This window comes from Amborella trichopoda, chromosome 13 (genome assembly GCF_054954075.1).
Source record: "Amborella trichopoda isolate Santa Cruz 75 chromosome 13, AtrichopodaSantaCruz75HAP2 v2.0, whole genome shotgun sequence".
In the NCBI taxonomy this organism is placed as follows: Eukaryota; Viridiplantae; Streptophyta; class Magnoliopsida; order Amborellales; family Amborellaceae; genus Amborella; species Amborella trichopoda.
Window position 1 is genome coordinate 4,271,360 of NC_142348.1, and position 57,009 is coordinate 4,328,368.

A 57,009-nucleotide genomic window follows, 5' to 3' on the forward strand; every position below is an offset into this window, starting at 1 on the left:
GAATCGGCGATCCGGATCGGGAATCGGGTGAATCGGTCAGAATAAAGCTTAAAAAAAATCCGAAAAAATTATTAAAATTCATTATAAATATTGTTTTTTAGGAATTCAATAAGAAATGAGGGTACTCTATTAAGAATTTTCAGGTTTTTGAATGAATATGCGAATATTGATATGTTCTTTCGCTGCATGAACCGCCATTCAGCATTTAATTTACATTACACAAAAGGATAAACATATAATTATCATGGAATAAGTGTGTCAACATACATAGACTACAATAAAGCATAAAATTAGTAACATATGATCTAAAAATAAAATGATAAACGACGTTATTGTTCTTCTTGGTCACGCTGGTGCCATTGATTGAATTCGTTTAACAATTCATTGATTCGATCTAAAAACGAATCATCGATATTAGCAGGCCTCTGACTATTCCCAAATCCCTGAGTGTTAGTGTTTTGTTGTGTTCCCAATCTAAAATCCTCGAAGATTGTCCATCCTTCATGCTCACCTGCACTGTCGTGCTCATCTCTACACTGTTGCTGTTGGGACTCGATATGTGAATATTATGGCTGGGATAGTGGCCTCAGAATCATCATCTTTCTCATTTTTCTCTTTGAATAATATGGATTAAAAAAAAAAAAAACAAAATTTTCAAAAAAATCGATCATGGATTAAAAAAAAAAAATCACAAATTTTCAAAAAATTCTATCATAGATTACAAAAAAAAATTCGATCATGGATTAAAAAAAAAAATCACAAATTTTCAAAAAAATCTATCATGGATTACAAAAAAAAATTCGATCATGGATTAAAAAAAAAAAATCACAAATTTTCAAAAAATTCAATCATGGATTACAAAAAATTCGATCATGATTACAAAAAAACGACAAACAAAAAAAACAAAAAATTCAATCGTGGATTACAAAAAAAGAAAAAACCAATTCGATCATGGATTACAAAAAATTCAATCATGGATTACAAAAAACTCTATCATGGGTTACAAAAAAAAGCAAAAAACAAAAAATTCGATCATGGATTACAAAAAAAAAAACAAACATTTCGATCATGGATTACAAAAAAAAAACAAACATTTCGATCATGTATTACAAAACATTCGATCATGGATTACAAAAAATTCTATCATGGGTTACAAAAAAAAAAAAAAAACAAAAAATTCGATCATGGATTACAAAAAAAAAAAAACAATTCGATCATGGATTACAAAAAAATCGATCAAGTATTACAAAAAAATCTATCATGGATTACGAAAAAAAAAAAAAAAAAAAGAAAAAAAAAAAAAAAAAAAAAAAAAAAATTCCGTACGGACTCGCCGATTCCGTACAGTGAATCGGCGAGTCACTGTACAGAATCGTCCGGTTCTCTCTAGAACCAGACGATTCCCGTTTGTTTCGCCGATTCGATCCGTCGATGGCGATTCCCGAGTCGAACTGGGCGAGTCCGGTTCGACTCGGCGTTTTTTTAAACACTGCTTTTATCTATTAGATTTCACGTCCAATGTCTAAAAGTAATGGTGACCGCCTTGCATAAAAACTAAATGTTCTCATGTTATACAATCCTTTTTTCTTCCCCCAAAATGTTCCCAATTTGAGATAAGCAGTTCCAAAATGATGTCTTTGTCACGGTTTCGGGATGCTAATTCCAAAGTGATGTTCTCATATACAAAGCACTGGTTTAGAACTTTATATTTCCATGTTTTGTACATAGAAAAACTTGTTTGAAATTAACAGTGCCAAACCAGTAACAAAAGGGTCTATTTGAAAATAGAACCAGTGATAAAGATATAAGTTCAGAGTTAGAAGTATTTGATAACTATATGAGCCAGTTATTTGTACACTAAAACACTTTCGGCATAAAAAATCTCTATAATGGCTCTAAAATCAATTCTAACATCGATAATGAATGAAATTCAAAACTAAAAAATAGTACAGATCTACCGGATCTCTGAACATTTATTTTTAGGGCAAAATAGATTGTCTAGATAATTTATTACATTAACCATATATTTAGAGCTTGAAATCTTTGTTTTTAATAACTTTTCATAACCATAATGTTCAAGTTAAGATGATTGATGTAAAGGTTTTTTAGTACCTGACTTTTAATTTTTGATGAGTCATTAAATGAGGCTTTACTTATTTTGATTGTTAGGGCTAATTCCACTTATTCTAGGAGACTTAGCTTTTTTATTTTTTTGAAACGTTTAGCTTAAATGTCCCATACTTCTATATCCATTCTCTCTCTTGAAATAAATACCATTCATCTATGCTGCTGTCTCGCCTCAGCAATATTTCTCTCTCTCTAAATCTAACATTAACTACTGGTGCCGATCGTCCTTCCTCAAATCTCACCCCACGAAAACCATCAAACCTCAGAACCCAACGGTATAACTATCAAACCTCTCTCTCTCTCTCTCTAAGAACAACAGTGCCATCTCCTCACGGTGTGGAAACCCAAAAGGGAGAGTAAGGAACCGGACCCATCTCCATTATTTGGGTTCGGGCTCACCATCTTCTCTCTCATGCCAGAGGGGAAGGATATGCAGAGGAGAGAAGAACCCAAAAAAACCCTGTTTTCTCTCACCACCAATGCTTGGTTTCAAAGGCAAGCCTAATTGGGCTAAAATCTGGGTGGCCCCAACTCCTCTCAAGCATGGTGGCTTCAAAATGCATATCAGAGCTTCAGAAGAAGATGGAGAACCCAACAAAACAGGCCTTGATCTATTCTCTCTCCTTTCTGATGAGCTCTTGGTAAGAATTCTCACCAAAATTCCGTCAAATAACCAGAACCCATGTTCTCTAGTTTGCAAAAGATGGCTTAAAATCCATGGCCAACTGGTTTCTCACATAAAAATTCATGATTGGGCTTTTATAGAGAGTGGTAGGCTAATTTCGAGGTTCCCGAACTTGACTGATGTTGATTTGGTACCAGCATGCATAAAAACGCCTAGAAACTCCGGCATTCTCATAACCCACGATTTAATCAAGACCCATTTGAGCTCTGAGTCCACTGAGCGATTTATACGAAGAGAAGACCAAATTTCAGCGGAATCACTCGACCGAGGGCTCGAGATTCTCTCTCAAGGATGCCCCAATCTGCGAAAACTCAGTCTAATCGATATCCAGAGGAGTTTTGAGGATTCGGGTCGCTCATTTTCGACGATCGATAGCAAGCTCAGCGAACAAAACCAGTCGGCTATAGACACTGGGTTGTCAAAAATTGCATCCCATTGTTCGATGCTTCAAGAATTGGAGCTCCACCAATGTAGTGATTGGAGCTTGAGGGCCATTTCAGCTTGTCGCAACCTCCAAATACTTAGGCTAATTGGTTTCATTGATGGGTTTTATGATTCGGCAATATCAGATATTGGTTTAACAATCTTAGCCCATGGGTGTAAGAGATTGGTTCGACTAGAACTGAGTGGGTGTGAAGGGAGTTATGATGGGATTTGTGCCATTGGAAAGTGTTGCTTTATGCTTGAGGAGCTTACTATTTGTGACCATAAAATGGACGAAGGATGGATTGCTGGTCTATCATTTTGTAGTAATTTAAAGACTTTGAGATTGGTGGGTTGCAAGAGAATTGACCCAAACCCTGGACCCACTGAGCATTTGGGGTTTTGCTCTGCTCTTGAGACATTGCAGCTTCAGCACTGCAATGTGAGGGATAAGCAAAGCATGAGTGCTTTGTTTCACGTTTGTGGGGCTGTGAGGGAGCTTGTCTTTCAGGATTGTTGGGGCTTGGATAATGAGGCCTTTGCACTAAGCAGTAGTTGCAGGTATGTTGGTTCCCCATTAGTGGCTCTCATTACTTGTTTCTTTGTTTCCATTTGTTATAAAATATTTTTTTCTTTAATTTTTTATAGTTAACTATCATATGTGCTTACTGCCTAGAAATATTGCTTACAAGTTATTAATAAGATGTGGATGTCATTTTTTTAAAAAAATAAGTTCATGCTGTTATGGGTGCTTGGATGTGCATATTTTGTTCAATTTATCTATATGGTTGTGTGAACATAAATGCATGATTCATGTGAATTTATGTCAATTAGTTAGCTTGTAATGGCCAGCTAATGTGTTTCTTCTTTTCTCATCAAAGCCTAAGAGTTATCTACAATAGATTTATGTAAGAAATGTCATTGGTTTAGCATGTGGAGTCCTGCAAGATTTTTATTTTAACTCAAATAAATGTTGCTATCTACAACAAATTTATACAAAAAAAACAATCTATCAAGAGCAATTCACTTTCCAGCTCATTTATTAACCATTCTTTTTAGGCATGAAGTTTTGAAATGGGAATTGTAACTTACCCATATGCAATTTGAAACATGCAGCTGGAAGGTGTCAAACCCTTTGCGCACCCTCCATCTTTTCTATCATGCACCTAGTGTTGTATTATTAATATTTCAGCTTGTCCTAGAGACTCTCCTAAAATTCATTAATCCCCCTAAAACCTCCTCCTTGATATCATGTTGTCATTGTGTCATGAGCACTCAGAAACCCCTTCCTCATATCATCTTATATGATTGCACTATTCGCCACATTCCCTTCGGGTTTGTCTCATGGCACTCATATATGTCCAAAAGAACATTCCCCATCCACCATCCTCTTGGTAATAGCAGTAGAATTCCATTAGACCATAGCAAACTCTGTTCTTATATTCTTCTTAATATACTTGAACCCCATTCCTCATTGTAACATTTTTATGCTATCAGCATCACCACATTCCTTTTGGTCCACTTCATAGCTCAAACAACCACTCTGCCCATTTGACCAAATGAAATTTAAAAGCTTCAAGTCACTTTTCTGTAAAAGTCCCAAAAGTGTCTTGGATCTTGATCTTTCAGGCTGAGTCTTGGAAGCTCTTTTTATTGCATTAAAATAAATAATGGAAGGGCCTCATAACTGTCAATTGGTATGTCTTGGGAAGAGTTTGCCCACCACACCAGATAGTGGTGCTGCTATTAAAAATACCATTCCCTTCCCCATTAATGCCATAGAGATGGAAAGACCCGTTTTTTTCCATCTACATTGTGCTTTCTACAATAGACCGCACTCATTGTGCTAAGTTTCCTTACATAGATGCTGGAAAACGAAGCATTGGCTATTGACATTGCCATCATGTACAGGAACATGGAGTGTATTAGTAAATTGCCATCATGGCCTGAATCAATGTGATACTTCCTCTAGATAATTTCTTCTCCTGCGAAGGAATAGCAAAACATGTCTCAAAATTTTCTGTTATTAGATTACTTAGGATTGCATACACATAGCAATGTGCGCAGATTTGTTGCAGGTAAGTTGTTGGATTCATGAACCCTAATCTTTGCCACTTCATTTATCCCCTGTCTTGTTCCTTCTCAGTACCCACTACTTGTCTTTATTAAATGTCAACTTTCTATGCAGTCTACATCATGGACTCCAAGATCAATATGTTGGCGCCTCGAAAGACAAAAGCTGTCAAGAAAGAAATAAAAAAGACAAATATTGTCTCTTCAATAAGACATTTGAAGTCACCAATAACCTCTGAACTGAGTCGAAATTTGATGTCTCTTCAACATGTGAACTCTTTTTTTTGTTTGTTAGTTTTTTCAAGTTACGACAAGGCAACCTTCCTCTTGGAAAGGGTACCATAAATTACTCATTATTTCTTTAAACCAGTGCAGACAAATGAAGTTCAATGTTAAAGAGGAATTGGACCACACGGCATCATACAAAATTCAAGGAGAATGGCAAGGTGATCTTGGTCTCTATAGTGCTCCCTGCAAAATCTATGGGAAGTAGTCCACTCCAGAATTATTTAAATGCTTCAAGCTTCTGTGTTATAAGGTTCTCTCTATTATTTGACAAGGTAAAGCATGAGGGGACCATCTTCATAACAAGGCCCTCTCTTAACTTAAGCATCAACCCTTAGTTCTCGTAGTATGAGAATTTCCTCAGAAGCTCCCCTAGGAGGCAAAGACACTGAACACATCTCTAGGGGTATAATCTGATGAAACTCAGCCCAACCGCCTCAACCTTGGCTCTTGGAACAAGAAACTATTGACCCTATTCTATACCTACTAACGTGCATTCCTTTGTTTCTTCTCTTAAGGCCTCAATATTCCATGATACTCTTTTTTGTCTATAAATAACATTTTATTTAAAAATAAAATACATCTGTCATCACACAAGTAAAAAAATCTCCTCAAGGATATCTGATAACCGCCTAGGGCGGGTGTCTCCTTAATAGCCCATGTGATGACACTGTGGGAATTGCCATTTACAATCAATAGATCGTCCCTTGGAGGTAGGCAAAACTCGAGTCCATGATAATGCTTTAGCCCTGGAAAATGAGGAATGGCAAAAAGAGATCAGTCTTGATTGAGTAATAAGGACCACCCAGCATCTCTAAGGATGCCTCTACAATTTTTTCTAGCACGTGACAAAATCTTCATGCCACATTGCTTGAGAGAAAAGTATACTCTGATTCATTGGCTTAGGTTTGAGGAAGTTAGCTTCAAAAGTTTCTTGGGCCCCTTAGTTTAATCTCTTTTGGGCTTGTCCACTTCAACCCTTCCCAAATTCAGCTTAACTTCTTTGGGCCAGTATGCTTGTCAATCGGACACCTGTTACAGTACATTTAGGCTAACTCAGTGGGAACTACTTTACTGGGTGTCTGTTCACACCTACTAATGGCCACTAGAAAACCTTGTAATGCCACATGTCCAGATTTTTCATAAGAAGAAACTTCTGCTTAGTCTTGTCTTTGAGCCACATCTTGTTACATCATCACTAGTCATATATCATCCTCCATAGTCTTGTCTTTGAGACTCTAAGAAGTCAGAAGAAAAGGGCCTTACCTTTTGGTGTGAGGCCAGGCCACATCATCTTTAATGATTTTATAAATGATATTTCTAGTCATTCTTTCTATCTACGAAAGGGGCGACTCTTGTAGCCTAATCGTCACTGAAGGGATGCCATTTTTCTTGCCTAAATTTGACAATACCTTTCATACACCTCCAAGGAGCCATCTCATTTGCTTTCTGCCCACCTCTTCCTCATTGGTCATCACCAGAGGTGGACCTCATAAATACCCTGTGGGGCCTAAAAAACAAAGCCTACTACAAGACACCCTGTCACGGTAATTTTATGAAAAATCAGTGAGAACTACTTTGCTGGGTGTGTAATGGCCACTAGAAAACATTGTTAATGCCACTTGTCTAGATTTTTCATCAGAAGAAACCTCTGCTTAGAGGGTTCAGGGGAGTTTTGTGAACCACTACTGGCTATATCTTCACTATCACTAGTCATATCATGTTCTTGTCTTTGATATTCTCTAACAAATGTCAGAAGAAAAGAGCCTTACCTTTTGGCATGAGGCGGTATCAGCTTTAATGGTTTTATAAATGATATTTCTAGTCTATCTCCATCTAAAAGAGTGTTGGTTTTTGTAGCCCAACTGCCAAACAAGGAATGCCAATGTTCTTACTTAAATTTGACAATAACTTTCATAAACCTCCAAGAAGCCATCTCATTTACTTTCTTCCCCTCTCCCTCATTGGTCATCTCCAAAGTTGGACCTTGTATTACCTGCAGGTTCCTAATAAATGAATCCTACTACAAGACAACCAACCCCCAGCCACCTCGCCAGGAGAAAAGGATTATAGATTAGAGTCCCCCAAAAAAGAAGTTAATTGTAGCTCAATTCATATAAAAAAAAAAGGAAAAAAGTTGAGTTGTACGTGCATTTGTAAGGTGCAACTGTTGAGATATGTAACTAGTTGTGTATATTTGTATGTGTGGTGGTAGTTTTCCATTTGTGATACTGGTGCCATTTTAGTCAATTTTGACCTTTTACACTCATATTGAAGTTAAGTATCAGTGGAGCTCATATTCTTACCAAATTTAACTTTTGTTTACACACTATTATGCCAAGCATAATTATAAACTCTGTGACTCGGGGTTGTACTCACCCGAGTCACTCATAGCGGGCAGTAATAGATGTAAGTTAGATCTGGAACCTTCTCGATGGAATTTAAAAAATGTGATTAGTTTCATAGGGATTTCTACAGGATGGGTTACAATTCTCCACATTGTCTCAAATTTATAAATCCATCTTGCTAGTGGTTGCCAGTATTGCTACTCTTGTAAGGCTAGGAGTGCAAAATGACAATTTTCCTTCATTTGTGGTTGACACGAAGGGTTATGCGTATGAAAAAAGTCTGTTTTGCCGCATTTGTTTTTGAGGAATGGGGCTGTTTTACCACATTATTTTATAAAAATAACGCCAATTAGGCATTTGACATGTGCTCAATGTTATGCATCAGTTAACACAGTTTTGAAATTAGATACACTATTAGGACCACATTAAACAATTTTTATCAATAAAATAAGCTGACATTTCATCAAAGCTAGGGTCAAATTGTCAATTTATACCTTATAATCTCACACTTGTGGGATTCAAGTACAGTTGCAATATGAGATGGTTTCTAAATTTGGGCTTATGTGGATTATTACATCCCATCTTGTAAAGATCTCTTTTTCTTTTATTAGATATCTCCCGTTTGTGAACCCTTTATCCTTGAAAGTTCAGTGTATAGTTGTTGGAAATGCTTGTGATTCCAAAATCGTTTCAGGAATCGGCATCACGGAATCGGGGGTGGCCAGATGATTCCTATGGTCATGATCGCAGTTCATACGATATATATCAGGTGAAACGGGATTCCTACCATTTGGGATTCACGCTCCCATCCAATAGGAATCGAGATTCTTACCTGTTGGAATCGCGTTCCGATGAACTTGGAATTGACATTCCTAACTTGCGGGAATCATGCTCCAAACCACTTGGAAACAAGCCAGAAATTATCACAAAACTAGTTCCAAAAGACGAGATTTAAGGTTATAAAATTCTATATGTAAGAATTCCTTAGTATTGGACTCTGTATATTGAGTATGCTTACCCACGGCTACCCTATTATTAGAATCAAAGTCTTTCACAGCCCTCCCCTAACATTGGAGTCAATGTATTGAGTGCCCTTCATCACAGTTCTGCACTAGTATCCGAAGCAAAGGTCGAGACCCTTTATTAAGTACTTTCCTAGAGCTTTTCGATTGAATAAAGAAAATAAAATAACTTTATTTGTTAATAATGTGTTTTAAAAAATACACACTAAAAAAAAATGTATTTTAAAAAATAAACACTAAAAAAAAATGTATTTTAAAAAATAAAATATTTATTACAAAATTTTGAAATTTAGGAATGATGTAGAGTATGTTGACACCGATAGAGTGTTTAGATACCCATCATATATTAGTTATTAAATAAATTTTAAATAATAAAAATTTTCAAATAATGTTTAAAAAATTCTAAACTATATCTAAAAATTGGAAGCGAGGTCTCATATTGGTTGAATCACAATCTTGTGCACTTGTGAATCGCAAAATTTGGTGGGGTTTAATCTAAGATTCCAAAGACATCGGAATGATATTAAAAAAATGTGGAATTGTGATTCCTAACTTGCAGGAATCGCTACCTAGGGTGGACGATTCTGATATCTATAGTTCAGGGTTTTGCTACACACATATGTATATATATTTGCCAGTCCAAGAATACATGTTAATCTGTAATTGAACAAAACTCCCACTTAATGGGAAGTTGTCTCTTTGGCTTGTCATTCTAGACGACCTCTCTTTTATGAGGTTATTGGATGGGAATACGGTCACTAACCTAGTCCCATAGTCTAACTTATGCAAATCGCATCAAGAGGCTGGCTGGACTGAAGCACATATTTTTGAATTTATGGAAGTGTCTACAATTGCAATATCTTTAAGTTAGACAGGTTGGGATTGTTTTATTTATTGAATACCATTTCGTAATTTGTCATTAAGGGGCTAATTTGGGTTTTAATTTGAAGCCTAGGATAGATTAGAGTGGTGTGGAGTTCTCATGTAATTCATAAGTTAAACAAGAATAATGTTTTTTTGAGTTCCCATGAGTCTAAGAGTCAATGATGTGGAGTTCCTATACATAGGAATTTGGTTGCATGAATGGGGACTTGCAACATGGCAACTTGGTAGCATGGCATACAAGTTGATTGCATAAGGGTACTTTAGTAATGGTGCGAATCCGACACCCGGAAAAAAGAGATCTGAGACCAATTTCACAATAGTAACTCTACGATTGCTCTAGTTGATCAACAAAGGAGAAAACTTCCTCAATCGCTGTCAAGGAAGGAAAGGAACTAAGAGATTTTCATCCTTATATCTCACTAGTACACCTAGTGGAGGCCTTCCAACTCACAAGTTGGGCAATCTCTTTCTCTCTACACTCAGTAGGAGCATAATAATTCTACTTCATTTTATTCATCGACAACAACTACATCATGTGCAACAATGTAGAATATATATGAACCTACTCGTGTGCCCTAGATAATGACCAAAATAATCCTAACAAAATAGGAATATGACTAAACTATCCCTATACTGTATTCCCAATGTATTAAAATGAACTTGCGTGCAATCTCCTACCACGTTCTTATGTAGCAAGTCTCCATTCATGCAACTAATTTCCCATACATAGGAACTCCACATCGACTCCTTGACTCATAGAAACTCAAAACAACATAACTCTACTTTGACATACGAATTGCATTGGGACTCTAAACCACTTTAATCTATCCTAGACTTTAAATTAAAACCCAAATTAACTCCTTAATGACAAATTACAGAATGGTACTCAACCAATAAAAGAATCCCAACATGTCCAACTTAACAAATAATGCAACTCCAGCCAACCCCTTGATGCAATTTGCATCATACTTCCCTGGTTGGAACGAAACATGTCCGAGAGTTTTTGCCATTGCCTCAGTAAACTTCTTCACTAGCTGATGTTGAAGTCTTATGACTCCACGGAATTTCTCCTTATGAGGCATATGCTCAAACACTTTTGGCATTTCTCCAATGGTTCCACATTTGACATCTGTAGCGGGCAAAGTGCTGCTAGCTAAGGGTTCAGTGGTAAATACCCTTGCCGAAGATGCAGTACTCATTCCCATCAAAGATGGTTTTGCTGCCATCGAAAAAGCTTGACTTCCCATTGGAGAGGCCTTGCACACCATGGAGGAAGCCTTCTCATATGTGAACCCGTCAATGTGGTGGCAGGCTTAGATCAGAACATCAAGAGAGAATTCATTGGACTCAAAACCCACATCTGTTCATGTCTCTTGAAACTTCAATTGCCCTGTTAGTTAACCTCAGATTGGTGTGAACTTGAACCTTCGTGTCCCATTGTAAGCAAGTCTTTAGCACACTTTGGTATAACAAACCCCTCAACAATGACTTCTCGAGCTGAACAACAGTAGGAAGGTCTCCTTTCCTGCTCCCATACAAACATGTTTGAGCTTTCCACATGAAATAATTGGGAAAGGTTACATGTCAAATGCACTCTTTCCCCTTCCTATAATTTTTGCATCAACAGAAGTAGCCTGTGCTACCTCAAAATCATGTTCGACCCAAAAAAATCATGTTCAAGTTCAACCCAAATGGTCTCCTCATCATCTCCAAGCTTTTCAAGTGAATCAAGGAGAGACCTAACCTTTTTGAAGATACTTGTTCTGCTGTTTGCTTCAGGGAAACCTACTCCAATATCAATTTGGACATTGAAAGGCCATCTACATAGTACAACTCCAAGGTGTGGCAAAAAAGGATTGGGAGGCTTCGCACATAAATCAGAGTTTCTTCATCCATATTCTCCCTCTTGGGTCTGCCTTGTCCTTCATATGTGCACCCTCTAGAAAATGCAACTTCAATGTCCATTTGATTTCTTGCGTGATGCGTGGTTGCAAGAAGTAAGGAATGGGCTCAAAACTGAAAGTTGGGTGAGCAAAGGCATATAGGTTGCTGCTCATGCTTTTGTAACAAGCTCACTTTCTTTCTAGCAGTGGAAATAGTTGTCACTCAGTCCATGCTCATCACCCTAGCTAGTCATCCCAGTCACTGCAAACTTCATCAAATGCATTCAGAATGCGGAGACCATCAATTGTAAAATTATCAATGCAAGCACCAGCAATCCTTGCCCTTGCATAACCATCTACCTCACAACGAACAGTTGGCTGAACCACATCATCAGCCGTGGGCATGGCTCAGTAGAAATCTTGAATGTTGACTCACTACTGCTTGATGCCTCATTTACAGAATGAGAGCATGACCTTGTTTTACATGCTCAATGGTGATCACTAGAACCCGCACATGTTGATCTCATCAACATATACCTCATCTCTTCTAGGGCATATGCCTATGCTGATCTCTCACATGCATCAGCAAGCTACTGACTTCTTTACATAAGTGACCTTTTTAGCCAACTGGCACACGTTAGGAAGGCTACTGGCTTCTTTAGGTTATTCATGATTTAGGTCACAGGCACCATACATATGGCCATGTCCGCCACCACGACCAGCCCCCGTGATATAAATCGGTAACCTTGTCTCTGATACCAAACGATGCAAAATTGGCACCCTGAAAAGAGAGATCCGAGCTGGATTTCACAACAATAAATCTATAATTGCACTAGTTGATCAATCAAGGAGAAGACTTTCCATTATCATCAAGAAAGGATAGGACCTCAGGGACTCTCCGCCCTATGTCTCCCTACCATACGTAGTAGAGGCCTTCCAACTTACAAGTTGGGCATTCTCTCTTTCTCTCTCTCTATGCCAAGTGGGAGGACAAGAATTCTACTTCATCTCATTTATCAGCGGCAACTGCATCTGTAACGCAAAGTTCGATTTATGAACCTACTCGTTTTCCCTAGACAATGACCAAAATACCCCTAACAAACTGAAAAATTACTAATCTATCCCTATATTCCCCATACATTAAGACAAGCTTGCATGCAACCTCCATGCAACTAGGTTTCCATGTTGCAAGTCCCCATTCATGCAACCAATTTCCCATGCATAGGGAACTCCATATCATTGATTCTTTTGACTCATGAAAAACTCAAAACAACATAAATCTACTTTGACTTGTCAATTACATGGGGACTCTACACCACTCTAATCTATCCTAGGCTTTAAAGTAAAACCCAAATTAACCCGTAATGACTAATTATGAAATGACATTCAACAAATAAATCAATCCCAACATGTCCAACTTGACAAATGCTGCAATTTCAAACACATCCCTACTTTAAATTAAAAAATATGAACTTCGTTCCAGCGAGACCCTTGATGCGATTTGCATCACTATCCTAGGGAGCGTAACCTGATGTAGCTTTTCTCACACCACTTCCCTTCTTTCCCATTCTGCCTATTTGCTGCTGTCCAGGCCTATGCGTCTTCAATGTCATTCATCATTGTAGGAACAAAATCTCTTCACATTTAATATCTTTACATAACCAAATAAGACTCTTCCCACACTCTTTAGCATCCAAATTTTCATATTCAGAATCCTTCCAAACAGCTTTCACAATTTCATGGTTTGGCTCTATCCTTTTTCCCTAAAACATCATAACATCGATTTTTTGATCCTGAATCCTCAAAATCATTCTTTTATTAGGAACATTGCCCCCAATAATTTTTTAGGTAATTAACCAAAAAATTAGTAAAAATGCATAGATGTCAAGTTGAACTCCAGGGAGTAAAGACAAATAGAGACATACACACAAGGGAAGAGAGAGAAAAAAGAAAAAATCCAGTCACAAAAGCTATGTGATAGCATCATCTACAACAACACTCTTAATTCCTCCCCCTTCCTTAGTGAGCCTACGTGATTGGCTTCACGATTGATGTGGCTGAAGAGCCTCCTATGAACTCACAATGAGAAAGCATCTCTTTCATCACATCAAAGCAAGCCTCCCTGGAAACTCATAGTTGTTTCCAGCCCAACAAATGTCCAGCTTCCACCTTGGCTTCCTGGGCATCAAGGTAGGGACAAATCCACCCCTGCCTGGGCCGGGGTAGCCTTACCCTAGGCAACTCCTCGATGCCACCTAGTAGCTTAGATGATCATCTAGGCTCATTTTCTATAAATCCATATATATTCGGAATTTTTATTTTAACATGGAACCTGTTGTACTCCAGGTAGCACCTAGGCGCCTCTTAATGCCTTGTAAAATACTGTGAATGACATTAAGCGAGTGACCTTCCAGGCTTCCACTATCACATGCCCTGAGGTCCTCAATCATCCAAGAAGGGTCATCACCTGCGCTAAGGACATGTCATAACGACAAGCAGGACTGGAGGATTTGCATATACATCGCGTTCTATCTGCTGGTTTACTGCCAACCCCCGCTGGCCCAGGATTTTCTAAGGAACTCATTTAAAACTTTAATTTCATTTATCCTTCAGGTGGGTGTGTTCACACACTGGATGTGCACCAGGCTTGTGCTTATGGTATTTAACCACCAATGCCCACTCTCTAATTAAGTCTTGGTTCTAATGCCACGAAACTCGACCAAGGCCCCCACTAACTCTGGCTTTTTATACACATGATCTACCATATCCCTCCCCTTACTCCCCCTCTGGTCATGCTACTATATTCATTTCCTTTATCAACTTACTTGTAATTTGGTGACATCTTTCTCATTTTCTTTTTCTGTCAAAAATAATGTATGAATGAACTTCTTTTTCCCTGCCCGTCTTCTTGCTTTCCATCCCTTGCTTTGTCGACAACCTCGCAACACTCTGTGGTTTTACAAATTGGGCAAAAGTTTACTCTGTCTATTAGTATGTCTTCCACTTCTCCGTCATCTAGGCAGTCATGCCTCTCCTTGTATACGTGATTTTGAGCCAATTCATATTGCGATCTTCCTCATTCCCCAGTGATTTTGATGACTGCAACTACTCTACCACTTCGAGGAAAGTGGTCAGAATTGTTTCCCAAAACTTTTGCTCCTTCAACACTTTCACCACCAAGGCAATGTGCATTTGAATCATCAATTCTACTATATTGTATTCATTCACCATTGCACCTCCCTTTTCATTTCTATATCCCAGGCGTTTGGCAATGCTCACACCATTCCTCAATTTAGATATCTTATCTGCCCATGTCCTTTCTTGTTTGTTCCACCACTCTAACCTCTTTCTCGTGTACACCACTGTGAATTCCCCTAAACATATAATAATTTCCCGATGCTATTCTTGGAGCCACCTCTCTTCTATTGCCTCTGTAATATCTTAATTATCTCCATTAGTTTCTTCTATGTCTTTACCAACTGGTTGAGACCTTAAATCTAAAACTCAGCTCCCTGAATCATACATACCCCCATCCACCATTTGGATGGTTTCTATCTGTTCACCAGTTCCTAAATGCGTATCTCCCTTTTCCTTCACTAATAAGTATCTCCCTTGGATAAAACTTTTACGCTTTCCTTAAAGATCTAAATTATCTAACTCTCCCATTGTCTCATCCTCCCATATCCTCAAACTGCCCCATTGTTGCTCTTTAACTTTTCAATAACCTTGTTCCATTTATTAACTTTTGCTTTGTACCACCACTCTTGTCCTCAATAGCGCATTTTGGATATTCAATTGAGCACCCGTCTCACCCTTTAAAATATAGCCCATTCGTTTGACCTACCATTATGACCAAGTTCCCATTTGGATCTTCATTTATAATCCTTCTTGATTGCTGAGGATATTCCCCCCTCATACTTCGTGCTTTTCCTTATCAGCCCTCTGGTTATTTCCCCAATTGCCACTCCCAACCTACCTACCTTAATCTAGGGCCCTTCTCTTTCCTCGACTTACTACTACACCCAATTTTGTCCTATTTCGACCTTCCTGTATAGCCTGTCCTCTTAAGCCAACAAAGTAATTCTTGTACCCACAATGTCTCCATGTTGTTCCTACTTTCCTTAACCACCATTGATTAGGGCTGCCAATGGGCCAGGTTGCCAAAGGGGAATTTTTTGGCCAGGCCCTAGCCTAGGCAAGTTTTTTGTGAGCCCATGTAGAAAGGAGTCCCCTCTTAAAAATCTATTTTGAGATGGATTTTTGGACCCAATTTTTAAGGACATATAATCTCTAACATGGAGATCATTAATATAAAAAAATAAATAAAAAGGGCTGTAAACCAGTGCTGGTCCCGCCTACGCAGGGTCCTAGGAGGGGTGGGCTGGAAACGGTCCTATAACCTTTGGGTTATGTACAAAGTGGCTGCTCTCAGGACTCGAACTCGCGCCGTTGCGCTGGCTACCCGAGCCTTTTAACGTCACACCAAGTGACGGCCCCATAATATAGAAAAATAAATAAATTTTAAAAATTAAAAATAATAGATTCATAAAGAAAGCATTTGAACCGTTAGTTTCAACTGTTTTTAGATGGACCTCCCATTTACATCAATCTTTAAAATGGATGCTTTATACCTCGGGGAACGCATATGTAGAAATGCGTCCCCGACTCATGAAACAATTTTCCTTTTGTTTAAGGGCTGGCCTGCTTTTGGCCCAAAATATTTCAACAAACCCTGGTCGGCCTGGTCCAGCCCAGCCCAAGTAACTGGTCTTTCTCTCTCTCTCATAAAAAAGAAAAAAGAAAAAGAAATAAAGCAAAATAAAAAAAAACACCATCTCTCTCTGTCTGAATTAAAAGAAAAGTCAAAATTAATAAACTTCTCTCTCTTAGGGTTACGGGCTTAGGATTTGTAATTTGGGGATTTTTGATGTAGGGTGTGTGTGTGTGTGAGAGAGTGTTAGATTGGGTAAGGGCGTAATAATGTTTATGAGGAGTTTTTATTTTTTTGTTCATTTTTAGATTGTATTATATTTAGATGTATAATATATTTAATAATAGATGTATTAGATGTTGTATTATTAGGAAATGATAGGTCACGAAACTTGGTACTCTGCCAATCTGAAAAACCACATTTCTAGTGCAGAGGCACCCAAAGAATTTCAAACACCCTCAGAATCCGTTAATCTCAAGTTTGATTGATTTAGAGCTCCAAAAGAATCTCCAAATCTACTTGATCTATCGTCCACTGAAATGGACAATTTAGATCTACTATTGGAATCTTAGTAAGTTCCGGGCATTTGTGGGGCTCCAAATCAAATTTTTTTTTCCAAGAATCTGTTTTTGGGGTTCTGAAAGTGTTATGGAAATTTTTCCTGTCTCTACCACATTGGAGATGTGGCTTTTTGGTGACCTGGCTGGAACATGCTATCTAGTATTGAAATCTTAATAGTTTCTGGGCATTTGTGGGGCTCCAAATCAATTTTTTTTTCAAGAATCTGTTTTTGGGGTTCTGAAAAATGTTAATTGAAAATTTTCATGTCTCTACCACATTGGAGATGTGGCTTTTTGGTGACCTGGCTGGAACATGCTATGATTTACTAATATCATTATATACTTTATAGCAATGTTTTCAAACTCGGTTGTGGCCTCAGACTCAACCTTGGCTTTGGGTCCAAGCCCAAGACGAATAACTCGGCGGACTTTAAAAATCGTCAAAAACTAAAATAGGTAATAGATATCATTAAAAGTCTATAAATGATGAAAAAAGTGTCTAAAATATGGATTATTGAAAATTTTGATTTGGCCTGAGCCTATAGCCCATTGTCCTTAGAATGTGGCGTGAACCTGGCATGATTAACAGCCCTATCCTTGCTAAGCATCCTAATCCTCTTTCCAAACATTCATCCCAACAGCTCAACAAGAATGTCTCTTACCTTTACAAATTCCTATCATTAACACTCCTTATCCTTGAGTCCTAACTCTCTCTTCTACCCTTGCAGAGCTTACTATTCTACACTGTTCTCTTGCTTATAATCGCCCCCCTTCATCTCGTCAACCATCCCTCGCTGCACTTCCTTTTGCTACAACTCTTCCCAATGAGAGAGAGCAAGAGAGAGAGAGGAAAGGGAATGGGTGTCATAGACTGATCTCTCTTTAGGGGATAATATGATGAAAATGTGCGACTTCAATAAGTAGGCAAGATGTTGTAGAATGGTGTTAACGACTCTTGCTGTATTAATCTATTGATTTTGGAATCGCATTGGAAATGGACAACACCCACACGTGGACACACAAACAGACAATGGTTAACATATATAATATAGTCTGTAACATCTGTAACGTATAATATCCTGTACAATCTTTAATAAAATCTTACGTATAGTAACATACAATGCATATGACAATTGGGATATATGTTTTATTATTGTATTTGTATGTTATATACTAAAATAAGGTAAAGTAGTATATATCTGTGTAAGGTGGCGTATGTTTGTATTACTTGTGTATAGCCTACAGGGTTACTATAAATCCAGGTTTAGGTTTCCATGCTCTTGAAAGAGGGAAACATGAGCTCTAGTAGAATATGTCAGTGATAGAGGACCTTTCTGAGAATGATTGACATACAAACCAAGTTTCTTTATGCTCCATGGGGCCTAATCATCTTGTCACTGCAATTTACTACTGGTGCTGAGCTTGATTCTTTAAGAAAATTGATCTGCTGCCCAATTTTTTTGCCTCTATGCTTGATGGCACTTAGGTTTACTATGTGAGAAACTCTGTTCTATACAAAGCAACACTTTTAACCTTGGACTTGCTCTGGAAACTCGCCATTGCCTGGGGTGAGTTGACTTGGTGAGTCTGGATCAACTCACCGAATATTGTCCAAGTCCAATAAAAAAAGGGAAATATTAAAAAAAAAGGAAAAATAGGAAGTTCGGGAAAACTATGTATAAAACTAAAAATGGTGCAATTTCAATTTAAACATGTAGATAGGATTGCTTTGATATGTTAGACATACACTCGATGAAATATTATTCCAAGATTCTATAATTTCTCTTGCAAATTTAGATGACTCCCATCAATTTGCAAATTCCAACTTCATGTTAAAGATTAAGGAGTCCCACATCCACCAACATTATACACAACATATTTAGTAGTAGAGTCACTGGGATTCAGAATCAAAGGCAACTGCATAGTTTGCTGGTGGGTCTAGGGTGTATAGAGTAACATAACGACACTACCAAAAAAAAAAGAAAGAAAGAAAGAAAGAAAGAAAGAAAGAAAGAAAGAAAGAAAGAAAGAGAGGCACTCCAATACTGGACATCGGTCTACAGCCAATATGAGTGTTTTAGAGAGTCATTTTAATCACCTAGCTGTCTTGGTAGTGGCCACCATATGCTTGTATGGGTTGGCTTTTTCCCAATCCAAAGTCGCCAAGGCTAGCCCCACCCTCATGCTCATCTTCGCTACCACCACCCTCATGCACGCCCCCCTCTTGCTTGTCACTTCGGCTGCAGTAGCTGGCTCACCACCTTCATTGTTATCAGAGGCCTTATCATCTTGCCCAACCTCAACTCGATGTCCCCCATGTTGAGTCTTGTCGGCGCCCCCTCCTCTTCTTCCTCATCTAGATGGATCTCTTCTTTGAGGTCCCCTTGTTGATGATTGTTTCTTCTTGCGCCACTACTCATTCTTCGACACTCTCTCTTCTCAACCTATTCTTCCTTGGTTTGTGGATCACTGGAATGCAGTCTAAATTCAGTAACACCCTATGGTGGAACATGTTTGGCTTAGGGTCCTGATTCTGACTCCTTGCAAGTAAGGGTATGGTTTTCATGTGACCAAAAAAAACATAAAAAAGGATAAGGGAAATTACTCAAATAAGAGTATAATCACATAGCAAAATACAATGGAATAGGTCAATATACTAGCATAATAAAGTACATTTTTAAAAATAACCTGGCTCTAGTTGCATGTGACTTCTTATCATTAGATTTGACTCAAAATCTCCTTTGCATCCCTGTATAGAGGAAGCTATAGGAATGAAGTCATAAACTAAAGAGGGTTCCAGAAGGGGATCATGTAGATGCATTATCCAATGGAGAAATCATCTCTGGTTCACAATTTTAATTTACAAATTAAACTGAATTTTACCTTTTCCAAAGCCTCAATTTGCGCCCCGTCCTCTCTCTCCAATCTTCCAGTGCAATACTTCAACCCTTCAATGATCTTAGTGGTGCTGGTTTTGATCGGGAGAGTGTTACCGAGGTTAATAAGAAACTTGAAGAGAGAGATGAATAATACATGGCCATGGATTAGTTTGTGAAATAAAGAAGCCTCAAGGCTTGTGGCACATAAACAAGAAAATTACAACTTTAGATACGTTGAAACTTGAAAATTACCTGCTGCATGGATTAGGCAGTGCACTGTGCTGCTCCGCTAGTCATCGATTATGTCCCATGCTCTGTTGTAGTACTTGCAATTCGGGCTTGCTTTACATTGTCCATTGCTTCATATAAAAATCCCATATAGGCTACAGATCAGAATCAACTATCTGTAGGAGTGCTGCAAATGGAGCTATGACACCAACAATTTACTCTCAATTATTCCAAAACCTGCGGCTATTGATAATACTTCCCTTGCAGGGGGAGTCCCTGAGATAAGTAGCAACCTGGTCCCTATTGCGACCTAAGGATTGACATTTTAGTCAGGTATGAAATGGCAAATCTAGTAATTGCTGGCCTCATTAGTTTTCCTGCCATGCATTGCCTCGTTAAGAACCCATGATTGACTGCATGTGAATGGCGTTATTGTCTTCCCTTTCTCAACATAGTCCTTCACTTGCTTCAACTCAGCTTTCAACATAAGGTCTATACAATGAGTTATGCATGGGAATGAGATGCTTCTTTCTCATAAGCCACTTCCTTGCATTCACATAGTTCCCTTGCATTATCTGTAATCACTTGAACTACGTTCTCCTCCCCAATCCACCACATTATTAAGCAACTTAAATAAAGTCTCCCACTCTAGACTTTGTCATACACGTGTGGAGGACCACCTCTTAGACAATATACCAAAAAATTGAGAAGTTCCCATCCTTTTTTTTCCATTCCAATGATCTGACTTGACTACTATCGCTGTCCTTTGCCACATGACCTTATAATTCAACCTTGGCTACCCCTTCATCCAAGAAAGTCCTACCAAGCTTATGTATTATTGCACGCTTAAATCTGGGCCCTGCATTTGCAATAGCGATATCACGGGTTAATAATATTCACTATTTAAGACATTAAATGGGACATCAGCATCATAAAACCACTTGGCTGTTGCGTTTGTAATGTTCTTCATAATTGTCTTGGCCCACATGAACTCTAGGTTGTCTACTCTAATTGGGGCTTCAGACAGAATGGGGTCAAGTGATCCTGACTAGGCTCACTAGGCAGGGTCGGCTAGCCAGAGAAGACTGAGAAATACCAGGAGGTCCTAGCCTCTCAAGTAGGCTGGAAGATCTAGATACTGGATGATTTGGTCATGGTCCTGAGGACCCCACAGCACTCGCCCTCCCCATGCTGCCCTGCCATCTGTACATATCTTCCGACTTTTCCTCCGCGGACAATCAAGTTGTGCCTGGAAATCATCTTCATCTTCTTTATACGAAGGTGCATAGTAATCTTTCCCTACCTTCTCGATCACTTTCTATTTTTGTGCTGCTTTTCTTTTACTGTCATGATGTATTGCATCGTTTGTTGCTTGACATTCACAGGAACGCTTAGACAAGACAAAACATTTCTCCAAACTTTAGCTAGTTGATGTTTTAAGCGTTTGATACCAGCAGCCTTCTCTTTCCCATAGGATCTGCATCTCACTTTATCCCACATTCACCCCATACTACAATTCCCGATCCTTAATCCTCCTCCTCATCTCCTAAGTCTGCAAAATCATAAATTATTGTGGGGTCTAAGTCTATAAAGACATATATAAAGATATTTTAAAGTACATTCAATTTTAAACATAATTATTTAGTTTTTCCTGCATTTTAGGGAAAATATGATTCTATAAACAAAGCATGCCGGACGCATAAAATGCAACCAAAAGCATTTGTCGAAAAGGACAAAGCCAACAAGTGATTCCCATACATCAAAATTGTTGAGGAATCTTAACTTTGGAAGCAATCTAAGCATGCGAGAGGCATAAAAACCATCTAAACATCTCATGAGTATCATTGGCTTAAAAAAAGAAATCCCAACAAGTGATTGCCACAGGTATTAATTTATTTTATTTTATTTTTTAAAATCGAAATATGAAAATTTGATTTTCTGAATCTTTCGAGAGGCAATATTATTTTCAAAACATTTTTAAGCATGCTAGAGGCACAAAAAACAAAAAAAAACATTTCGTTGGCATGGTCAAATTGACAGAAAGAAACCCCAAGAAGTAATTTCCACGTATATGCACGTAAAAAAAATTCTGCATGTATGATAATATAGAAAAAAAATCTTACTGATTTTTGTGAGAGAATGCAACAAACATACAGTATTAAAGAAAGGATAACTAAGTGTGTTCATACAAAATAAATTCATTTATACAAATTTGATGACAATCCTCCAAAGATGCGTACTGTGCGAATCAAGGCCTCCAATCTTTGTAAATAGATTCTCAAATGCCCCAAATGATAACCCCTAAACTATACTTTTTACTTGATCGAAAGATTTTGAAATTTGTGCCCAAACACTAATTTCATATTCCAAATCTCATATGTTCAAGATTTTGTGTTTTGTGTTTTAGTCCAAGGTTTGGATTGGACAGAGGCCAGAAAAGTAGGCCTCGAGACAGATTTTCAGTGATCTGATGAAGAAGTAAGAGAAGGCGGTTGGACTTCTGTTCCGCTTTTGTTTTTGCAAATAATTTCGGATTTGATGAGTCGTGCCAGACTTGGTCTCAACTTAGGGACCCGCCCAAGCAAAACAAAAAATTCCCGAATCACTGCTAGGAGGTTGGGGAATAATAGGGGTCCAAATGAGTCTGTGCTTAATTGTTGCTGAGTTTTTATCTTTAATAAGTTGCTTAGTATCTTGTTGCAACTTAGGATACCTGCGTAAGCATTGCACACAGTAGTTGGCATCTGATTATAGGATTCTTTTATCTACGGGAATGAAACGATTCTTTTATCTACGGGAATGAAACGATCTGGCATTTCTTATTTACTCATGCTGCTTTTGTTTTGGGGAAACTTGGCTCGTCTATATAGTTTTACTGGATTTGTCATTGACACTGCACTGCAAGAATTACACTGATTTTATCTGTTATATGAAATTACCATGAGTTTCCCGAACAACAAATGAAAATAACCTCCACTTTATATTTTCAGAATGAGTCTGTATGTGTGTGTGCATGTGTGTGCAAGTGTGTGAGTGTGTGCATAGCGTGCATGTGCGCGTGCCTGCGTGTGCGCATCTGAAAACTTAAGGGAGTTGTAGCCCCAGGTTCCTGTTGCATCCTTTGCCTTCAAAATCACTCAATGGGAGTGTACTCTCGAGAAATGCATGATAAGATTTCTTTGATAAGCCGCCCAATCTTCTATACATCTACATGCACCCAGCTAGACTTGCAGTTAAGGGTGGGCCATGACTGAAGTTTCTGACCACCATGACTCTACTTCTGTCTCTATTGCTCACCAACTCCCTGTACTATTCACTAGAGAGAGAGAGAGGGGGACTTCTCACTGCTGCAGTAGTCTGCTCACTTTGCAGCTTCCCTGTGGTTCTCACCGCTCTCATGGTACATCCATCGCTGTATGAGAAGAGGGTAGAAAGAAACACTCTCTTCAGACTGCAAAACATGAAATAACATGTCCTTTTCATTGTTGATCATAAATCATTTGTAAACTGGCTTCGATTTGTTAAGATCTTTAAAAATCTCGATGTATTGTAGTGTACTATTCTTGTTTGTAACATCTTATGTGCCCCATAACCCTCCAGTGTTTTCTTCACAGGAGGGTGAAGTTTCTCTCACTAGAAGGCTGCTCTCTACTCACAACAGGCGGCCTGGAATCAGTTGTTCTCATGTGGAAGGAGCTTCAAAGACTCCGAGTCATCTCCTGTAACAATATAAAGGACAGCGAGGTAACCCCTGCTCTGGCTAGTCTTTTCTCTCTCCTCAAAGAACTAAAATGGAGGCCAGACACCAAATCAGTACTCTCCAACTCTCTTTTAGGGACGGGTATGGGAACGAAAGGTGGCAAGTTCTTCAAGAGGGCCTGAATGCTCTCTTGAAAATGTGTATCCAAAACTTGATAGTTTTTAGTGGGCCAATTTAATGGATTCCCCTTTCCAAAGGGTTTTAGAATTTAGATCAACCTTCATTGCTCCTTGTTATATTAATTTGTGTTCTGATATATGTTGTTCTAGCCCTAATGTCCCCATTTTGGCTTTGTTTACAATATCATTTCGTTTCTTTACATCTTTCTTGGGTTCATGGTTTCTCCCTCATGTTCTGATTTTTATCATGTTTGTGAGATTGGCTTTTTTCTTTTTTGAGATTTGATCCTGCTACCCACTAGTGTTTTGTGTCTACTGGTAGGTGACACTTCTCTCAGAGAGAGAGAGAGAGAGAGAGAGAGAGAGAGAGAGAGAGAGCAATGCACAAAATTTAAGCCCAATTTGTAACAATGGATCTCTGTTATCTCTTAGATGCATCAGCGCAGTCGACCATTTTCTTGTCTTTGTTTTTAAAAGACGTATCTCTATGACGTGGTCCGTGTTTGGTTTAACTGGATGTATTACATAGTTGTTTTTCATACTAGTGATTGGAAAATCACCGGGTTTGCTTGGAATCGCTTTGTATTGAACTCAACGGCGGTCGGTTTTCGCACAAAAGTCTAGTGATGCCTGTGTCTTGGGGAATTGCTCCTAGTCCGATGATTTCGGCCTTGTTGGGGGTTTTCATCAATTTGAGGCTTATTTCTTTAATTGGTGCCATTATGTACCCCAAATTTGGGCCCCACAGCTGTTTGTCCTGTTTGTCCATGCAACTGTATATCCATAAACGATCTTTTCACTACGGCAGCAAAGGATCTTTTTTAAATTTTGGCAGTCTTGTTTTTTTAATGAACCTATGAGACCTTTCCACATTCATGCGTGTAGGATTCTAAAAAGATCGCTATTAAATTTGATACAGATATTTAGAAAAATTATTAGATAGGTGTGGGACTTGATTTTTCTAGAGAACTGTATCAAATTTATTGGTGATCTTTTGGGATCCTACACACGGGTGTGGGAGGATCTCATAGGATCGTTGCTCTTTCTTCAACAGGGTGGCTCAATGGGAATTTGAGTTAATTAGAGATTCGGGTGACTTGCTCCTGGCCATTACCAAACTGGTACATGATCATCTGATTTCAAATAACGCATATGCGTGGAAAATCATGTACCGGCTTAGGAATGGTGTGGAGCGAGTCACAAATGGACTCAACAATTACCATTGAATCGATTAATGTGCCCACACCGTTAAAAAAAAAAAAAGATGTGTATAAGGTGTCCACTAATCAAAATAAAGCTACCTTAAAATCTTGCTAAAAAATGTTTTGGTGCCGAAAACCTTTACAATCTCGATCATATGCCTCCCCATTAACCATCAACAAACTATCCAAATTGCAATAGCTCACAAAATCCTGCCTTGCTTGGCTTAATTTTTTGGGAGAACTTTCTATATGCCTCTAGGTATACGGAATTCATGTATGCCACATCTCATCCAGCCGTCCGATATAGCTAAAAACGTGCTTTATTTGTAAAAATGGCAATTATACCCTTATCCCCACAGCAAAAAACTGTCGGTGCCACCGTGTAAAATGTTTGATTACGAAAAAAACCCCTGACGATGCTCGTGGTTTTCCTCTCCTGACCATCTACATGAATCGACAAAAAAAAAAAAATCTTATTAATTGGAAAAATCTATTAAAATCCAATAAATAAATCTCTCTCATTTAAGGAATCTCTCGTGCACCGCACGCAGCTTGTACGATGTTCCCCACCAAGGCACCAACCTTCATAGGTGAGAGAGAGAGAGAGTGATGGTGGATTGTAGAGAGTTCTAGAGAGAGAGAGAGGTGCTCTCGTTCTCTCTCTAGACTGCGATAGATGTAGAGAGAGAAAACAATCAGATATATATTATTAAGAGAGGAGCATGCTCTCTTTAGATTGGGGCTGTTTATGGGCCGGTCTAAACCAAGCTGGTTCGATCCATGCTTGAAGTTTTTGATTGGGCCCGGGCTAGGCTTGGGCACATAAAAAATTACTCGTGGCTTGGGCGTGACTCAAATTATATCCTTGAGGATTTGAAAATTTGGTTGGACTGGTCTTGGGCCTAGTTTTATGTATATATGTGTATGTATGTGTGTAGAATTTAATTTTTCCATAAAATTAAACATAAATTGAAAAACATAAATAAGTGTAGGCCAGGTTGGGCTTGGCCTAACCAAGCCTAGATTTCAGCAATGGGCTTAGGCCTCGGGCCAAATTTAGTTTTCGAAGTTGGGATCTGTTTATCCTTTAGATAATCGAGCTAGATCGATACTGGTTCCGTGGGATTTGGCCAGTCCTACCGATTTTTATCCAGATCGAACCATTCCGATCCAAATCAACATTTCTTAAAACCCTTCAAAGGACCAATGAAATGGAGTGTCGGCGATTCTCTTCTGTCTAATGGGAAGACGTTGCATCCAACATATGTGTTGTATTGTCTTTTCATGGTTGTTACCAAGTGTTCGTGGTAGGAAAAGGGCAATAAAACCATGCACTTAAATATTATCGGACCTTCCTTCCTTATTCCCTATGTCGCTTGCTTCTCTACAGTGTTTTTTTTATGCGATAACAATTCATTATTATTTTCAAAAAAATTTCCAACTAATTGAAGTCAGCTTTTACAATAATAATTTTGTTTTTATTTTTTTTAAAAAAAGCTAAGCTGCCCAAGAGTCACAACACAAGCTTGATATCTCTCTCCTAGCTGCCCAAGTGTCAACACCCTTGATATTTGATCTAATCACTCTCTCATAGCCCTCTCTGTCTATCTCTCACACAAATCATATAATAATCCTGCAGGAGCATGCTGTACATATGTGCAAAAGAGTAACTTAAGAAATTGTTTTTAATCCAGAGTTTTGAGATCCATTTAAGTATTGAAAAATATTTTGGATTAAAAGTTCTTGAACATTTAGATCTTTCCCATCGAAAATTAAACCGTTCTTATTCAATCTCAGGATCTTAATTTTTTTGAGACATATAATGAATACTATTTAGTTTTTTTTTTTTTCTATATGAGACTAGTTCTTAGTTCTAGAGGCTACATACCAAAAAATTGAGGTCTGAAGAATATTCCTTAACATGAATTTCTCTCGAGATAGCAAATACATAGCATACTCCCGAGGGAATAGAAAATCTCTAGTGGGACTCAATCAATAGCTAGTAGTAAGAAGTGCACCTCAGCTTGAACCAATGTCGTCTAACATATTGAGGTTGTTAAAGCTATTTTCTGGTAACCGATGGTAGTTTTATATGATAATTTTTTATTTCCATTGCTTTGTTGGAGTGGAACATATCGCATCTTCTTGCTTTTCTACTACATTTGTTGTGATTCAAAAGGGTGCTACTTCTCACTTTCCTAATAATAATACCTAAGTTTTCCCTCTCAAATCTCTCTCTCCTTTCTCTCTCTTCTCTCTCTCCGCTCTCGCTCTTCTCTCTCTCCTTTCTCTCTCTTCTCTCTCTCTCTCCTTTCTCTCTTCTCTCTCTCCTTTCTCTCTTCTCTCTCTCAAAAGGTGCACCATCCTACTTTTGTCATGACCCCAACTTTCCTTTCCCTATAAAATCCTCCTCCAAGAGCACCAAAGCCCACCACCAAACTCTCCTCATCTCTCCCTCTCTCTCTCTAAAAACCAAATTCTCTTCTTTCTCTCTCTCACACACACATAAGGGAGCACCATCTTACAACTTTCTTCATGTAAAATCCTTCCAAACACCAAAGGCCAAAGAATTCCCCCATTACATTGGAAACTCCTCCCATTTTCCTCTCATAATCTCACCCCTTCATCTTCCTAAAGCACAACCAATACTCCCCTCTCTCTCTCTCTCTCTCTCTCTAAAACAATGTCTCTTTCCTGTCACAAACTTCTCACAGATATCTACACATTCTCCAGTGATGAAGATGGATCCACCCCACTAGTTATCTCAGTTCTTGCCTCTCTGCTTGAAAGGGCCATGGCAAGGACTCAAAGGATTCAAGTTTCCTCAAATTCAAGCCTAATTGCCGGATTCCGATCGTTCGATTCTCAGCATGGTTTAGAAATCACTGTGCAATCCTTCTTAGAAAGAATTTTCAGGCACACACGTTTGAGTTCATCTGTGTTTGTGGTCGCTTATGCCTACATTGATCGCCTCTGCCAATTTCATCCTGGTTTTCGAATCTCTTGCCGAAACGTTCACCGCCTCCTTATAACCACTGTCATGGTTGCCTCAAAATTCGTTGAAGACATGTAAGATCCTCTCTCTCTCTCACTGTAAAATGCATATCTATGGTATCTACCTAATTTTGTATTTACTAGAGCTAAATATGGGCTAATTTCACCTGAATTCTGATAACCGCTGTCATGGTTGCCTCAAAATTCGTTGAAGACATGTAAGGTCCTCTCTCTCTCTCACAGTAAAATGCATATCTATGGTATCTACCTAATTTTGTATTTACTAGAGCTAAATATGGGCTAATTTCCCGGAATTCTGATAACTATGGCTAGAATGCACATATCCTCATGAATTACTCTGACATTCTGAATTTTGAGCTACAAATTTTTTTTTTTTTTTGGGGAGGGGTGGGGGAGAGAGAGAGAACAGCTTTTTGCTTTTTTACTTTAGTTTCCTATGATGAAAGCCATATGAAATTATGAATTTTGAGCGACAATTGGAGAAAGAGAGAGAGCGAGTACCAACATGGATCAAACCTACTCTTGGTCTTTTTAGCTTTAGTTTGCAATTATGAAAGTCATAGTAAATCATTTTTTTAAACATAATTATTGTGGTTTTTTGCAGGAATTACAAGAATTCATACTTTGCAAGAGTGGGTGGGTTGAGAATAAGGGAGATGAATGCCTTAGAGGTCGATTTCCTCTTCTTGATGAAATTCAAGCTGCAAGTCTCAATCAAGGTGTTTGAGAGTTATTGTTCACATTTAGAGAGAGAAGTGGCGATGGGAGGAGGATACCAAATTGAGAGGACACTTAACAAGCTCATGTGTGGTGGTGAGATCGCCTCAAAATCGCGGTGCGAAGAACACGAGCTCAAAAAGCGGCCGAGCATTGTTGGATAATGGCCGGAAAAGGCCTCCCGCTCCGAGAAGTCGGTCCTCCTCGAAAAATGGCTGCAATGTAACAAGATGCTCAGAATACCATCTCCATTTCAGAGGCCCAAATTAGAAGCAAGCATTGGTTGAAGAGAGAGAATTCATGAATTAAATGGAATTTTTATGGAAAGAGGGAAGAAATTGGCTCGGAAAATGGAAGATCTAGCTTTGGAAAGGAGAATTAAGAGGAACGCATGTATAGGTTTTGGCGATCCCAATATCCCATTCGTGGGTGTAAAAGTAGCAAGTTTCAACGTATTAATGAAATTATAAGCACAAGTTTTTAAGTGTCTCACATATCCCATTTGTGGGTGTAAAAGTCTCAAGTTTCAATGTGTTAATGAAATTACAATATAAACAAGTTTTTAAGTGTCTCAAAGTAAAAAAGGCCCAGGTTTCCTTGCCAAATCTCTCTCTCTCTCTCTCTCTATCCCCAATTGGTTTTGGTGATCCCAATATCCCATGTGTGGGTTTAAAAGTGTAAATCTTGAATGTGCTATTGAATTGTAATCACAAGTTGCTTGCCAAATCTCTCTATCTCTCCATACCCTATGGTCCTGGGGAAACATGCTGTTCATTTGCTCCCTTCTCTCCATATTCTAATTTGATTGTTTTGAGCCTAGGCTCTATACAAACCCCACCGTTTAAAATATTGGTATTCATTTCAGAAAAAGTTTATGTAAAGTTGCTGCCTCAAAATGTAGAATTAATGTGCACCTAAAAATCCACCATAAAAGGTTGTTTTGATGTCCGGAAACCCTCTAGTCGATCATCTCAATGTCAAGATGGATGAATATGTAAAGAAAAAATGATTTCAAGTCTTAAAATTAGTGTATCTTGCAACACATTATCTAGACCGTTCGTTTTCAAAATTTTAATGTGTTTATAGATTTATTTGATTTGAACCATTTTTAAAGTTTAAGATTTTATAATTAAAGATAAAAATAGATTTTCAACCTATCCTAAGAAAATTTGACACACAAATTATAATTATGATAAAATATGAAGGTACGCCTTAATTTGATTATTTAAGGTTGTAATCTTATACAAACAATACCCTTCATTTTCTACTGCGCTTTGTCTAATGAGCAAGCTTTCTATGTTTCCCCTACAACATAAAACTTATATACTTCCCCTTATCTAAGTGTCCATTCTGTGAATGGAGGGTTAAGATTGCCCCAATCACAATGTCATATTTCTACACTTTATTATTTTTAATTTTTTTTCTATAAACTATTTTAACACCAAAATTTGTGCGTCCAATCCTCTATTAAACTCGCACTAGCTAAAAATATAAAACTTTTTTGCTAATAAAATAAAATGACCAAAATACCCCTGAAATATTTTAGGGGTATTTTGGCCATTATATTTATCGAAAAATTATTTTTAATAGTTTTTTATAGGTGCGATCCAATGAGAAGATGACACGTATCAAATTTCATATTCATACAATTTGTATAAAAGTTAAAAATAAAATACTTTGAGATGTCAGATCTAAGATAAAAAAGTGAGCGGCTATCTTGATCAAAATTGGACGGTTGGATGGTAAGAGAAACATAGATCTTCTAAGCTGTAGGAGAAGTATATAAACTTTTAGATGAAGTATAGAAACATTTCTCTTGTTCAATTGCTTTGTTTTAAAAAACAAATGAATATATCCATGTAGCCAACTCCAAATAATTAAAAAAATACTTTGATGAAAATGACATCTACCCGGCACTCACTTTCTCTCGCAAGGGCGTTTTAGTTCAAGGTTTGGCTAGCCATCTCTCTCTCTTTCTTAAGGACATTTTAACTCAAGCTTTTTCTTTTCTCTCTCTCTCTTAGTTTAGTGACCTTTCAAACACCATGTTTGGCTTGCCATCTCTCTCTCTCTCTAGGACAATTTAAGCAATGATTTCATTTCTTGGTGACATTTCAACTCAAGTTTTCGGTTCTTTAGCATCTCTCTCTCTCTATTGCATGTCCTCTCTCTCTCTCTAGGAATAGAAAACCTGAAAGAAGACGAGTGATGCACAAAACGACACAATGGTCCTGAGTTGGCATGCCCGCGAACGCACGGATGCCTTGGAACACCGATTCATTTAATCGAAATAAAAATTAAATACACAAACAACAATACCTCCATTCACTACCCTTTTTAATTCCTTCTTTCAATTCTCAATGATCATTTCCTTTTAAGTGGTCAACACAAAACCTTTTTTTCTCTTCTTTTCATGTACAACTTTCTTCATAGTTTAATACCACACCGACTAAAATTCACATAATAATTAAATAAAATATTTATTTGATTCTCGTGTTTGGCCTGTTTTTGTCGATTTGGATTGAAAATCATCTATCCAGATTAGAATTGGACCGGCCTTGGCCCAGTTCTTCCAAAAATCACCACGTTGATGTCTGTTATTGTTTTTAGTGCCCTCTAAATCCTTACCAAATAAACAGTTATTTTTATTTTTTCGATCGCCGGTTCTGATCGATTTGGATATTTGATTAAGCAATTCGACAAAGGTCTGTGGCATGTATGATCCACCCCATCAGTCTAGGTTTCGGAATACTGCATTAGACAATTCCAACTCTATGGCAAAGCTGGTAAGGGGCTTGGTGGATCAGCCGAGCTAGGTGTGGATTAGGCCACAAATTTTGGCCCAAACCCAAGCTAGGGGTCATGGTCGGCCCGACCCTAGTTAACTTTTGAATTTCCTATTCGATTTTTCATTAGTCTCAACTAAAAACCTAGCCAAGGGCTCCTGGTTGGCCTGAACCAAAGCCCTTTAGTTAGGCCAATCCTGGGGTGAGCCTCAAAGGATCCAAGCTAAGCCGAGACAATCTTGGCCCGGCCCAGGTCCAATTCGTTTCTAGCCCTCTGTTATAATAATAACAAGAGAGAGAGAGAGGCTTATATTTTTTAGTATTTTTGGGACTTTATTATGATTTTTATTATTTGGAAAATCTTCTTTAAAAAAGTGGCGTAATGGTTAGTTTCTTGTCTCCCTAGGGTCCCTACACCCACATAAAATTGAGAAAAATAAAAATATGTTCATTAAATGCCCGAGATATCCGTCCAAAGGGAAGATCTCATTGGACACAGACAAAATAGAAAAGTAGAGATCAATAAGTAGAGGAGGGGAGACCCACATATCAAAAGCATATATCAAAGGGCAAAAGGGGAAGGTAAGTCTAATGGGGAGAGAGATAGAGATAGAGAGAGGGTGATGTTTAAGTTTTTTTTCCAACTATTTGGGCTTGATTATACGAATCCAATTATAACCATTACAACTTCAATTAATACAATATTTAACAAGGGGGAGAGGGAGAGATGCATTCTCAACAAATAATTTAAGAAGGTCTAAAGGTACAATGTGGACCATAGTAATAAGGAGAGAGAGAATTCAAGAGATTGAGACTTTTGGGGAGAGAGGGAGATAGTGAGTTTTGCGTGATAAGAGAGACTTTTACGTGATGAGTGATCATCGATATTTTTACTTGGTTAATTAACCTTTTTCTCTTGTAATTTTTTTACGAGTTTCCCTAATATATATATCTGTAATTTGAAGGATGTGCTTCCAAGAATTTTAAAACCTAAGTTTTTAGCCTTAAGGAAATCTTATTTTTATTTATTTTTGCTAAGCATGTGAATAGGAAATGTTGAATCTTGAGAGGCATCACTCGAAGAGGTAAGGCAGGTTTTCTAGTTTCTTTTTCTTGTGGATTTTTGCTAATATCTGAACATTTGGCAGGGACTCCCTTGTGACAAATTTTGAATTTCAACACAAGCTAGAGACTAAGGAAAGGTTTCTATACTTTTCGTATTGTATAGAAGTTATATATTTATCTCCATCTGGCCGTTTAATTTAGATCAAGTGAGCCACTGATTGTTTGGTCTAGAACTGATGCCTCAAAGCATTTTATTTTTATTTTTTATTACAAATCATAGGAATATGAAATTAGTATGTGTGATCACCTCAATGGGACACACTTAAACAAATATACAACCAAAAAGTAAAATAACCAAAATACCATTGAAAGTTTCAAGGTATTTTAGGCATTTTATTTTATCAAAAATATTTTTCTATATTTTTGCAAGTATCAGTTTCAGAGGAGTGGAAGCCCGAATTTTGGTGTCAAAATGTTTTGTAGAAAAAAAACTAAAAATAAAACAGTATAAAGGCGTCACATTGTAGTTGGGTTCTTCTTAGCCGTTTATTCAGATCTAACGGCCGGACACCCGAGTTTTGGCATCAAAATGTTTTGTAGAAAAAAACTAAAAATAAAATAATATAAAGGAGTGACATTGTAATTGAGTCCTTCTTAGCTGTTTATTCAGTTTGGACTGCTGGATTGGAGGAAGTATATAATTTCTATATAGTAGGAGAAGGATAGAAAGCTTGCCCCATAATCTTTGTGTAGGAAAAACTTTATATTGGATTCAATTTTAGCTTACGTGTCCTTAAAATCTTTTAGGTGTGGTTTTGATCATAATTCCGTAAAGAATATGCGATTTTCTCCAAAAATATTGATAGAAGAGTTTATGGGCTTGGAGGCATTGAAAGCTATTGGCCTTTTAATGAGATTCACGAGATATATGCTGTCTTAGGGACATGCCTAAGAACTTCAAATGGAATCATTGGATTTGCCCTTGTGATATATCGTAACAATCCTAAAATTTCAAAAAAAAAAAAAAAAAAAAAAAAAAAAAAAGAAAAGAAAAGAAGAGAAAAGATGGTCTGTTTGAGTATGATGGTCCTTGGGGACCATCACTATTTTCAAAAAGTTTTACTTGGTTTAACTTTTGCTTGCCTGCTTTTGCTTGCTTGCTTTTGCTTGTTGCTTGTAGCTGGCAACGTCCTTTAGCGGACGTGGTTTTCGTATGTTAAAAACAGACGCTTAACGCGACACTTCAGGTATGAAGTAGAGCGTAATAAAATAATATAATAATACGTTATAAGAATTTAAATAGGGGAAGTGAGCACTCCTACCCTAGAAAATTTTGAGATCTCTCTCTCTCTCTAGCCGAATTTTATCGAAGTTCCCTCTCAAATATTTGTGGGTAAGTGACATCGTCTTCCTGAAAAATAGTCCGTTTTTAATAAATAGTGATATTTTCGTCCAGGATCTTTATTTTATAAGTTTTGTGTGTAATTGACCCCATTGTTTCAAAAAATAATCCATTCTTTTTAAAAATGAAATGAAATAATTATTTCTGCTTATTATCATGAATTTTAGGCGCGATAAATTTTATGCGCACGTGACCTCATTATCTTGAAAAATAATCTTTTTAATAAAAATTGTGATATTTTATCTATGTTAGAAATTTTGAATGCTGTAAATTAGAAAAATAAATTTATTTATTTTTCTTGTTTATTATTAGACATAAATGTGATATTTCTGCTTTTAGTAAAATTGTGATATTTCTTTCTACTGTTCTGAATATTTAGACATTGTAAAATTCATGTGCAAATGACTGCCTTATTATTTAAAAAAATTGACATTTTTGCAATTGATTATAGTATTGTTGTGAAATGTTTATTTGTGGATTGATATCCCATAAATTGTAATAATTCAGTATTCTTGAATTTTTATAAGAGTTTTTCTATACATATTAAATTGGTAATTATGCTAGAATGCCTTTACAAACTGCTACCTTTCTAAATTTGAGCCCAAAATATTTGATTGGTTATTTTGAAATGTTATAGAGAGTGACTGTTATTAATGGTTTAAGTGAAATTCATATTAATGATTTCAGTGATATGTTGAGTACATGATATTGCTGCTTTCGAATGTTTAAAGAGATTTAGAAATAATTAAAGTATGCAAGTGGACTCATCGGGTTCGCCGGTATAAGTGGACCTATCTGGGACGCCGGTAGGGATTAAGTGGACTCATCCGGTACGCCGGTGAGGTATAAGTGGACCTGCAGGGATTAAGTGGACCTATCTGGGACGCCGATAGGGATTAAGTGGACCCATTAGGACGCTGATGGGGTATATAGGTGACCTACTTGGGACGCTAGTAGGGTATTTTGTGAAATCCTTTGAATTATATACTGCCGTTAAAAGTGTTATAAGCATTCAATTACTCGGATTATACTTAATTATGCATTTATTGAAAGTGAAATTGTTGATACATTTCTGTTAATAGATCTCATTTTGGAAAATATTGATATCTTTCAATCATGATTATTTTTAGGATTATGATGATCACTTACTGAGTAGCCAAACTCATCAAACTATGGTAAACATTTTTTCAGGATAACTGCGGATTCATTTTGAGTGCTAGTCAAGATCAACCTTGGAAGATACTGTTGTTGTGCTAGCTTTCTTTATTTACTTTGTAAGACCTCGCCACTATAAATTTGTCCTATCAATAGATGTATATATGTTTTGTCTGTCACATCTCAGGAATAACAGTACTGTAAATTTTTGGGGTGTGACAATTATGGTATCAGAGCAATAAGTTTAAGATCCTTAGGAAATTTAAAAAGAATGTACTTAAAAATCACATTTATTGTGTGTACAGACCGGGATAAAGTCATGATCCAGATTAGCTGAAGCCAATATGGAAGGAATTCACAAAGCCTTGGAAAATATGGTTGCTCTAATGCAACATCAGATGGAAAACAACAATCCACCCAAGCAGTCAGTTACAGGAAATGGTGGGAGCAATATCGAACAATTTAAGAAATTAAACCCACTTTCTTTTAAGGGTGCTGTAAACCCACTGGAAGCCGAGGGATGAATTATGCAATTGGAAAAAATATTCGAGGTTATGGAATGTCCTGATGATAGGAAGGTGGCCTTGACAGTTTTTATGTTAGAAGGTGAGGCACAACACTGGTGGCGAATGGCAAAAGGAGTATTGGTCAAAGAAAATAAAACTTTGACTTGGGAAGTATTTCTAGAGGCATTTAATGAAAAGTATTTCCCAGATTTTATTCGAGACCAAAAAGAAATGGAATTTCTAGAATTAATCCAAGGAAATAGGACAGTAGCACAGTACGATGCCAAGTTTACTGAATTGGCCAGGTTTGCACCACATATGATTAACAATGAGGCAAGAAAGATGAAGAAATTTGAAAGGGGTCTCAGGCCAACTATTAGAAGCAGAATATCAGTCTTGAAATTAAGAACTTATGCTGAAATAGTGGATCGTGCCCAAATTGTCGAAAAAGATTTTGAAGATTACCAAAAGACGAAAAATCAGAAAGTAATGTTAGACCTACATCATCTAATCGACAACAGTTTGAAAGGCCCTCACCATTTCAAAACCCAATAGAACCATGTAGAACATGTGGGAAAAATCATGGATCAAGCTCTTGTTATTAGAATACCGGAGCCTGTTTTAAATGTGGAAAATTGGGACACCAGATTAAACAATGTCCTAGCTTACAGACACAACAGCTTCCAAAGCAGGGAGAGATAGCTCCAAAGCCTCAAATGAAGGGAAGAGTATTTGCAATTACCGAGCATGACGCTCAGGCCTCAAAATCAGTGATCCAAGGTACTCTTACTATCTTCCAAAAAGTAGCTCATGTTTTGATTGATCCTGGATCTACTCATTCATTTGTGTCACAACACTTTGCATGCCACTTAAAGGTAGAACCAGAACAATTAGAATACATTCTAGAGGTAGCCACACCGATGGGAGATTCAATTAATACCAATATAATGTACAAATCATGTGTAATAAAGATAGAAGAAAAGGAACTGTTGGTTGATTTAATACTCCTGGAAATTCAAGATTTTGATGTAATCTTAGGCATGGATTGGCTTTCTGCATACCATGCAAGTATTGATTGTTATAAGAAAATTGTTACCTTTAGTATTCCGAATCAACCAGTATTTTACTTCAATGGTGTCAAAGAAGACTCCCCATTATATTTAATTTCTTGTATTCGAGCTAATCGCCTCCTTCGAAAAGGATGTCAAGGCTTTCTTGCCTATATCAAAGAAGATCGGAAGGAAAAAATAAATTTGGATACCACTCCGGTTATCCGAGAATTTCCCGACGTTTTTCCTGAAGAATTGCCAGGATTACCGCCGGACAGGGAAATTGAATTCTCCATTGAATTAGTGCCAGGGGTAGCACCAATTTCTAAGGCACCTTACAGAATGGCTCCTGCAGAACTTAAAGAACTGAAACAACAATTGGAAGAATTATTAGATAAATGTTTTATCAGGCCCAGTGTGTCACCTTGGGGTGCTCCAGTACTGTTTGTCAAAAAGAAAGATGGGACTATGAGATTGTGTATTGATTATAGACAGTTGAACCAAGTGACAGTGAAAAATAAGTATCCATTACCTAGAATTGATGATTTATTTGATCAATTACAAGGATCACAAGTGTTTTCAAAAATTGATCTTAGATCTGGATACCATCAGCTTAAGATTAAAAGTGAAGATGTACTCAAGACAGCTTTTAGAACAAGGTATAGCTATTCTGAATTTTTAGTTATGCCTTTTGGATTAACTAATGCACCGGCTGCATTTATGGATTTGATGAATCGAATCTTTAGGCCCTTTTTGGATAAATTTATTGTGGTATTCATCGATGATATTTTAATTTATTCCAAGAATCAGAAGGAACATGAGCAGTATGTAAGAATGGTATTGCAAATATTAAGAGAAAAGAAATTGTATGCCAAACTTAGTAAATGTGAATTTTGGCTTGAACAAGTGACATTTTTAGGACATGTCATATCAAAAGAAGGTCTATCAGTTGATCCTTCAAAGGTTGAAGCCGTTGTTAATTGAAAACAACTAAGTAATGTGACTGAAGTTCGAAGCTTTTTGGGATTGGCAGAATATTACAGAAAATTTGTAGAAGGATTTTCTCGAATCGCAATCCCATTGACTCGATTGACACAAAAAAATGTCAAATTTGAGTGGACAAGTGAATGTGAGGAGAGTTTTCAAGAACTAAAAGTTCGATTAACTTCAGCACCTATTTTAACTATTCCTGAGGGGAGTGGGGGATTTGTGATTTATAGTGATGCTTCACATAAAGGTTTGAGCTGTGTATTAATGTAATATGGGAAAGTAGTGGCATATGCATCCAGACAATTGAAAGAATATGAGAAAAAATATCTAATTGATGATTTGGAGCTAGCTGCAATAGTATTCGCTTTGAAAATATGGAGGCATTATCTATATGGTGAGCAATTCGTAATATACATGGATCATAAGGGTTTGAAATACCTTTTCTCTTAGAAGGATTTAAATATGCGACAGATAAGATGGATGGATTTCTTAAAAGATTATGATTGTACAATCCATTATCATTCAGGAAAAGCTAACGTTGTGGCCGACGCTCTAAGTAGAAAATCTACGGGAGTCTTAGCTCATCTAATGATCCAAGAAATGCAATTGTTAGAGGAAATAGTGGATTGGCATCCAACTCCGTCCATTAATGGTGTGGTAAGTATGATTGCCAATATTAAGGCGGAACCCCAATTAATCCAACAGATTCGATTGGCACAAAAGAAATACCCTCAGCTTATAACAATTATAGAAGAGGTGAAGCAAGGAAAGAGAGATGAATTCTCTACATGTAGTGATGATTTGCTAAGATTCAAAGGTCGGGTTTGTGTCCCGAATGATAAGAGTGTAAAGAAAGCTATCTTAGAAGAAGCACATCATTCTCGTTATACGATACATCCCAGAAGTATTAAAATGTATTAGGACCTGAAGAAAACCTTTTGGTGGAATAATATGAAAAAAGAGGTAGCACTATTTGTGTCTAAATGCCTAACATGCCAGCAAGTAAAAGCTGAACATCAAAGGCCCGCTGGGTTGTTGCAGCCTTTACCCGTGCCAGAATGAAAGTGGGAGCACATCTCTATGGATTTTGTCTCTGGCTTGCCTAGAACAAATTCAGGACATGATAGCATTTGGGTCATTGTGGACCGGTTGACCAAAGCTGCCCACTTTCTATCGATTCACACGACGTACACTTTGGATCGACTTGCTCAGTTGTACATTAAGGAAATAGTGCGATTGCATGGAGTTCTTGTCAGTATTGTATCGGACAGGGATACTCGGTTTACTTCTAAATTTTGGGCTAGACTACAGTCAGCCATGGGGACGAGACTCACCTTTAGTACTACCTTTCACCCCCAAACTGATGGACAATCGGAGAGGACCGTCCAAACCTTGGAAGATATGCTGAGGGCCTATGTTATTGACCTTACAGGAAGCTGAGATGACCATTTACCCTTGATTGAGTTTGCTTATAATAATAGCTTCCAAGCCAATATTCAGATGGCACCATATGAAGCCCTGTATGGAAGGAAATGCAGGTCACCCATATGTTGGGACGAGGTTGGTGAAAGAAAGCTTTTGGGGCCAAAAATTGTCCAGATAACCACAGATAAAATAGCATTAATTCGTGAAAGGCTCAGGACAGCTCAGTGTCGGCAAAAGAGTTATTGCCGATAACCGAAGGAGAGATCTTGAATTTGAGGAAAGTGATCGAGTTTTCCTAAAAATCTCACCAATAAAGGGCATTATGAGATTCGGCAAGAAAGGAAAGTTGAGCCCACGTTACATCAGACCATTTGAAATCTTGGAAAGAATCGGAGGTGTCACTTATAGACTTGCCTTACCACCCGAATTGGCAAATATCCATAATGTCTTTCATGTATCTTCACTACGAAAATATCAGCTCGACCCATCCCATATCTTAAAATATGAACCTTTACCGATCAGGAAGGACCTATCCTTCATTGAGCAGCTAATTTTGATACTGGATAGAAGGGTGCAAGTGTTGCGCAACAAGGAGATTCCTTTGGTCCGTGTATTATGGCAGTACCATTCAAGAGAAGAGTCGACTTGGGAACGAGAAGACGAAATCAGAGAAAAATACCCCTATCTTTTTTCAGTAATCAGGTACACAAATTTAGAGGACTAAATTTCTTTAAGGGGGAAGAATGTAACAATCCTAAAATTTCAAAAAAAAAAAAAAAAAAAAGAAGAAGAAGAGAAAAGATGCTTTTAAATAAGTGATGGTCTGTTTGAGTATGATGGTCCTTGGGGACCATCACTATTTTCAAAAAGTTTTACTTGGTTTAACTTTTGCTTGCCTGCTTTTGCTTGCTGCTTGCAGCTGGCAACGTCCTTTAGCGGACGTGGTTTTCGTATGTTAAAAGCAGACGCTTAACGCGACACCTCAGGTATGAGGTAGAGCGTAATAAAATAATATAATAATACGTTATAAGAATTTAAATAGGGGAGGTGAGCACTCCTACCTTAAAAAATTTTGAGATCTCTCTCTCTCTAGCCGAATTTTATCGAAGTTCCCTCTCAAATATTTGTGGGTAAGTGACATCGTCTTCCTGAAAAATAGTCTGTTTTTAATAAATAGTGATATTTCCGTCCAGGATCTTTATTTTATAAGTTTTGTGTGTAATTGACCCCATTGTCTCGAAAAATAATCCATTCTTTTTAAAAATGAACTGAAATAATTATTTCTGCTTATTATCATGAATTTTAGGCACGATAAATTTTATGCGCACGTGACCTCATTATCTTGAAAAATAATCTTTTTAATAAAAATTGTGATATTTTATCTATGTTAGAAATTTTGAATGCTGTAAATTAGAAAAATAAATTTATTTATTTTTCTTGTTTATTGTTAGAAATAAATGTGATATTTCTGCTTTTAGTAAAATTGTGATATTTCTTTCTACTGTTCTAAATATTTAGACATTGTAAAATTCATGTGCAAATGACTGCCTTATTATTTAAAAAAATTGACATTTTTGCAATTGATTATAGTATTGTTGTGAAATGTTTATTTGTGGATTGATATCCCATAAATTGTGATAATTCAGTATTCTTGAATTTTTATAAGAGTTTTTCTATACATATTAAATTGGCAATTATGCCAGAATGCCTTTAAAAACTGCTACCTTTCTAAATTTGAGCCCAAAATATTTGATTGGTTATTTTTGAAATGTTATAGAGAGTGACTGTTATTAATGGTTTAAGTGAAATTCATATTAATGTTTTCAGTGATATGTTGAGTACATGATATTGCTGCTTTCGAATGTTTAAAGAGATTTAGAAATAATTAAAGTATGCAAGTGGACTCATCGGGTTCGCCGGTGAGGTAAAAGTGGACCTATCTGGGACGCCGGTAGGGATTAAGTGGACTCATCCGGTACGCCGGTGAGGTATAAGTGGACCTGCAGGGATTAAGTGGACCTATCTGAGACGCCGATAGGGATTAAGTGGACCCATTAGGACGCTGATGGGGTATATAGGTGACCTACTTGGGACGCCAGTAGGGTATTTTGTAAAATCCTTTGAATTATATATTGCCGTTAAAAGTGTTATAAGCATTTCAATTACTCGGATTATACTTAATTATGCATTTATTGAAAGTGAAATTGTTGATACATTTCTGTTAATAGATCTCATTTTGGAAAATATTGATATCTTTCAATCATGATTATTTTTAGGATTATGATGATCACTTACTGAGTAGCCAAACTCATCAAACTATGGTAAACATTTTTTCAAGATAACTGCGGATTCATTTTGAGTATTAGTCAAGATCAACCTTGGAAGATACTGTTGTGCTAGCTTTTTTTATTTACTTTGTAAGACCTCGCCACTGTAAATTTGTCCTATCAATAGATGTATATATGTTTTGTCTGTCACATCTCAGGAATAACAGTACTGTAAATTTTTGGGGTGTGACATATATGTAAACTCTTTTGAGTGTGTTGGGATCATTAGAAGTTATGTTTTAATTGCTAGGTGGTATTAGTCCTATCTTCTCATGATTTGTGAAGCAAATTTATCCCTTAGTCTTAAAGGTTAATATAGATGCTTAGATCAATGTTTAAAAAAATCATTTTGTTTACTCGAGACTCACCTAAGTCAGACCAACAGACCAACTTAGGAAAGGGACTGGGGTTGTAGTGGTAGTATCCCTTCACCTAGTCACCACATCGTGGTATCTATTTCTACTGCTGACACCTCCAATTAATACCTTCAAAATGTAACTCCCTGATCTATTGAAAAAACGGGTAGGGACCTGTCTTCCCCACTGAATTATCAAAAAAAAAAAAAAAAAGGTCAGACAAACTATCCCCCTCCCCTTCCCCACAAAAAAAAGGAATCGCTCATGTCTTGAATTTTCTTCTTATAATATTTACTTTTTAATATTTCCCGTTGACAATTCTCGGTCTGACTAGGACTCACGTATGCCAAACCAAGTGGACCTTTGTTCCATCTTAGAGCATGGTCTTTTCAAGGATCAAGCACAAGCTAATTTGAATTTCCCATTTTCTTGAAGTTAGTGGTTAAGTGGAAAAGATTTAACTTTTGAAGGGGTATTAAAAATATTCTTAGATTGCGTTTTACCTGAGAGAGGAGATATTTAATTGGATCAAGAGCCCGAAAGCTTTTAGTCTATTATCAAGGCACATTAGGAGGAAGTAACACGCAAACTAGTTCATACATGATAGGTAGTTAAAGAAGCCTAAAAATGGATAGTATTACTGAAAAATTCACATGAAATGTCAACCTTTATACTATAGAAATATGGCGCATCTCAAGAACTTATTGGAAAAGGTTGTTTTAATGCTGGAAAGCTTTCCAATTGATCGCATAAACTTTGAGATTATAAAGTCCTGAAAATAGTGCATCTTGGAACACATTATTTAGGCTGTCCATTTTCAATATTTTAAAAAATTTATATCTCTGCTCGATTTATACCATTATTATTAAATTTCATAATTAAAGAGTCAGAGTAGATTTTCAAGCCATTGTAAGAGCTTTCAACACCAAAATTTGCATATTTCCAAAGTTTGAAAGTGAGCCTTACTTTGATGGTTTAAGGTCAGCTCCTTATATAAATTGCACCCGGTTATTATTCAAATATTCTTAAAAATTTATGAAGATATAAAGAATATTTTGAAAAAAGGATTGTATACTAGGAGAATTTATTTTTCTTACAACGGGGTTACAATTTATACTAACCTTTGGATATCAAAATTAGATGGCTTGGGATATGTAACAAAGTTCGAGAAATTTTTCTTTGAATTTTGAATTGAGTCAATGACACACTCACAATTATTTGATTTAAAATCCAACGGACAAGAGTGATTGTGACCTACTTGTATTAAAAGTAACTAATTTCTTTATATGTTTTTCCAACCTTGCTTGTACACACCATTATTCCAACAAAATTTGAAGGTGGACATTACTCAAGGAAGGCTCTTTATATTTAGAAGGATATAATGAATGTTTTTTTATTAAAATCGCGATTATGCGCACACCATTATTCCAACAAAATTTGAAGGTGCACCTTACTATACTTAAGGTGGGCTCTTCATATAAAGGGCGTGGTTTAAGGCCCTAAACAATCAAAGTAAAGTTCACCCTCAAATATTGTCCAAAGATGTTCCGATATTGAAAATCTTATGATAGCATGGAAATTTATTTTCATATCTAATTATAGAATTTAAACTTAAAAAATAATGTAGATCAAGTAGACCTATGAATCATTGAAAATCTTGAAAATTGACGGTCTAGAAATGCATTACAAGATGCACATTTGCAAGACTTAAAATCTTTTCTTTTTTTTACGTCTGTATATGTCAAGGTCGAAATGATCGGATGTTTTTCAGCATTAAAACCACTTCTTCTATTTTAGCTCGCTAAATGGTAGATGGTTTCTCACAAAAAAAAACATGGTTTCTTACTAAACAGTAAAACATGTGTGACAAAGAAAAAGTTTCTATATGTCAAGGTCGAAATGATCGGATTTGAGGGTTTTTCAACATCAAAACCACTTCTTCTCTTTTAACTCACTAAATTGCAGATAGTAGAAACAAATGTGAAAAGAAAAAGGATAAACGATAGAAACATAGTCTGTGTATGCCAATTGCAGATAGTAGAAACAAATGTGAAAAGAGAAAAAGGATAAACGATAGAAACATAGTCTGTGTATGCCAAGCTCGAAATGATAATGATCGGATTTGAAGGTTTTTCGGCGCCAAAACCACTTCTTCTATTTTAGCTCACATGAGTGAACTTCTTCTATTTTAGCTCACATGAGTGAAAAGAGAATGCCAAGCTCGAAATGATAATGATCGGATTTGAAGGTTTTTCGGCACCAAAACCACTTCTTCTATTTTAGCTCACATGAGTGAACTTCTTCTATTTTAGCTCACATGAGTGAAAAGAGAATCGGATTTGAAGGTTTTTCGGCACCAAAACCACTTCTTTTTTATTTTTAGCTTACATGAGTGAACTTCTTCTATTTTAGCTCACATGAGTGAAAAGAGAAGACCCCAACAGAAAGGTCTCACAAATTAGCTCCCAGCGAGGATCGAACTCGCGACCTTTCGCTTACGAAGCGAACGCACTACCACTATGCTATGGAAGCCGTTGCTCAGAGGAAACTGTGAAAATGTAATAAACAAATAAAACAAAATACCTTTCATGACAACACACTGCCTGAGGATACACCTGCAAATACATTGAAGAGAAAATTACGTCTCTATCCCTTTAATTAACTGTTATTACTATTTTTTAATATTATTAAAATAAGGATGTGGATTGTTTAATGTTGGAGCTTTCAATAATCAAATTAACGCACACCTCCAAAATTTATTATAAATATAATTTTGGTGTAAAAAATTTTTAAGATGGTTTGAGAATCTGTTATTTATCTCCAAATATAAAATTTTAAACTTCAAAAATAGTTCAAATCAAGTGGATCTATAAATACTTGAAAAATCTTGAAAATCGATGATCTAAGATAATTTGTTGCAAGACATATTATTTTTAGAACTCGATATTTTTTATATTACTATTATTATTATTTTTTTCATATTCATGCATGTTGATGTCAAGATGATCAATAAGATAGAAGGGATGATTTTTTGAGGTGCACTTAATTCTTTTCTTGATTGAGTCGTGGGGAGAGGGCCCCTAGGTGCACCTTAATTCATTATCTTAAGGTTGCAACTTTATATAATTTTTTTTTTTTAAATAATCCCTTTTTTCTGTTTTTTTTTAGAATGACCAAAATATCCATTCTTAGGATTATGAAAATATGAAGTTTACCAAAACTTTTTTTTAAAAAAAAAAAAAAAAGGGTAAGAGTTTCATTGAGTGAATGAAGAGTTACAAGAAAACAAAAACAAAAAACAAAAAAAAAAAAAGAAAAAAGAAAGAAAGAAAGAGAAATAGGTTAGAGCAAAGCTCCGTTGACAAACCTATCAGCCTCCATATTGCGTTCACCGAAGATAGTTTACCAAAACTCCTTACGTTATTTTGAAAGGCAATGAAATTTTTACAGGAGTTTCAAAGCCCGAAATTTTTTTATTATTGTTAAATGGATTCTAGTAACAATATCAGGGGCTTGAAACCCCAAAATTTGTTGCAAATCCCAATAACAACATTGGGGTTCCAATCTCGAATGCGTTACTTCTGTCAATTGGATTCCATTTACAATTTTGGGGTTTTGAAACGCCGATAACAACTTCGGGGGAATATATAATGCGAATTGAGGTGCTCAACAATTTTGGATTTTGAAAATCTGAAGCTAGGGCAATTTGGTGAGAAAAAAATAAACATTTTAAAAATATGTATGATGGTAACATTTCTAACTTACAGGGAATTTTAATAACGGTTAATCAAAGGGGTACAAACATAATTCTCTATATTGAATAATGTTAACGACGGTGCGAGTCCTTTACTTCATATTTTTTTTTTTTTTTTTTTTTTGTCTTTTGTAATGCAATAGGCACTATCTACTGAATTTTGATGTGTGATTAGATGATGCAGATTGTAAAGCCAGTACCATTTTTGATACATAAGGTATGCACCACCACTCCATCCTACATTATTTGCAGGATGGTTGCAGGATGGTGTGGTGCGCTAACAAAAACATTCAATCAAATGCGGTCCCGATATCAAAACTTTATTTGACAGACGATTTTGGACCTAAAATTTTAGATCCTAAATCTTTCCTCTATGGATATTTGGGAGGGGATAGTATTTGAATCGGAATTCTTAAAGCCAGCCCTTATAGAAAGCTCTTGCAATGAAGTACAAGTCAGGAGGGGTCTGCTTGATTTGGAATTGCATATTTTTGGATCTTGAGAGGGAGTTTGGATTTTTTTTTTATTACTTTTTTTTTGAATTTTTTTTCGGATTTTCAATATCCGAATTAAATAAAAATACATGATCCTGTTGGAAAATGCAATTTTAAAAATTTGAAATTCCAAATATTATAAAGTAAATTTTGGAATTTTAAAATGCGAAAATTTTGAAGGACACTAAATGCAACTTTAGGATTTTGAAAATCCAAAAATTTAATTTTTAAATAAAATTTAGACTTTCAAAATCTGAAAATTTTGGGAGGCTAAAATGACATTTTCAGATTTTTAAAATATGAAATTTCAATTTTCAAAGCCCAAAATTGTTGACACTTTTGTTTGGTTAAATAAAATTTTCGTGACATCAAATATTTTTTTGCAATTTTTTTGATTTTTATAATCCAAAAATGCTATCCCATGCTAAACATTCGAAAGTTTTAAAATGATTTTGAAAATATAAGGCTCTGTTTGATAGCACCCTAATATTCTAATGTTTCAAGATAATTTAGAATCTATTATAATCTTAATTATATTAGTTTGTAAATCTTGTTTGACAAGATCAAATTATCCTTTAATATTTAAATAGCTGTCAAATATCTAAATTCTCAATAATTCAACTTGTTGCTAACTCAAAGATATCTGAATCTTCAACTTGTTGCTGTCTCAAAGATATCTGAATCTTCATCTTGTTGCTAACTCAAAGATATCTGAATCCTCAATAATTTAACTTGTTTGTTGCTAACTCAACTCAAAGAATTTATAGAGATTGAGATTGATGAGGTACAAGAAAATCACTGATTTGGGTCTTGGATGTATAGTCATTGGTTATTCAAAAATTGAGGATTTTCAACCTTAAATGGTGTTTGGTAATCACTGATATGGGAATTGGCCTGGTTGTTGTCGAGTGTAAGATCCAGAGCCTCATTTTATCATACACGCATGCAATAATATCTCTATCCCCCTCTGATGCAAGGAATTATTTTTGGAATGGTCGCCATTACTTAATCTAATTTTAATGGCGCCTGAATTATTTATTTATTTATTATTTTTTTATTTTCTGGGTGCATTTTGATTCTAATTATTTAACCCATATTGCGAAATTCTCTCTAGAGACCAGAATCTGGTGATGGAGAATTTAGGAAAGATGAGGGGATTTTCGACAGAGCTATCAGGACCATTTTTTACTTCATAGAGAAGAAGACGAGATTGACAATTCTCTTTTTTCTGCATAGGGTTCATGTTATCATCGAGCCCTTTGTTCAAAGAGGACTACTGGTCTAATCAACTTTCCTTGCAAAATAATGATTTGCACGAAGGATCTTGGTTAGATGGTAAAAACACTTATGAGGATAATATATTTTTCATTCGAGTAATGATTCTATGTGACCCTCGCTCATCTATGTGTGCAGGACATCAAATGATCATCATTAAATTTGGCACATATCTCTAGAAAAGTCAAATGTCATACTTATATGATAATATATTTTTCTTATATATGAATAAAAAACAATACCTTTCTTTAGATTTCTAAAAATTTGAATATTCGGATCATGTTTTGTCTAACATACCTTGAAGAAGGACAATTTAGTCATTTAAACAATTTCTGGATATTATTGAAATAATGAATAGCAAACTGGTATAGGTGTAATAACAATAAAATTACCGATAAAATCTAAATAATGTTAGAAAAACATTATATAAGGGGGATTATTAATTATTAATGAAAAAAAAATCTACCATGTCTTCTATTACACTATAAAGGGGATTATTAATTATTACGAGTATTAAAATATCAAGAAAAAGATTTTAAAGGGGATTATTAATTAATTTTGTATTATATTTAATGTTTGTGCCCTGGATTAATAAAAGTTTCAAACAAAGGTGCGGTTTGTATAGAGCCTAGGCTCTAAACAATCAAATTAGAGCCTACCTTCTTCAAATAGTGTCGAAAAATGTAGTTTCAATATTGAAAATCTTTGTGAGAGCATAAAATATATATTCGTATTTATTTCTAAAGTTTAATGCTTCAAAAATAGTGTAGATCAATAAATCTATGAAAACTTGAAAATCTCGAAAATTGACGGTCAAAAAATGTGTTCCCAAATGCACTATTTCCAAAACTTTAAATCCATTTGTTTCTCGTGTCCATGCATCTTGATGATGAGATGATCAATTTGAAGATATTTGGGCGTCAAAACAACTTCTTCTAGTGAAATTTTTAGGTAGGCTCAAATTTGATTGTTTAGAGCCTCAGCTCTATAATAAACTTTTCCCTTTATTTTTTTGATCTAGAGTCATTTACGTATTGACCAAAATTTTAAGTAAAATACAAAATGCTCCTTTAATATCCGGAAATTACAAAGAATGTCAGTCAACCATCCTTTTTTTTTTTTATTATTTTTCATATTTTTGAAAAAATGATAAGTGCAATTTGATCATTTAAAATATTGCTTTGGTGTAGATGTAATAATAAGATAAATAATGATAAAATTTAAATAATATTGAAAAAAGCATACACATATGTGATTGTATATTTCTGTAGAACTTTTTTTTAAAAAAATAACAATTTTTCTCACAATTGCTAATTTTGCTGCAATACAAAATTAATTAATAATTCCCCTTAAAATATTTTTCTTGATATTTCAATACTCATGATAATTAATAATCCCCCTGGAAATATTTTTCTTGATATTTCAATACTAGTGATAATTAATAATCCCCATTAAAATATTTTTCTTGATATTTCAATACTGGTGATAATTAATAATCTCCCTTAAAATATTTTTCTTGATATTCTAATACTCATGAGGGCATTGTTGACGAATACGACAACTAAACCCTTATGTGGAGAGGTCAAACATACCCTATTATAATACCCTTCATTCTCTCTCTAACATGAGTGTGTTGCCGAGAGAGTATGTGAAAAATATAGTCCTACAAGACCACAAAATCTTTTAGCTATTATTTAATTGTTCCTATTCGTGAAACATTTTACTCGTTGGTTTTGTTAGGGCTCCAACGGAATTTCGCCCCATCATCCTCTATTTCTTGGATATATTGAAGATATGTAATCTCTATCCCCACACATATCCATCATCTATAAATGTCTTAAACCCTCCTCCAAATCAAATCAGTGTCTCTCTCTCAATCTCTCTATAACCCCTAATCGCTCCCCCTCAAACAGTATTCCCTCACCCAAGTATTACACCAGCTAGCTCTCTCTGGAGTCCATGGCACGGCCATGTTCTTACAACTCTCACGGTCTTCCCGACCCTTTGGATCTTGAAGACCACCTCTGTTCTGACCAACCCATTGAACCACTCTCACTAACTCTCTCTCTTTCTCCATATCAACCCAACCCCACCACCATTCATCATCTCTCTTCATCAATTTCTCTCTCTTCATACCAAGACAACCGTACTGCCTCTCAACCCATCTCCACATCTCTTACTCTCTCTGTACCCCAACATGACTCTTCATATCTCTCTCTCTCTACATGTTCCAGCACTTGCGAGCAGTATTCTGGCAATCATACTCAAGACTTAGAAGATGTTGGTGAGCGCAACCCTATAACTCATGATTTTGGCATTGGCGATACGCAAGATTCTCAAAATTCCAACAATCATGTTCAAGAGTTTAGTAATGGCCACCGATGTGATCTTTGCAGCAAGAGTTTCACTTCTGGTCAGGCACTTGGAGGTCACATGACTATCCATAGAAAAGTTCTTCCGAAGATGCATTCAAAGGAAAAGAAGAGAGAAAGCAATGGGGAGAGATTTTATGAATGCATGGTTTGCAAAAAGCGTTTCAAATCTTCTCAAGCATTGGGCGGTCATATGGGAGCGCACACATCGCCGTTCAATACCGAAGCTTCCTCTCCTAAGAGATTTTTTACCTTTCTGTAGACGATGAAGAAGCGACTCGATATTTCTTGTTTCTTTGATGTTCATAATATTTCTTGTTAATCTTTTTGATAGTTTAGGATAGGTTTTCGTGGTAGAAGAAACGGTAAAAAATCATTATGAGGTTTTTTTGTTTTGGAACATGCAGCAAAAGATTGAAATATTCTTTTTTTATTATCTTTTAGAGAGAATGCTGAAGTTAATGTGATTCTTACTTTTGTTATTTATTTTAATCGTATTCTGTTTTTATGATATCTTAATTATTCATTTCTTTGTTGTTTCTTATGTCACAATCTATATTTAGAATCTAAAATTTGCTTTACTTGCATGCATGGAGAGTTCGGACTAGCAATGCAAGACCACAAAAAAAAAAAAAAAAGGGGGTCGTGAGCTTAATCACCTCCATATTAGATGAATGAAAGGAGATAGTCAAGAATTGGCCCCACCTTAGAGGTCCTTGCCGGTCCCATTGTAGAGTAAAACAAAAATTGAAGAACATAATCCTAGATGACAAAATAAGAAATCAAATATATGAAATAATTTCATTAGATAGCTCTGATACTAGTAGTAGTAGTTCTAATAGTGATACATCTTATTTTGATTTCATAGGGTTTATAAGTGATGATCACCTAATTACATCAAGTTCAGAAGAAGATTATAGTTGTTCTTGTAATGTTTCTTGTAATGTTTTAACCAATGAAGATAATCTAATTTTAGATTTAATAGAAAAAATTACAAACCCAGAGGAAAAAAGGGAAATCATTACTCAATTCATTAATATAACTAAATCAAAGAATAAGCCCGCTAATCTCCTCAAAAGCCCTAATGAATATAATTTCTCTGATATTGTAAGAAGAATAAGTACCAGAGATATGAATAACAGAGAACCTACTATTTCAGAATTAAAGAAAGAACTGAATGACGTAAAAACCGAAATTAGAGATCTAACCAATCGAATTCAAATACTAGAATTACATCAAGAAACATACAAAGAGGAAAAGAATTATGAAGAATTAGAATTTGACCAATTAATGACTGAAGAAATTCCTGAATCATCAGGAACTCAACCCGAATATGTAAATTTAATTAATCAAATTATTACACATAAATGGTTTACTTTAGTAACCATTATAGTCAATAAAGAATACCATTTTCAAAGTATGGCTCTTATAGACTCAGGAGCAGATCTTAATTGTATATATGAAGGATTGGTACCAACCAAATATGTTGATAAAACCAAACAAATACGTAATACTGCTGATGGAAGTAGACTAATCATAAAGTATAAATTATCCCAAGCAGAAGTATGTAATAATGGAAAATGTTTTAGTACACCATTCATAATGGTAAATAATCTAAATCAGACGGTAATTTTAGGAGTACCATTTCTCACTATGTTATATCCTTTAATTATAGATACTAATGGCCTTTCAACTACAATTAATAATCATAAAATTACTTTTGAATTTATTGATACACCTAAGACTAAAGAAATAAATAATGTCAAAACTTCTTTAGCAAATAAAGAGAAATTTCTTTGTTCCTTAAAGGCATAAATTAAATATAAACAAACAGAGGAAAAGTTAAATTCGACAACTATGACTGCTAGAATTCTAGAAATAAAAAATCAAATAGAAACAGAAATATACAGTGATTTACCCAATGCTTTTTGGGAACGAAAGAAACATATGGTGAGCTTACCATATGAACCAGACTTTAGTGAGGATAAAATTCCAACTAAAGCTCGACCCATACAAATGAATGCTCACCTATTAGCAACATGTGAAGGAAAAATCCAAGACTTGTTAAATAAAAAATTAATTAGATCATGCTCCTCCCCATAGAGTTGTGCAGCATTTTATGTAAACAAAAATGCTGAAAAAGAAATAGGTGTACCAAGATTGGTAATTAATTATAAACCTTTAAATAAAGCATTACAATGGATTAGATACCCAATACCTAACAAGAAGGATTTGTTAGATAGATTAGTAAATGCTACTCTATTCTCCAATTTTGATTTAAAATCCGGATATTAGCAGATCCAGATAAAAGAAGAGGATCGTTACAAAACTCCTTTTATTGTACCCTTTGGGCAATACGAATGGAACGTAATGCCTTTTAGTTTAAAAAATGCCCCTTCAGAATTTCGAAAAATTATGAATGATGTTTTTAATCCCTATTCAAAATTTATGATTGTATATACTGATGATGTCTTAGTTTTTTCTGAAGATATAGAGCAACATTTTAAACATATAAATTTTTTTTATCAAAGCAATAAAAATTGCAGGACTTGTAGTATCTTCAAAGAAAATATGTTTGTTCAAAACAAACATAAGATTTTTAGGTCATAATATTTACCAAGAAACAATTCATCCAATAGAAAGATCCATTGAATTTGCTGACAAATTCTCAGATATAATTCTTGATAAAACAGAATTACAAAGATTTTTAGGATGTTTAAACTATGTTGTAAATTTTTATGAAAATTTAGCCGTAATTGCAAAACCCCTTTATGCTAGATTAAAGAAAAATCCTCCTAAATGGACAGACATGCATACTAATGCTCTCAGACAAATAAAAAATCATGTTAAAGAATTATTATGTTTAAATCTATCAAATCCAAATTTGTTTAAAATAATAGAATGTGATTCCTCCGAATTCGGACTTGGAGGAATTCTTAAACAAAGAGGTGACGATAATATTGAACAATTAATTCGGTTTACCTCCAAAGCATGGAATTCCACACAACAGAATTATTCTACTGTTAAAAAAGAGATTCTGGCAATAGTCCATTGTGTTACAAAGTTCCAAAGTGATATCTTAAATACTACTTTCCTTATTCGCACGGATTGTAAAGCCGCTACTGACATCTTACTTAAAGATGTACAGAACCTTGATGCAAAACAAATCTTTGTCCGTTGGCAAGCTATTCTCTCCTCTTTTGATTTTACTATTGAACATATTAAAGGTTCATCTAATTCGTTACCTGAGTTCTTGACTCGAGAATTTTTGTAGGGAGGGCAGGACCGATCAGTCTGATCCGGAAGAAGACTCATTAGCAATTTTATTATTCAAAAATACCATGGCCGACAGAGGCAAAACGCCTATGGATATAGTTCCAGATGTCCCTTTTCCTATTATAAACCTTCCATCATCCCAAGAGCCTCTTCCATATATTGAATATCCAACCCAAACCTCTCCATATAATACTCCTACTTTTAATACCCCTACTTTTAATACTCCTACTTTTATGCCATCACCATCAGTACCACAAAAACCCTATGCTTCCAAATCCCAGTATGAGGATACCAATTTTTTTGTGGACCATATAATAGAAAATAAAGAATCAATGGAAGATCCCATCAAAATTGCAAAGATATGCTTATACAATAATCTTAATCCATCATGTGGATTAAAAACAAGAGAATGGAGTGAGACATCTTGCTAGAGACAGGATCTATATCTTTAATACATTATAATATAAAAAATTAAGCTGCAATTGCTTATTAAAAATTACAGATCAGAAAAATCCCGAAATATAGCGATTGGGGATCAGAACCTTTGAGGACTAAGAAATTGAAGGCCCCAAGCATCCCAAATAAAAGCTTTACTTATTCTGATTATATTGATGCCTGGCATCGTGTCTTATTAGTCCAAAATGAGTATTATTCACACACTTGGTTCCTCCAGTTCAAATTACCAATACATGACCCATTCCCTAATTGGTTTATTAATTGGTTTGCTACATGGGGATCTATCCCCAAATCCTGCCTGAACCACTGAGCAAATCCCAAGAAAAATTTATCATATATAATAAAAATAAGCCTGAAATCGATTATCATCTATACTTCATGGCGTGTTATCAAATTCCTTGGATAGTTAAATGGAAATTTGCAATATCTGAACCAGTATTTCAAAATTATGAAGACATCCCTACCAAAGGAAAACAGATTGCTGTCAAATGGTGGGATATATATGTTTACGAGAACCTGAAGCCAGAAAAGATAAAGTTATATAAAATTCCAGAAGAACGGAAGCCAGTCTCAATAGATGATCTGTCCCAATTAAGAGAATATATTAAACATATGAAAAAGAAAAATTCAACAGCTACCAAAAAGGAATTGGAAAAAGAATTATATAAGTTATTTGAAGAAGAAGCTGTTGAAGCCAATCAAAATGAAGAAAATGAAGAAATGGCAATGGTAAGCAGAGAAGAAGATGAAGATGAAGACATGTCAGCACATGGGTTTTCTCAGAAACAAAGCCTATACTAAGACCCGAGACTCGAAACTTTGACCCAAAAGAATCTTGGCCAATACCAGCTGTCAACCCTAAACCGTGGCCCCTAAACCGTGGCCGACAAAACCTATCAGACACCTGTCCCACTTATAATCACTTTTGTACACCTGTCCTTTACTTTTGCACACCTGTCCTTTATTGTAGCAGCCACTTATCCTACTTTTCACTGTAGCAGACACCTTATCCTACTTTTTCCTATGCTACCGACAGTACGCTAACACCTCAACTACACAACTGTCCTCCTTTTATAAAAGGAAGATACTATCTATCCACCACCACCCACTTGTCCCGGAACCCAAATAAAATTATAAAGTACTTCAACCTAATGCCTATAAGAAGGAAAGCCCTATGCCCAAAGAAGCAAGTGAAGAACGAGCTGAATACTCTGCTCTCTCTTTTCTCTCTCACGAGCTCAATCCTTTGCTCTCTCTTTTCTCTCTCTCTCTCTCTCTTTTCAAGAAAGTGTTTCAGGAGTGGTTTGTAAGTCGGTTGTATGATAGTCTGAGTGGTATGAGTAGTCTGAGTGGTTTGAGTAAGTTGTGAATACTATCCGACAAATACATGTGTGACTGTAACTGAGGAAATCTTCCGGATTATTATCCAGCTATGTGGAAACTCGTTTGTAGTTATTGCCAGTGTCATTTTTAAGTATCTCTTGGCTTTTATGAAATATATTTGGTTTTTCTTTATGAAATGCAAATTCGTATTGTGTTAAGTACAAAAGTATATCAGGCGACATATTCTACATGGCTATTAATTGATGTTTCTCCTGTATCTATAGTACTGTTAGTAATATTGTTTATCTATCTCAGTTATGTACGATTAGTTTGAATGCTTAAACTGATTAAATTAAGTTTGATTGTTTAAAGTGATTAAATTATAGATCTTAGTGAAATTGGTATCAAAGCCAGATAAAATCTAGGACTAGTCTGCGTTATTTTTAAATATTAAGACCTTTAGCAAGATCAAGATAATCTTTCGTTAGTTTAGAACCTATTTAAATTCTCCATTAAAGAAAGTTAGTCCGAGCGTTGAAGCTGTTGGTACCCAGTCATAGTGACCATCTAGGCCAAGAGAGCCGTCCAGGTCCACAAGACGTAAGAGGTTGACCTAAAGGCATTCATCCGCAACCTAATAATGGAAAATTTAGATAAGAACTTTTCTAATAAAACATTAGCTTCATCTAGTAAGAGCATTCTAAGGATTAAAAATAAAGAAGAGATAGTAATAGATGATATCGAGAAACAAATACAAAACTGGAACGTACCCAAAGTTCCAATTACAGATGTCTATAAAAAAGGAACATTTGATTTAAAAATAGGATATGCAATAAAAACTTTCGAAGAAAGTTTATCAGTGAGAAGTAATCAAGAAGATTTCCAATTATTCTCTAATAAAACTATTCAAAATCATAAAACTAAAGGATATAAATATCTACATATCGGATTAATCCAGATAGCTATTAAACCTTTAACAAGGCTTGGATTAAATAATTCACTCATGGTATGTCTCAGAGATGCCAGACATAACAGATTTAAGGATTCACTATTAGGAATTATAGAATCCAGTTTATGCAATGGACCTATCCATTTCAATTGTTTCCCTAATTATTCGATATCTTTAACAGACCCTCATATACTTAAAATTTTAACTTTAAATCTAAAAACACAAGGATTCAACATGGATCTAGGTTCACAAAACATTGCAATAGTATATAGACTATATTATAAAGTTATGACCACACTATGTCCAAATGCTATCCAAATAGATGCAAAAGGATATACAACCTTATTTCAAACAAATATGGAAAAAACAAATATTGTAATACCAAGGATGATACAATGGTCCCATATCAAATTACCTACAACATGGACTATACAAAATACTGAAAATAGTGATAAACCCCAGTTACTAATCAAACTCCGACTCATATTACCGAATATATACATGGAGATGTCGAAATCCAATTTAAAACGGCGATAAGAGACGGTACATATGGAAAACCTTTAAAACAATATTCCAGAGGACCTTCTAGGAAATCAGAATCTGAAATAAGTAGGGTCACAAGAACTGAAGATAATATCCAAATACCTCGATATAAATCAGCATCTAGTAACCAAGAATTTTCAGACAGTGAAGTTGAATTCCAGGTATTAACCATAAGTGAAAATCCAAAAATAGATGTTAATGCCTTAAGAAGAGGCTATTTAGCCAAAGAAACGAACAGATAAAAAATTGGTATTTACAAAGATTTAGCAAAAGACTAATACAATTAATTCATAAAAAATATATTAGATTTCTCAAAAAAGAAAAATAAAATATCAGTTTCTTTATCTGGATAAAAGAATTGTTAAATCATAAAAAAATGACAATACCACATCTAGAAATCAATATGGTTAAAAATGATTTATATCAAAATTATGATCTACCCGATGGTAATAATATTACTAGTATTCATCCTCCCGAACAAAGTAAAATTATTAAAAGACAAGGGAAGGATAAAGAGGAAATAATTAAAACAGAGACTCTAGCTACACCCTATAAGATGTCTAACAAAGAACTGACCAGTAGGT

General features: G+C 35.9%; 2 protein-coding genes and 1 non-coding gene across 6 annotated transcripts; 2 read left to right on the forward strand and 1 right to left on the reverse strand.

The window, feature by feature from the left end:
* The first annotated feature begins 2,435 nt into the window (after positions 1–2,435).
* On the forward strand, positions 2,436–24,188 carry LOC18428820 (F-box protein At5g51370). Of its 4 annotated transcripts, XR_016048062.1 has the most exons (4): positions 2,436–3,796; positions 5,424–5,578; positions 5,684–5,754; positions 23,724–24,188. XR_016048062.1 is itself a non-coding variant. In XM_088856363.1 (3 exons), the coding sequence occupies exons 1-3, from the start codon at positions 2,607–2,609 to the stop codon at positions 23,729–23,731; spliced, it is 1,269 nt and encodes a 422-aa protein (XP_088712489.1). In that variant the 5' UTR covers positions 2,436–2,606; the 3' UTR covers positions 23,732–24,188. The 4 variants fall into 4 exon arrangements, 2 of the variants coding, with proteins under 2 accessions (XP_088712489.1, XP_006838179.1); XR_016048063.1 differs by lacking the exons at positions 5,424–5,578; positions 5,684–5,754 and adding an exon at positions 21,107–21,390; XM_088856363.1 differs by lacking the exon at positions 5,424–5,578.
* Positions 24,189–27,231: 3,043 nt separating this feature from the next.
* On the forward strand, positions 27,232–29,411 carry CYCP3;1 (cyclin p3;1). Its single transcript, XM_006838115.4, has 2 exons — positions 27,232–28,259; positions 28,810–29,411. The coding sequence occupies exons 1-2, from the start codon at positions 27,874–27,876 to the stop codon at positions 29,084–29,086; spliced, it is 663 nt and encodes a 220-aa protein (XP_006838178.1). The 5' UTR covers positions 27,232–27,873; the 3' UTR covers positions 29,087–29,411.
* A 15,032-nt stretch (positions 29,412–44,443) lies between these two features.
* On the reverse strand, positions 44,444–44,515 carry TRNAT-CGU (transfer RNA threonine (anticodon CGU)). Its single transcript has one exon. It is a non-coding gene; the product is annotated as a tRNA-Thr (tRNA).
* Positions 44,516–57,009: the final 12,494 nt, after the last annotated feature.

Excerpts from the sequence above, each read along its gene's own strand:
- LOC18428820 (XM_006838116.4), top strand. The coding sequence starts at position 2,607 with ATGCTTGGTTTCAAAGGCAAGCCTAATTGGGCTAAAATCTGGGTGGCC. Across the intron at positions 3,797-23,723 it reads GCACTAAGCAGTAGTTGCAG|GAGGGTGAAGTTTCTCTCAC; the intron begins GTATGTTGGTTC and ends TTTTCTTCACAG.